At 35.7% G+C, this 72,089-nt stretch overlaps 2 protein-coding genes across 2 annotated transcripts in view; one reads left to right on the top strand and one right to left on the bottom strand.

The window, feature by feature from the left end:
- Positions 1-7,386, top strand: part of LOC125241903 — a 7,649-nt gene extending 263 nt beyond the window's left edge. Inside the window, exons 2-3 of the mRNA XM_048150608.1 lie at positions 314-923; positions 7,237-7,386. Coding sequence (XP_048006565.1) covers positions 314-923; positions 7,237-7,386 — 760 coding nt within the window. The remainder of the gene's footprint in view (positions 1-313; positions 924-7,236) is intronic.
- An 11,176-nt stretch (positions 7,387-18,562) lies between these two features.
- Positions 18,563-51,033, bottom strand: LOC125241902 (5-hydroxytryptamine receptor 2A). The gene is made up of 7 exons (XM_048150607.1): positions 50,664-51,033; positions 40,634-40,736; positions 39,814-39,943; positions 37,302-37,500; positions 33,329-33,449; positions 23,933-24,040; positions 18,563-19,460 (listed from the first exon to the last, which is right to left on the bottom strand). The coding sequence occupies exons 1-7, from the start codon at positions 51,031-51,033 to the stop codon at positions 18,563-18,565; spliced, it is 1,929 nt and encodes a 642-aa protein (XP_048006564.1).
- Between the last annotated feature and the right edge of the window lie 21,056 nt (positions 51,034-72,089).

The following is a 72,089-nucleotide window of genomic DNA, read 5'->3' as shown; positions in this document are numbered from 1 at the left end:
ACTAATGCATTGTGTGTCGGTTTGATGAACTTGCTCGCTTTTTCTTTGATGTTTGATAGCCATACGTCGGGGTTTTGGGTGCGGGAATGAATTATTGTATTGATAACTGTTTATAGTGACTTGAATTACTAAAATATACATTAAACTATGTACCCGGCTCCTAATGTACCTAGAAATCGTAAAGTAATGTCTGCTTTTTATCGTTTTAACCATATTTGGGCTAGGACCAAGAGCCTCGTATACTTCATACTTCATACTTCATACTTCATACTATAGCAGTTTATAATGAATAAGTACATGTTATTTCTTTTAGGCGTATCAAGAGCTCAAGAATACAGACAATTATAGAAATATGCAAGCAAAATCAAGATCGAAATACCGACGACAAGGCGCCGGCGGTTTTAATTCCGGACGCCGAGAAGTCCAATGTGCAGCTTCCAACCAGCAGTAAGTTCAACCAATTTGCAACTGAAACAGAACTGGTCAACTCAATCTATAGCATAGAACAAACTCGAACTTCATCCTTATTTCAAGACTTTTCTGAAACTGAAACCTCTCAGAATTGTTTACCAAACTTGGCGACATCGACCGATTTCGATTTACTTTTTGAGCCCAACAATGCATCAATTTTAAAAATTCCGTTCACTTCAGTTACTGAAACAGAGAATAACATTGAATTAAATGACATTGAAGTCACAGAAATAATGGGACTCATGAGTTCTAACTCTGATATCGTTCCTGACAGACATTCATCGAATTCAATTATATCAATTGATCAAACAGACCCACTCAAAGATTACTCCTTTACCCGACAGACGAACGCCTCTCAACTTGATTTTTTTTCGTCGGACGATTCTGTCAAAGATGCTAATTATAGCCCAGATACTACGGACAGTGACGACTCAGAAAAAGAAAACTTTACTGTATGTAAAAAACGTAAAATATACACACAAAAAAAGAAGTTTGATCTTGATTCAATGGTTTCAAATCGGGGAACAGCAGTAAAATCTACACTAAATACTTGTTTAAATAAAGCTGCACCACAAACCATCGATTCAGAACCGGAAATTGCCTCTTATCTAGAGAAAACAACGCAGTTGGACACGGATTCTACTATATCGATTCATAAAGACCCTTTAAATTCAGTAGATTTAAATTTACCTGAAACAGAGGAAATACCTACACTGAATACCGCTATAAGCCAAACTATACCAGAAATCGTCACTTTACAACCCGATACAGCTTCCAATGAACGAAGCATTTCTTCTTCTCCAAATAGCTGTAACTCTGTCGACAATGAAAGGCCTCAAGTCGTCACTTTAGAAATCGATACAGCTTCCAATGAACAGATTATTCCTTCTTCGTCTAGCTCTAACGCAATCGAAAATCAAAGGCCGCAAAAAAGGAAAAAACACAGTAAATCTTTAAAACAACGAAAATTAGAAAAAAAAGAGAAAAAAAGAGAGAATTTTTATGTAAAACCAGGCTGTGACGAAAAATGTTTAAAAAAATGTTCGTCAAAGTTCACAAACGAAGAACGTGATGCAATCAATAATTCATTTTGGAACTTAAGTTGGAATCAAAGACGAGTTTATGTAAAAACCAGCACTGCTACTGCCACTCCAAAAAGAAAGTATATTTCCACATCTGAATTCCCTAGAAAAGCAAGACGCACATTTTTTTTCAAAAAGAGCGATGATATTCAAATAAATGTATGTAAACATTTCTTCCTGACAACGCTAGGGTATCAGAAAGTTAATGATTACATATTGTATAGCGCTTCTGACGAGAACTTAGTTGATAAAAGAGGTTTACATACGAAGACTCCAGCTAAAGACCGCAAATTGTTGAATAGTCACGTAGAATCTTTTCAACCATTGGCACCACACCATCGACGTGAACATGCTCCGCTTCGACGTTACCTCCCAGGTGATATAAACATTACTTTAATGCATAATGATTTTTGCGAAAAACATCCTCTCGAGAAAGTATCTTATGAGTTTTACCGGAAACACGTTAATAAAATGAATATAGCTTTCACTAAACTTGGCAATGAAGAATGTGAAAGTTGTGAACAACAAACTTTACACTGTAAAAAAACTTCTCATGACCCAAAAAGTGATTTACTGTCAAGCTGTACAGATTGCGTATCATGGATAAAGCATCATAACAACTACACTAAATCACGTAAACTCTACCAGGGACATAAAACCGAACAAAATGAAGAAAATTTGTACTACAGCACCGATCTTCAAAAAGTTATTATGTTGCCAAGAGTAGACGGTTTTAAGAAAATCTTATTTTGCCCCCGCCTATCAATCTATAATCAGACATTTGCACCTTTGGGCAAAATAACACATGAGAACAAACCGCTGGCAATATTATGGCATGATGGTACGTCAGGAAGAAAACAGGAGGATATCATGAGTGCATACTACTGTTTTCTTCTGGAACATCGAAACGTTAAAAACATAAACTTATGGATGGATAACTGCAGCGCTCAAAATAAGAACTGGTTGCTTTTTTCACTCATGATTCACATGGTCAATAGTACTTTGATTGCAACAGATACTGTGACATTTTGGTATTTTGAACCCGGACACACATTTATGAGTTGTGACCAATTCCACCATCAGGTCGAAAAGTCAAAGCAAAGGGAAAATTATACGACTTCAAAGATTTTGAAGAAGCAGTATCTGCTGCCAATAAATCACGAGCAATAGTCAAAACGATGACTCACCACGACTTTTTTACCTGTACAGATTTAGTCTCCGAGAAACGGCTTCAACATTCGCCAAGAGTTTACCTAAGAGATATTGTTCAAGTTCAGTTTCAACGAACAAACCTTGATTTACAGTACAAAAATGACTACGACGAAGATTACAAAACACTCCGGATAATGACCGACAAATATTTAAAAAATCCAAAAATTTACTCGTTGAACTTTCTAACTGAGCCAAAAGGTATAGAACAAGACCGAAAACAAGGAATTATAAAGGCTTTAACTGGCATAACCCCTGAGCATAAGATGCTGTTTTGGCAAAATATGCCCGTGTGTGCTGTAAACAGCAATACAAACAAACGAAACAAGTCCAGGGCCACAGTATAAAAATAGTTTTAATTTTGATTATGGATCTCCTTTGTTAATTATGTTACAATTTATTTTTGGTGGCGAATGATAATCCTTTTGACGGTTAGCTTTTGTTGTAACAGTCAATTTAAATTATTGATTGTATTAGTTGGTACGTTAAACCGTTAATTCATGTCAATGTAATAGTAAAATCGTTACTTTTTTTCAAAAGTAACTTGCCGGAACTGTGGTAGGGATCATCCATTCGTCACGTTAGTATAGCGTGTATAAATTATTATTAAAATGTATGTGCTAATTTTTATTGTTCCTAGAAAAGGCTGTGTAAGGTTTAAAAAAAATGTTAATGAGTAAATACTCAATGTCTTTTTGATAGTCTATTAATCTTATTTTATATTTATCAATGTCACAAATAAAGAGGATAAAAGGCTGATATGGCAAGTACAAATAAATAAAGACTGTTTGATTTTGCATGAAAATATAAAAATATATAAAACAGTTGTGTTTTATTCATTTAACATACAGAAATGCCCTAACAACTTTCTCGTGTAGTGTAGGTAAACGAGATATTGATAAAATGACTAACTCCTTATAGACAGAATAACAATACTTAAAACCTAGTTAACGTCGCTGGTTTATCACGTAACGGGCTTTTAGTTTAGGAATGCATACAAATTGCTTAAATATTTATAGCCACTACTTAGCTTAAAAATCGTTAAAGCAAAAAACTAGTTTATATCACATATTTCCAAGGACAGATAATTTACTATAAAATTGTTTAATATCTTTGCGGTTATTAAGCTATGTTTTTATACTATTACACAATCCACAATTACGATACTATAAACACGTAAATTGACTTAGCCGTTAATAAGTTATGTTTAATGTATTATGCCAATCTAAAGCACGGCTAAAGTATAGTTAACCATGTTTTAGGGGTAAAATCGTACATATTTTAGTAATTATTTGCATAACTTAAACACAAAATGGTGAATTTCTAATAAATTAAATAACATTTGATCAAATGGTTTTCAAATAATGTTAGCGTGAATTTAGTTTCAATTTTAGAATAACAGAAATCTTGACTAAATTTACACATTTCCTAGAGATATGGATTTTTATGTTTTTTGCCCATATCTCAAAACTATCATTTGTGGGTTAGATGGGTTTTAGTGATTGGACGGCAGTGTTGTAAAACGTCCTAGTATTTCATTATTTCCCCAATGAAAAATACTTCCCTTATATTTTTGAGGCTATTCCCACTAGTTACCACCAAGTTTTTACCTAACCTAACTACGGGGATTTTCCCCACATTGTTAATTACCACACCGGGGATTGGTAACTACTGGGATTAGTTTTCCCAGTAGTTACTACCAAAATATTATTGTGATGGTTTAAAGTGACCGAAACACCAAAATATATATTCCATTGCATGCTTTAATAAACACAGGTGTGTTAGTAAAAGACAAAGACTTATGTAACTCCGTATAGACATAGACAGATAAAGTCTAAGAAATACGTTTTTTAACCCCCGACGCAAAAACGAAGGGGTGTTATAAGTTTGACGTGTCTGTCTGTGTGTATGTCTGTCTGTCTGTCTGTCTGTTTGTCTGTGTGTGTGTCTGTCTGTGGCATCGTAGCTCTCGAACGGATTAACCGATTTTGATTTAGTTTTTTTTATTTGAAAGCTGAGTTAGTCGGGAGTGTTCTTAGCCATGTTTCATGAAAATCGGTCCACTAGGTCGCAGTCGGGGGTTTATTCAAAATTTAAATTTTGTGGTTAGGTTATTTCTTCATAACCACAGACAGACACACACACAAACAGACAGACAAACAGACAGACATACACACAGACAGACACGTCAAACTTATAACACCCCTTCGTTTTTGCGTCGGGGGTTAAAAACCACACAGAAGAAGGTACGGTGAGCAAGATGGCAATACACCTTTGGGGTACGCTCGGCTAGATGGCGCTAATATTAATATTTGATATTTTAACACATATCAAGCTAAGAATATGGGCCATATTGTCAAAACGGAGGTTCAAAAGTTTTAAGCCTGTGTCATGGCACTCTATGCACTGTGATTACACATTTTACTTTGACAGTAATTTTCTATAATGCCTACTCGATCCTCTTTGGTAAAAGATAAGTTGTATTTTAAGCCTCATGTTGCAACACTCGCCACGCTCAGGTTTCTATTCTTGAACGGTTCAACCCTAGAATCCATTCGCTAGCTCGTATTTCCATTCCATACTCGCGGTTAAAATACAACTTTGCCCCCTTATATAACATAACTATTTCCCAGTGGTTACCAGTGTTACTACCCCTAGGTTTGGAGGTGGGAAAAGTAACCAATAGTTTATCACTGGTAAAAACTGTACCGTATTTGTGGCGTTCTTAGGAAAAGGTAACCTTTTGCCGGACATCAGTAAGGTCGAGTAACTGCTGAGTGGTAAGAAAATAGTAATTACCTTTTACTTGAGTTTGTGAGGATGGATGTTCACGTTTGTGATAAAACGGTTGATCTGATTTGAATTTAATAAATTACAAAATCAATCAGTCATATAAACGAAATACGTCAAATTCCGCGGGATATCCCTAATGTATGCTTAATCATGGACACCCTAAAGAAAGAGATGCAAGACCGGCGTGACGTAATTCAAGGTCATATTTTCTGGCTTCAACGTAATGTTCGGCGTGCAATATCCAGTATGTATATAAGATTCTTGTTTCTAGCCATAACTTTGTCTATAATGTCTATATACATGGCATAAAAAAGTCTGGGTAAAAGCTACGTCACCATCAATGTTTCAGAGCGGTTAAGGTCTCGATATACAATACGAGTACATACAATGTTCTTTATTGCACGCCAAAAAAAAATCAAATTATGTGAAATTGAGGCAGACAAAAGGCGGTCTTATCGCTTATGAGCGATCTCTTCCAGACAACCCTTGAGTAGTGTATATGTGAGCATACTATTTCATCAATTTTACGCTCTGATATATCTGACGGCGACTGTGCATTTTGTCAATCTGTGTGACAGATTGGACGTTCGCGGAATGGACGCAAGTGGAATTAGATCTGTGCAAGAGACTGGACACTGGGGGAAATGGACATAATGAACCGATTAGACATTGGGGGAATTAGACCTTTGAAGAATGGACATTTAGGGATTTAGACCTAACGGACACACTAGACATTTAGGTAATTAGACCTAATGGACCGCTCCGACAGACCCGTAGCTCCGGTTAAGAAGCCGTACTAAAATAAATGTCACATAAGTATTGGGATTTGAAATATTAACTGTCAGTCCTAATAAATGTTAGCATTCCTTATTTTGTGATTGGGATATGAAGCAATGAAGGTGCAAAACATTTTTATCGTTTAAATGTGCCAATAGGTAGTTGATTTTATATTATCAATGGCAATTCAAGCCACGATGACGAGTATTGGTACAACGTACCTATTCTGTCAGAATATAGTATTTAATGCAGCCGGCGTTTAAAGGAGGTTAAAAAACCGGCCAAATGCGAGTCGGGCTCACGCACCGAGGGTTCCGTACAAACTTTCAATAGTTGAATCATCAAATGTTATTCATATAACTTTACAGACTTGACTAAATTCCTCAAGACTCAATTTCTCACATAACAAGTAATATTAAATTGTATACAATTTTATTATGAAACAATGTCCAAAGAAAATCAAGACAATTCGACTTCAATAGTTTACGTTACAACATTGTGGTCAGGACGCTCCTAATACTGGTTTGTTCCAGGTTCGTCGTATTCCAGTTTCGTCGGAATAATCTATTAAATATATAAATAAACTATATAGAGGTATATACTTAGAAACGGGATGTTAACCATGTATAAAGTTTAATTACATACATACATATAATACATATAATCACGCCTGTATTCCATAAAGGGGTAGGCAGAGCACATGAATACTAAGTTTCAGTGCCACTCTTGGCAAAAAGGGGTTGAAAGAAATCCATTGACATTGACATTGTAGTGACAGGTTGCCAGCCTCTCGCCTACGCCATAGTTTAACATATCCCACAGTCGACTTTACGACACCCACGGGAAGAAAGGGGGTGATGAGATTTTTAAAGTTTAATTATAGTGGTTAATTCCAACGAAACAGCAATACGATGAATCAGGAATCCGACGAAACTGGAATACGACGAAACAGGAATACGACGAACCTGGAACAATCCCTAATCCTGACCCGATCCCATTGTATCGGGAACAACGCGATGTAGGAAATGAGCGTTCAACGTACAGCGACATCTAAGGGCAAATTAAGTAAGCTAAAAGTATGAAAGATGATTTTTATGGGATAATTTATTATTGCGTGAACCGATTTTAACCATTTTTCATCTATTTGAAAGCAGGTGCTTTTATCGTTATTCTGTAAAAATTACAGGCGCAATAAACGGGTCCAGGGGTGAGGAAATTGAAAATGTAAATCTGAAAGGTTTTTTATAAATAAATAAAAAGTTTTAAAGATACGTTTTTTATGTTTCCTATAATAATTATTATAATAGCCATATTTGGTAAAAAATTCATAAATTTTCGTTGGTAAACTTCGGAGATAAGGGGGCCCCGGGGTGGTGTTTTATTTTTACATTTTCCTTCAAAAACCGATTTTTTTCCACAACAAAAAAAAATATAAAAAATAGTTCTGAGCTCTTTCTAACAATACCCCACTTGACCTAGTAACTAGACATTATAGTTTGTCCCCCTTTCATTTTGGCCATTTTCTATAACTAATATTAATAAATGTAAAAAAATACTTTCAATTGACGATGTTCATAAAAACTCTAAAATTGAAAGCGATAGCATAAGAAGTTCTCGAGATATTTAGTAATGTGACAGACAGACAGACAGACGGACAGAGCGGCACCATAATGGTTCCTTGTGTACCTTTTTGTTACGGAAGCCAAAAAGGCGGGGGGCGTCGGTAACAATTCGAGGCGAAGCCGAAAATAATTAATAAAGACGCCACGAATATTTTTTGACTCAGTTAAACACCGTTGCACACAACTTTTTCTACGACTGTGAACTTAGTTTTTAATAGTTTTCTAGAATAACTTTCGTGAAATTCCCACTGTTTCCTGTATTTTGGCGCACAGAGGATACAATATGTGTGTACAAAGGTGAACTTATCCCTTTAAGAGATCTATTTCAGCTAACCTTTGAGCAACTGAGAGAGGATAAATAAAATTGTTGTGTGCATTTTCCTTATTTTATTAGGTTTATTTGATTGTATTCTAAGTCGGTCCGTTCCAACTTGAGATTACTTGTCAAAGCGAACCCCAGGTCCCACGAGCTGTGACGAATGTCAGAATAACGCAAGGAGGACGATGATCTTTCTTTGATGGGCTATAAATGTGTTGATGCACACATTTTTATGGTGTGTAATTCTACGCTTCATTAAACTCAATTGTATTTTGTAAGGTAAACGAGCCACCCTCATTAAGAGTAAACATAATGGCATTACCTATTTATTATTACATACGGGTGTCGTACCTATCCGATTTTATTCCGAAGTATTTGCTCATGAAAACATAGCAGAGAAATATGGGTACAAAATGTCACATTTTATTATTTTATTTGTTTAAATTTTCTTCTCCTTATTTTGAGTCTCACTGTCACTAAAATACCGGTTGAAAACGGTGACTTGCCTATTATTTTCAGTGACAATTTTCTGAATTTGAACGCGTGAGTTTCAAAAATCGGCCCGCTGATACATTCACTGATATTCTACTATTATAAATAGGTATAGGTACATTATGTAACCGTGATACGGATAGTAATAGGTATTGTATTTTTTTCTTGCTATATTTGACATCTTCTGGGCGAGCTCACTCATGGCTCACTTCATCGTAGGCCACGTCAGCCCGACGTCACTCCATAGTATGATCACCCCAACATGCAAGCGATGGTTAACAGTCTCACGGGAGTTTTATAGTGTATAGTAACAAGCGATGGTTGCCAACATTGCGGCACAAAAAAAAACCTATCGAATTATAATGACATCTATTGCCATAAATTAATTAAATGATCTGTCGTAACTCATTGTTTGAATTTTGTAAATTAAGTAAATATTAAAATATATATTAACTAAACTACCCGCCTGTGGCATGTTTGGTGACGGGTTAAGAATTTCACCACCCCCTTTTCTTCCCGTGGGTGTCGTAGAAGGCGACTATGGGACATGGGTTAAATAAAATTGTGGTGTAGGCGAGAGGCTGGCAACCTTTCACTGCAATGCCATAGTTTCGTTTTCTTTTAACCCCTTATTTGCCAAGAGTGGCCCTGAAGCTTTAGTAGTTTCATGTGCTCTGCCTACCCTTTATGGGATACAGGCGTGATTGTATGTTGTTGTTGTTGTAATGTTAAACTAACTAATATAATAATCACTTTAGTTATTGAAATTTCGGGCAAACCAATAAGAAAGTGTGAAATTCGGGGTGGTAAAGCTGATTGGCTCAGGATGCCAACGACAAATGCTTGAAATACGCCTCTGACACAGCCATCCTAGAGATTTTTCTTAAGTATAAAAATTTACTGCTACGGGTTACCATACTACAAAATATCGCACATTTATCGATATTGATAAATATTGGGTTTGTCAAGCCCTAGCGATGTTTTTTCTTTGTGTTGGTAGCAGTGACAGCTGTCACAAACTTAAAAAAAAAACGCTTGCATGAGTCGGCTCGAGGCTTGTTCGAGAGTGCCGACTCTTAAAACACGACTTAGTGATTCAATGCTCTCTGAGATGATAGACAAAGGTAGAGGCAGGTGTTCACTTGCTCACTGTTGAACATTGACAGTAACTCATTCAATGACAGGGCGACCATGACTATCATGTTGGCACTGTAAGAAGAATCAGTTTAAAAAAAAAAAATTATCTGAATAGATGAAATACCGATTTATGATGTCGGGCCCAAAGAGCATTGAATCACAACGTTTACGCTTACCTAAAATAATAAAAATGAATGAAAACTTTTCAGACTTTTATTGACTGTTTATTTAAAAAAGAGAAATAAGTTATTTATTACGACCCAAAGACATATACAGGATGATTCAGGAGTCGTGAGCAGGATCAACCCTACGGATTCAATTAACTATAAGCTACTCTCTCATACTAGTAACTATTAGTGTGATTAAGTTAATTTTTTTGAAGTGTTAAAGGAAACAAAGTTTTTTTAATTTTGCACGTTATGTTTGGTCACTCTACAATTAGAATACTTCAGTCAAGTACCGGTTCTCATTTGTCTAGTCAACGTCAAATTGATTGTCAGCAGATAACACGTCGGTCTAGTTACTTTTGAAATGTCGTATGTCGTCTGAGGAGTCTACTTACTTTCGAAACAACGTATCTTCCTTAAGTATGTAATTGATACCTAGTGCAACATTACTTAAAATAAATAAACGTATGAAAATCGCATGGCAAACTTTTTAATTGTAAAATCAAACAGTAAAACTGAATAAAACATTGAAACGAAATTAAAAGAAACTTCTTTCAAGTGAAATAAGGTAATAACTTTACGTAATTACAAATAATTATTGATACTTTAAAAGTTGCTCAAAATGTGAGCCGCCTTGTTGTAAACACAATCCCGCCCGGCGCCTGTGATGATTTTTTAGTCTCTCTAGAGCAAAATTGTTTGCTTTGACCGTGTCAAAAGCTGTAATAATGCGTTGCCGTAGTTCCTGCACGGTGGCACTTTCGCGTTCGTAAACATGTTGTTTGATCTCACCCCAAAGAAAAAAATCTAGTGGAGTTAGATCAGGGCTACGCGGTGGCCAAGGGACTGGCCCACCGCGTCCAATCCATCGATTCGGAAAATGATCGTTCAAATAATCACGGACACGATGTTCATAATGTGCCGGTGCCCCGTCGTGCTGATAATACAAATATTGACGATGTTGCAATGGTACATCGTCACGTAATCACGTCTCTTAAAATGTCCAAATAAACAGCACCATTAAGTCGTCCTTCAATGAAATGAGGTCCAATGATGGTATTATTCCAGCCCAAACGTTGAGACTGAAGCGTGTTTGATACGCATTCCGTCGCGTGAGATGGGGGTTAATAGCACTCCAGTAGTGTTCATTGTGAACATTGAAAAGTCCGATTCGCGTAAAAGTTGACTCGTCGGTCCAAAGAATGTTTGCTTGTTCATTCTCCAAAAGCCACTGACAAAACTGCCTTCTTAAGGGGAAATCATCTGGCGACATATCTTAAACCGGTTGGTAGTGATACGGGTGAAGCCCCGTAGCATTTAATAACAGCCAAACGTATGACTGAGACACATGGTATCGTCTGGAAGCGTTCCGTGTACTTCGCCGCGGGCCTCGAGCAAAATAATTTAGAATTCGTCTGTCCAACCTTTCTAAATCACGATGCTGGCCACCTCGTGCTTGAGCGTGAGTGGGCACTGGGAATTGCCCATAGTCACGTAAATTTTGAACCATCCGGAGTATTAATCCATGTGTTGGCACTGGCAAATTCGGGTAACGCTCATGGAATAAGTCCTTTGCTCTGTTTGTATTATTGGTCTGGTAGTAAAGCATTACCATGTCGCATCTTTCAATGTTTGAATAATGATATGGCGCAGGCATGATTTTAAAGAATTTTTTTGGCAGAATTCAACAATATCAACAAACGTAACTGTTGACAATGCCAAAAGTGACAATTTATTTTATTCTTTATTAAGTGCGGTCATTACAGTTAAAGAGGTTGGGTATCTTTATCAATTACTCATTAACGGGTGATAACAAAAAAATGAGAATTTATTTCGAAGGAAAAAAAAATACTCCCGAATAATTTTTATAGCCATTACTTTTTATTACGAAATATACCTACATAAAATAACTATTTACAATATAATCAGTGCACATTAGAATAAGGTCCATGATCAGCTGTTCGCCGCAGCTTGGACAATAATGCAACATACCGAACATAATGAACAAGACCGTTGGACGGCATTCGTGTCCATTTTCCGTACACATGCCCGGATCCTTTTTATCAATTGGGCACAATTTTCAGCTCTCCAGTTATTCTTATACACCAACGAGCTTAAATAACCGAAAAAATCTTCAATGGGCCGGCATTGAGGAAGATTTGTTGGATTACGCGTTTTCGGTACAAATGGTATATTATTGGCCGCCAGGAATTGTAATGTTTTTTTCGCGTAATGCGATAATGCTTTATCGGGCCAAAAGACATATTGGCCATCAGAGTGATGTTTTTGAATAAATGGCACTAGTATTTTTTTCAAGCATTCTAGTAGAGCGGCGAGAGGGTCTCATTGTCGCATTCTCAGACTGTGGGGGGGTTAACTATAACGCACAGAGAACCTCCTATAGAGTGGCAGTCTTGTATATTTGGTTCGCGATACGAGTCACCAGTGTTTGGGGTGCGAGGAGCGGGCGGGGAATGTGTTAAGCGCGCTGTGATTGGCCGTTTCAAGGACGGCGGGCAGTCGCGCCAGATGAAAAGGGACAGAAGTATGACTGTCCCTCTACTGACGCGTAAGTGGCCAATGTAAGTTGACCTATGCCGGCTCTGAATAAATTATAAATATGACTTATTTGTGGAATGTAATGCCGTCTGTTTTTAAATTTGAGCTTCTTGTTACCTTTCCACACCATTTCACACTACAGGTGGATATCTTTAAGGCATCAAAATACCCTTTTCCAATTTTTTTGTGCGAAAAACACGCGCTGCTTTCGGGTCTGTTACTTGGTCGATACTGATCGGGCACGGCGAGCGCCCGCGCTTATATCAGTGCAAATACTAGGAAGGCTGGCAACCGCGAGTCGTCTTGTAATAGATGTCTATAGGGGTTGGTCTGTGCTATAACGTCACAAAGATCGCGGTCCCGGGTTTCAATTTTTTGCCAATTTGTCTAGAACCCCTTATCCAATTTTGAAAAATGAGATGTCGATTGAAAGCGTATAACATGCTGATTAAGACTTCTTATATGTGAAAAGTATAGTTAAGTTAGTTATTTTTTAATTAACAATAAAGCAAAAAATACTTTTTTTTTACTCTCTTTTTTGATTTTTGTGACTCAAAAAGGCAATGAAAACGGCCACTTAACTAAAATAATTGTTATATAAATCATTTAACTACATTATTAAGCTATCTGTTGCTTTTTAAATTTCTACGATTGGATAATAAATAAGCAAACTACAAGCAGATACCTGTAGGCGGGGAGTACCGCTTGACACGCGTTCCCATACATTCGGCGTCTACCAAATTACACCTCGCGCAAAATTTGTTTCAAGCAGATATACCTCTAATCTTATTCATCGCAACCTATCAATATTGGTATCATTTGAAAGAACAATTAAAGTACTTTAAGAAACAATGTCAATCATTTTCTTAAAATCAATAATCGCCAGTCTGCGGTGGTTACAAAGGAAAAAAGTGGGTATGCAATTTGACTGGTTTCCTAGGTTTGATACCCTAGACGAGTTTAAAATGGGAGGTAAATCGTGACATATGGGTTGTTCTCTGGCCTAAAAGGCTACACAGAGGGTCAGGGGAGAAAAAACTAGGGTTTAAGTTTAGTTTTAAGTTATTTTTTCTTTTATTTGTTGAGTTTATTGTGTTTAATTTTTTTGTAATTTTATCAAGGATACACGTTGGTTTCTTTTGCTTAAAATTCCCTTTTTTATGAGAAATGTGATAAATTTCATGGCATTTTCCGATAGAGACTAAAATTAACTTTCAAATAAGGCCACATAGTCGTACTTTTACTTATATAATATTAAGGGTAATACCAAGTAATACCGTTTGAACTCAAACGACTTAGAGGTGCGGTTTTTTGACCCAGAGGTATTAAAAAGTAATCTTAAAATCAAAACGATTGGACTTCGGTCGTTATACACATTAAATCACTAAAATGAAGTTACCTATAATGTTTTAGTAATTATAATCATCACTTTTAGCTACTTTTCTCAAAACATAATTTTATTATTCAACAGAAGTCAAGATAAGATTAAGAACATATTTATTATTAATAATCTTCTATATAAATAAAAATGAATTGCTGTTCGTTAGTCTCCTTAAAACTCGAGAACGGCTGGGCCGATTGAGCTGATTTTGGTTTTAAAATGTTCGTCGTAGTCCAGGGTAGGTTTAAACGGTGAGAAAATATGAAAAATATGCGAGGAAAATACGAAAAACGCAAAAAATATAAAATAAGGGGTGTATTTACAAAAGGGCTTATATCTCCATGTCAGTAAGGCTGAATTTCTATTTAGTTTTAATAGAGAAATTTGGTTTTCATTATTAGATAAGTGATACGAAGTTCACCGGGTCATCTAGTGCGTTATAAATATGAAATAGTTGTTGAGGTACACTTGTTAAGTACATACAGCTCCTGCAAATACACTCAGTGTCAAAAAATCACACATCTCAATCGTTTGCGTTGAAGCAGTATTGACCCACATATTAGAGAGCAGGGCACGCAGGCCGCCTCGTAAGACTACGAGTATGTGTGGCACTGAGGAACCAGTGAAGTCAGGTCTATGGATTGCTAGATTGCTACACTGCTGTCCCGCTTGCACTACTCCGCCGGGGCTATTACCCTTAATATTATATAAGTAAAAGTATGACTATGTGGCCTTATTTGAAAGTTAATTTTAGTATCTATCGGAAAATGCCATGAAATTCATCGCATTTCTCATAAAAAAGGGCATTTTCACAAAAAGAAACCAGCGTGTATTCTTGATAAAATTACAAAAAAAAATAAACAAATCAGTGTATCAACAAATAAAAAAAAATAGGTAACTTAAAACTAAACTTAAACCCTAGTTTTTCCTCCCCTGGCCCTCTGTGTAGCTTTCAGGCCAGAGAACAACCCATATGTCACCTTTACCTCCCCTTTTAAACTCGTCTAAGGTATCAAACCTAGGGAACCAGTCAAATTGCATCCCCGCTTTTTTTCTTTGTAACCACCGCAGACTGGCGATTATTGATTTTAAGAAAATGGTTGACATTGTTTCTTAAAGGACTTTAATTGTACTTTCAAAGGATACCAATATTAATAGGTTACGATGAATAAGATTACAGGGTGGCTAGCCGAATGGCACAATCGCTCACGAAACGCTCACGAAACGAAGCGCTAGTAGATATCTATCTCTATCGCGCTTGCGTATTGGCGCGACAGAGCCAGCGGCGTATCGCTTTCGTTTGGCGTCGGAGAAATGCCATTCGGCTACGGGGCCAGGTATATCTGCTTGAAACGAATTTTGCGCGAGGTGTAATTTGGTAGACGCCGAATGTATGGGAACGCGTGTCAAGCGGTACTCCCCGCCTACAGGTATCTGCTTGTAGTTTGCTTATTTATTATCCGATCGTAGAAATTTAAAAAGCTACAGATAGCTTAATAATGTAGTTAAATGATTTATATAACAATTTTTTTAGTTAAGTGGCCGTTTTCATTGCCTTTTTGAGTCACAAAAATCAAAAAAGAGAGTTAAAAAAAAGTATTTTTTGCTTTATTGTTAATTAAAAAATAACTAACTTAACTATACTTTTCACATATAAGAAATCTTAATCAGCATGTTATACGCTTTCAATCGACATCTCATTTTTCAAAATTGGATAAGGGGTTCTAGACAAATTGGCAAAAAATTGAAACCCGGGACCGCGATCTTTGTGACGTTATAGTTAACCCCCCCCACAGTCTGAGAATGCGACAAGTCATTATTTGGTACTCAGTAAAGTCTACCGATCACAACGATACCACTTGTCAGCAGTATACTCTCCAGTCACATCAACTTCAAAACTAGACGACTTTTTTCAATTCCGCCGCCTTACTATTCGCTTTCATACACTTTCTGGTTAACTGCTAAACCACTGGGTTTGAACCACAGTTTTGAAATACCTTTATCGGAAATTGCTACATACAGCATAACTTTTTGTTCAAACTTGTGCTTATATTTGTGCTTTATATTGTCTGGTGCTGTAGAACTATCGGTGGTATAATATCGGTCATTTCCTGGTATATGTGTTTTGCTCAAAGGGAAATAACTTTCATCATCAAGAATGAACGATTTCCCTTTGTAAGTTCGAGTCATCCAGCGACATTGAGACATAATGGTTGATTGTTGCTCATTAGTATACTCTGGTGCCCTCACCTTTTTTCGGCACTCCATACCTATCTTTTTTAAAGATCGGCAAATGTATGGCTGAGTACATTTAAAATTTCTAGCGGCATCTCGTTGGCTCATGGCATCATTATTATTAAAAGTGCATGTTCAACTTCCTCTTGGTCATAATTTTCGCCGGCTGGCCGCTGCCGCTTTTCCGAATTATCGCCAGAGATTTAAGGATTGTTTATAATTATAATAAAATTTGGTACATTTTCTTTCTTAAAATGATCCACTGTGTACTTTTTCCCCTTGCTTACGTTTAAATTATAAAAATTTACAACACGTTTTCGTAGTACTTCTTGTCTTGACGCCATTTTGTAAAAAAAAAGAAAAAAAAATAAACATTGCTCGTGAACCCTTTAAAGAGGTAGTAACAACTTCTAGAACAATATTTTTTGTTTCAAGGAATAGTAATTTTTTTAAGGCTTCAAAAACTAATTCTCATTTTTTTGCTATCACCCGTTATAGGGTGACCATGATTAGAGACTTAAACTCTTATTTAACAAATAGTAAAAAATTAATAAAAATATGTGGTGGTAACTTACGATGTTAAACGATGCAGTAATATTAACTGTATATGTAGGGTTGATCCTGCTCACGACTCCTGAATCACCCTGTATAACTCCGTATAGACAGATAAAGTCTAAGAAAAAAACGTACCTCAGTACCATACAGAAAAAGGTAGGGTGGCCTAGATGGCATTACACCTTCGGGGTACGCTCAGCTAGATGGCGCTAATATTAATATTTGACATTTTAACACATCAAGCTAAGAATATGGGCCAAATTGTCAAAACTGAGGTTCAAAAGTTTTAAGCCTGTGTCAAGAGATGGCAGTCTATGCACTGTGATTACACATTTTACTTCGACAGTAACTCTCTATAATACTCGATCCTCTTTATTACGACCATAATAAGTTATTTTTGACGACCGGTCTGGCCTAGCGTAGTGACCCTGCCTGCTAACCCGCGGTCCTGGGTTCGAATCCCCGTAAGGGCATTTATTTGGGTGATGAGTGCAGATATTTGTTCCTGAGTCATGGATGTTTTTTTATGTATATAAGTATTTGTATATCGTATATATCGTTGTCTGCATGAGTACCTGCAACACAATCCTTCTTGGGCTTACTGTGGGACTCGGTCAATCTGTGTAAGAATGTCCTATAATATTTATTTATTGATTATTATTTTTTTAGTTGGTAATACAACTGCCATAATTAGCAAACTATTCTCATATTTTACAATATTTTTAACAATGTGCGGAGCATGGCGCTGCGTGAGCTTTGTGGATTTATGATTCTAAATTATTTTTTACCAACCATTAACGGTCGCCGTGAGTTGAAAGTCTTACCATGGTCTTACCCAAGACATACATTTTTTACTTTTGAATTTGTTTGTATAATTGTAGATCTAAATTGTTCCTTTAGATCTTAATAGTCACACTAGATTATTAGTACGAGATGCTTACTCGTATACCTCAACTTGGAATTCTCCTATAGAGAACTTGACTGTACTTAAAATGAAATATTTTATACCATGCACGAAATAAAGCATCAGATAATTATAAGAAAAACATGGACAGAAGTTATTTTTAAATCCAATTTTTATTAAATAAGTCAGTAAAGTAACTGAACTGACCGTGAGGTTACTCACCTCGATTTCATATTAATTCCATATTATTTAGCAAGTCGTTCGTTTTGACAGTTCTTGAAAAGAAGCTGATTTGACTAGGAGACATGTAGCCTATTGACACACTTTTTGCTCAATGTCATGAAGAATAGAGGTATCATCTCTTTTCTTCATGCTCAATGTGCTCTGTCCGGCTATTTTCTAGGTTCGTGACGTGAATTGGGTTGACAAAATAATAAATAATTGTCAGTGGTCACTTTTTTGTTTTTCTTGACAGTTACAAAAATCAGCTAAAATGACAGAAGATTTTTTACTGACGTTATTTTTATCTTTTATGTGTTTTTTAACATTTGTAAGCTTTCTACCTATATTGCTTCATTTGAAAGAAACAGCCTAAAACACATGGTGCCAAATTCTAGTAACTGTGACTATCGACTAACATAAACAATAACCCATAATATATCTCTACCAAGATGTTTTTTCCAACAAATTCTCACCTGAAGTTGCAGTCTTTAACATTATTATGTGAAATAAAATATTGGGAATTAAAAGATTGACGTGCTTTGTTGTATTATACAAATTGAGATCGTATATTTCTATTGACTGAGAGCGCGCTCACGCCGGGGTCCGAGCTCGGCCTAACGCGCTCCCACGGGGCGGGCTATCTTGATCCCTGACAATACTCACATAGAAGCACCTTCTTAAAAGCTTGTCTAAATACTTTATTAAATATTGTATAGAAAATTGGATTTACCATAGAACTTGAGTAACCCAACCACATAACGAAATCAAAAACCCAATGAGGCACGTTTTTCTCCCAACGCGGACAAATAGCTGGTAGCATATTTAGAACAAAAAAAGGCGCCCACAGTATAACGAACGTGAAAAATACCACCCCAAGGACTTTAGTAGCCTTCTGTTCGAGACGTAATATCCGCCCGTGACGTGAAGAATTGCGAGATATCACGCTTGAGTTCCGTGAGTGATGCGTCCTTGGGTTCGCGTGGCGATATGGACTTGGGTTAGCCGGTTGTGCTCGGGATGTTAATGATCTTCTGGTCCGTATATTTCGGACAGGAGTTGCCACTGTTGTTCTAGCTACGCCGAAACTTGAACTCCGTCTTCCACACCTCCTTTCCTCTTCCCATGTAACCATAGATGATGCTCCTCGACTTGAACGTCTCGAATAGGAGATGGAAGGCTCATCATTCTTATGGCGAGAAAACCCGTTACAGTCATTAACATCGCCTCCAGGTACAATGATTACATCTGTATTACGCCTCGGAGGAGTCGAATCATTGCCAAAATAAGGACACGTGCAAGGAGGCGGCAGAAGCAGACCATCTTCGGAACTACGAGATTTAGTAGTTAAGATATTGGGTACAAGCAGTCCTTCATTACCTTCGTCATCAGAAGCGCTTCTTGGTCGACGTGGTATTGTACATGCATCGATAGCAGCCGACAGTCGGCGTCTATCCCGATGCATCGATGAAGGTGAGCTAGATGAAACACTAATGGACCCAGGCGTGGCTATACCGGCACGTTCTGATGGCTGAAGTCTAAAAACAAAACATAATTTAAAAGATGTTACAAGTAAAGATTTACTAAATTCTTACTTTTTAAGACGTAAGCTGATACGCTTCCAATGCAGTATTATTTAATTCCGAATCTCATCATAAATAAATATACAATCATACATGTATATATATTTTTTTCGTCAAATGACGTTTGTTTTTTTTATTCTGTTCCACGACACCTTTTGAAGGTTCTTGCGGCTTTAGGCACTGGTCCTGGTAGTAAGCTATGTGCTATCGGCTATAAAAACGAACAAAAGATAATCACTCCCGTGCAAATAAAAGAGACACGCGATGCTAGTAAGCTATGAGCTATCCATAGCTTACTAGTTCGCGGTAGGATCAGTGCCTTACTGCCATTGTCGTATTATAAAAAAGTACCATTTCAACTGGTAAAGGCTCGCCAAATACTCAAAAATAATGATGTGCAAAATGCGGAAACTTTCCAAAAAATCTTAAATTTCTTGATAAATTCACGAGAAATAAAGGAAATTTAAATTTATGAAATGGAAAGTTTCCATCCATACAGTTGTCCATGCAAAGTATGGAAAGTTTCCGAAGTTTTCCTATGTGAAAATTTCGAATTTTGGAAACTTTCCGTCGGCACATCTGTACTCAAAAAGGAACGAGAGTTACATTTTACCGACATACGCAAAGCGTAGGAGGATCGGAGCCTTGTTATTACGGTTATGAAAATAGTACTCCAAATTATCACTTTACTAATTCCGCTACCCAATATAATGTTAACATAAGTGACTTTCTTGTACATCTTGTGAATTAAATATTTTTAATTCATTGTAACATAATAATTGCGAGCTGGGGCCCATTTCTCAAAACTGAAAGTTACAAACTACAAGCGGAAGTCTCTTTCCAACTTGTCAAATTAGACATTGACGATTTGAAATTTGCATTGGGATTATTATCGAGGGAGGTTTAGCGAGGCAATTACGACTGGGGGCTAATTTCAGCTAGCTATTCGATTTTTTTCATGTTGTACGTTTTTAAGGAAGGAATTAAGAAGTTTTACTTCTTTCTCGCCGAGGGACTACACGTGCTATATTTTTTTTTGCATTATTAAATATGGAAATAGTAAAGATTGACTAGGATGTGCGGGACTTTAATAGGCTAGTTTCCTATACTTAAAATATTTTTTTTTACGCAGTGCACGAAATAAAGCACCACATAATTAGATGAAAAATATGGACAGTAGTTATATTTAAACATAATTTCTATTTAATAAGTCAAAGAGAAAGATATAAAGTAAATGATTTGACCGCGACGTCACTCCTCAGTGTTTCATAGGAATTCCATATTAGAAAATCGTTTTGACAGTTCATAAAAAGAAGCTGATTTGACTACTTGGAAACTAGCCTATTGAGATATTTGTTAGTGTAAAAATGAACTGTAATACTTCCGATTTAAAGTATTAGTATGGTAGTTTTCCACCGGCAGAGCGAGATGAAAAGTGGCTTAGCGTGGAGCGGAGTGGATTGAAACTAATTTGCGCGACCTGTATACTATGTTGGTTTTTCAGGGATAATTATTTATAATGTTAACCGATTTAAACAGTTTTACTTTATTGGAAAGAAGATGGTTTACGTAACATCTCGTATTATTTGAAGTACGATATACATTCGCAAGGGTGGGTAAATTGAAAGTAAAAATATGCAAAGTTTTTTTGTACAAACACGATTATATTTTTCTTGTAATATTTAACATAAAACCAATGTTTCCTAAAATTTTCATAATTTTTTTTTACATTTTCCTTCAAAATTCTTTTTTTTCCACAACAAAAAAATTATAAAAAATTGTTTATTTACGTTCAATTTGAGCTCTTTCTAACGATATCCCACTTGACCTAGTAACTTGAAATTTAGAGTTTGCCCCCCATTCATTTTGGCCATTTTCTACAATTAAAATTCATAAATAAAAAAAAAATACTTTCTATTTGTAGAGGTTTACAATGTTCATAACTATTCCAAATTTCAAGTTGATAGCATTAGTAGTTTTCGAGATATTTAAGAATGTGACAGACGGAAAGAGTCCACCATAAGGGTTCCTGTTTGTACCTTTTTGGTACGGAACCCTAAAAAGGCTATAATATGTTATATATTTCTGAACTACTCACAAAGCCCAATAATTTGATATCAGACATGACTATGACCATTAGACCTAATTAACCGCTCGGTTGCGTTTTCACTATTTTTCACACGAAAAACACTTAAAATTTGTATGAAATAATTACTTGGCACTGTTGTGAATAACATACAAATTTCTCGTCAGTTTTCGAAGAATTAAGATAGCCTTTATCAGTTGGAGTGGAGAAAATGAATAATAATGGGTGTATAAATTGCTCCAAAATATACACGGTGTAACATGAGGAAACCGAATAATTTTAGTAGAGTATTCCTCATCATATTAGAAAAGTAAAATGTCATATTAAACTCTTTTGGATTTCGCCAACTTTTAAAGTTATAAGCATTTAAAAAAATAACAATTACTTATTATTTCTCAGACTAAAACGCTGTTTTGATGGCGATGATGCCGTTATCGGACATAATCTAACTGTCCTCGTTGATACACATCAAAAAGTAACTAGTGACTCGTTGTAAAAAGTATTTTTTTAGAAAAATATTGTAATTTTTTATTTTAAGTGCCAATTTTACGAATTTCATCACATTTGCTGTTTAAAGGTGTCATTGTATCTACGCGTACTGAAGAATAATGTACTATTTAGTTCCCAAGAGAATAATGGATTTAGTTTTAAAAAATAATACCTATCCTTACAATACTTCCGGCATAGGCTGTTTGAAAATCAGCCAAGGATTTTAGTTGCACATACAAAATTTTACTATTAAGCTATAAAAAGTATTATGTATACGGTATTAAAAGTGAATTTTATTTATTAATTAAATGTTTTACAATTATTTTAGTCTGTTCTTCATTTATTCAGTAAATTGTATGCTGATAAATTGTTATAATTTACAATCTGGCAGTCTAACATGTCACACAAACTAAACTCACCACTTAGCAGTATCTGTAGTATACTGATTAAAAAATTAAATTTTGACACTAAACTTGATAATCGTTTTTGGCGGACACTTAAATTATTTTCGATTGTACAAACTTCTAATGGAAATAAAATAATTACAATTAAGACTTATACAAATAACTAAATAAATTAATAATTACAAATAAAATTAGAAATAAACTACTCACTAAATCCACTCCGAGTCCCTCCAGCTGCAAAGGAGCCCATCACGCTCGCCGCGTTGCCACGTTGAACCGCGATGGACAACCTTTGCAACAGGAACGACCCGGAGCGGGGGTCGTGACCACGCTCGCTCAGCCTCCCGCCCAATTCTCTAATAAAGGTTTTGGCCTCTGCGCACCAACAGCCAGTGGTTTCTACGGCAAGAGGGACAAAAATATAATTGGACAGGACCGCGTATTTTTCCCGCTTTCGAGCCGCCGCCGCTTCAGCCGCCGCCCCCGCCGAACGCACGGTGCGGCTAAGGTGGGAAGCAGCAAAAGTGTTGACGCACGTGGCATCCCACAACAGGCATCTGCCCCTCTCCCAAGGGACCAAGGTTAACGGGCCTCCTCTTCCTTTTCGATTGTATGTTTCGTTGGACATTGTGTTTAATTTATATGCAGTATTTTAGTGTTTCTTTGTGCTCAAAAAATGTTTGTAGTAAAAAAACAATGGATTTATATGAAGAATCCGATATATATAGGTGAAGATACACTCGTTGTAACCCCGCCGTTGAAGGTTGCCTTATGATTTTTTTTTCAAATGTGATGAAAAACATTATGTGTAACTCAGGAGGTAAGCACATTAATAACTCGTGTCTATAATCCACTTCAGCCTGAGCTGTAACTAGTGGGTTATAACAGACGTTATAAACTTTTTTGTGAAAATACATCCAAAAAACTAAAAAAAAAACATTACACAAACGTCATATAACATTTTATCTTTATTTTGCCCTCAGAAATGCGTAGTTAAATTCTTTCGGTTTCCTCATGTTACATACCTCTTAGTTCGTTGACATAAGACGAGTCAACAGATCTATGGAGCACGTTCTGGAGCAACTTTTACAGTTGACAATGTACAAATCCTTTAAGTAAGTACCTTCTAAGCTATGTATTTTTTAATCAAAACTTCTTTAGTCTCTGAATTCAGAATAAATTGCGTACTTAAACAGAAGGCTATAAACATATAGTTTCGTATCGTTTAATATTTCTAACAAAAAACCCATGATACTCTTTTGCGCACACACTAGGTACTACACAAAGACTCACTTATCAATCGGCTCTTTTTTGCGATGTTGATTATTAAAATATTTTTTCGCGTAGATATACCTTTTTTAATTTCTTAAATGTTGGTTAGTTTCTATAAATTTGGAATATAAGTATATATAATTTTGATTGAGTAAATTATGCCAATTCATATATACCCGCTATATTGTGGTTTAGACGCAGCGGAAGCTTCCAAGCCGCGGGACAGGCGCAACATCTCAGCCCCAAACTGATGCAGTGCGGTCATTGCTGATGGGGCGGGCTCGCTGTGCAACACAACATGTACTTATATGAAGTCTAACAGATGGTTACATAGACTTATATGAAGTTAACATATGGTTACATAGATCGGCACGGAGGACAAACTACTACATAAACAACTAGGCATTCTTATTCAACAAACATGCAACAATTAGGATATTTTAACACTAACAATAACAACAATAACAGTGTTTCAACATTTTCTTGTGCTTTTTGTAACTATGAACTTAGTGTGGTTGTTTTTTTTAATACTACGTCGGTGGAAAACAAGCATACGGTGCGCCTGATAGAAAGCGGTCACCGTAACCTATGGATTCCTGCAACTCAAAGTGTCAATGCGCGTTGCCAACCCATTAGAAACTTGTACACTCCTTTTTGCTGTGGGGTTCGGGTGAGGGTTCGAGTTGCCGACGACTCATAGGACATTTATTTAGTAAATGGCTGAATTCTGCCGGTGACCATATTCCTCACAAGTCTCCTTTGGCATAATACCTTCGTCTTGTAGCCATATTGTTTTGTTGGGTAAGGCCAGTGTCGGGGACAGGGAGAATAGAGAATACCTCTCATCTCCATAGTCGGGGAGGCCGTCTTTCAGGCAAGTCCGTCTACTGACTATAACTTTTGTATTTCGTCAGGGCGAAAAAAAATCGCTATCTGTTTTTTACGATTTTTGATTTTTGTATATTTTGCAATTTTGATTCCCTGGATTCCTCGTCGACCCATGAAACATTTTTTTAATATCTTTATTAGTTTAACTCCTTAAATTTGAACGGCACACTTATAGTGACTTTGGTATTTTTAACCGCCGCCTCAAATCTCAAAGGAAGGGGTTCTCAATTCGTCTGTATTTTTTTTTAATGTTTGTTCCTCTCCGTCGTTACTGGACCGATTAAATTTTTTTTTTTGATTGATAGTATATGCATACAGATTGGTCCCATTTTTCTCAGAACCCAGTTCTGATGACGGGATCCTGGAGAAATCGAGGGAACTCCTCAAATCTGAAAGGCATACATATGGTGATTTTTGTGTTTTTGAAAGAACAGAATGCATTTACGTACGGAACAGTGACATTTGGTGCAGTGGAACTGCTGATGATGGTCAGAACGGAACTCCTAAAATCTGAACGGCACGCTTATTTATTTATTTATTTATTTATTTATTTATTTATTTACTTATGGTGACTTTGGTATTTTTATAAGAACAGCATGCACTTAAGTTCAGAACAGTGACATTTATTTAGTTATGTTTGTTAAGCATATTGAGTTTTCTAGTCAAATTTTGTCAGGCTTCGATTTCTTATAATCGGATTCCAGAGGAATTCAGGAAACTCCTCAAACCTTAACGGCATACGTATATTGATTTTTGTTGCCATCAAATAATTAAAGCATTAAAAGCAGTTTAAAAAAATACCTACACATTTCTACATAATCCAACATTCACCAGAACCCCAAAGGCGGCGGTTTTTTTTTCTTAAAAATGATTATAATAGTTAACAGCATGTATTTACGTTCAGAACAGTGACATTTATTTGTTAAGGAGATCGGATATCGGATTCATAAGGAATCGAGGAAACTCCTCAAACCTAACGGTATACGTATTCGTGTTTCCATCAAATAATTAAAGATTTACATTAAAAGCAGTTTAAAAAAATACCTACACATTTCTACATACTCCAACATTCGCAAGTATGTACCTTTCACCAGAACCCCAAAAGCGGCAGTTTTTATTTCTTATAAATTATTCTGGTGTTAAGATCATGACATACAACTGATGTCAAAAGTTCTCAAAATGTATGTTTCAAAGAGCATATCGAAATTTCAGAGAAATCAAAACATGTCCACTTTGGACGCTAAAAATTTAAGATTCAGTGTGAATAAAGTTTTGACTTTACCTTCGAATAGTAGTAGATCATAGCTTCAATTTAGAATTTTTTGCTAGGTAAGATAATTATGATTTTTTGAAAATCGTATTACGATTCAAATTGCACAACACTATGAGTACGATTAAGTTGTTTATTTATGCTTCATCCTCCTCCTTGCGTTATCCCAGCATTTGGCACGGCTCATGGGTGCCTGCTGGGGTCCGCTTTGACAACTAATCCCAAAATTTTGTGTAGGCACTAGTTTTACTAAAGCGACTGTCATCTGACCTACCAACCCGAAAGGTAACTAGGTAAATTAGTCCGGTTTCCTCACGATGGTTTCATTCACCAAACAGCGACTGGCAAATAACAAATGACAATTCGCACATAAGTTCCCAGAAACTCATTGGTACGAGCGCAGGGGTTCAAACCCTCAACCTCCGGATCGAAAGTCGCTCGCTCTTCACGCTAGATCACCAGCGCTTCGTTTATGTATGCTTAGGTACCAGCCAATGAATAGTGGGTTTTCGTATCGTAAAGTAATTTTATTATTTTGTCATTTTATTGTGACACGGTATTTTACGCTGAAGTTATTGGATGAAAAGTTGTAAAGCATATCGGATGCAATATTTGTTGGGGTGTTATATAAAATAACACAATTTTTATACATAAGTTCTAAACAAAGTTTCAGCGTAATTTGTGGGAGTAGAAAACAGACACCATTTTGTACTTTGGATGGGTGCTGATAAAAAGATAAGTATAAAAAAAATAACAACTACGGTTATTGCAATTTTTTGTATTGAAACCCTTTTGGGCTGTAAATACACTAAACTCAAAATACACTAGTAGTCAATATGCTACAATTTCAAAACGACCTTTGCTCATAACACACGAGACCCTAATTACTATATTCCCAAAAGGAACCTATCCTCGATATGCACCATTCTCATTGCGTACTATTTCCAAAATACTATATTCCCAAAATACCCTAAATTATCTCCACTCGGAAGTGCCAATATACTCTACTGTCATAAGGCATTATTCCCAAAATACTCTAATCCCTATACACCCTAGTCCCAAAATACACTATTTTTTTTTAATGCCAATTTCTCGTTTCTACGTTAAGCGAAACGGAGGGTATGGGAAAAGTTTTTCGCAATTTGTGACTTTTCTAGCCGGAAATTTTTTTTTTGGTCACATACAAGCTTTTGATCCTGGATAGGAATGGGATCGATTGGCGTCAAAAAAAAAGTTTGTCAAAAATGCCCTTTTTCTCGCATCCTGTATGTTTTTTTCCTAATTCTGTAAATGCCATTTTTCATCAATTTAAAATCGATGGATGGTCCCCTTAGACCATTTTCTCGTAGGACTACGGCATCTCATAGCTGCCCTTACTGACCCGCTATCAAAATAGGTACACCCTGTATAATAAGTTAACGTACATAACCTCACAAATCGTGTAGACAGAGCAAATGAAACTATGAATTTCAGTTCCACTCTTGGCAATTAAGGAGTTGAAATTAAACGAAATTGTGATGGTGACCGGTTGCCAGCCCACCGCCCACACCACAATGGAACCCAATAGTTTAGTAAGTGGCATTGCTAAAAAAAAATCATCTTTCATTCCAATAACGCCAGGTGACCCCCCCCCCCCCCTCCGTTTCGCTTATCGTAGAAACGAGAAATTGGCATAAAAAAAAATAGTGTATTTTGGGACTAGGGTGTATTGGGATTAGAGTATTTTGGGAATAATGCCTTATGACAGTAGAGTATATTGGCACTTCCGAGTGGAGATAATTTAGGGTATTTTGGGAATATAGTATTTTAGAAATAGTACGCAATGAGAATGGTGCATATCGAGGACAGGTTCCTTTTGGGAATATAGTAATTAGGGTCTCGTGTGTTATGAGCAAAGGTCGTTTTGAAATTGTAGCATATTGACTACTAGTGTATTTTGAGTTTAGTGTATTTACAGCCCAAAAGTTGTCCCTTATGTCCACGTTTAATCACGTAATATCTGGGCTTACTTAATATATCACGTCTTAAATAAAAAAAAAAAACTTATGAATACAAAAACAAAAAAAAGACAAAAAACAAAAACTTAATTTCTGGCCGGGATTCGAAACCCTGACCACCTACGATCTATCTGCGTACATTAGACCGACCTCGAACGACTGCAGGCCTAGTACATGATGGCCGCGGGAGTATGTCGCCGCGAGATAGACTACCTGTCCTTATGTCATTAATACAATTAGACAAAGACGTGTCATCTATCTCGCGGCGACATACTCCCGCGGCCATCATGTGATAGGCCTACTGAGCTAAGCGGAATCGATGCGCGCGCGGCGAAATTAACGACCATATTTTACGTTTACTAACGCGAAAGAAAAAAACTCATGAAAACTCAAAGTTCGCGTTTTCCGGGATCTAAGGCTACGCTAGATCGATTTTTCATTCCCGAAAACCCCCACATAACAAATTTCAGCGAAATCGTTAGAGCGGTTTCCGAGATCGTCGGTATATATAAATAAATAAATATACAAGAATTGCTCGTTTAAAAGTATAAGATAATGAGGAGGCACACTCAACCTTATGACAGATGGCGCTACCTTATCAGTCCATTGCACAAATAAAGAATTTCATGCGTGAGAGCGAGAAAATTATACTTTTCTCTCTCTCTCTCACATATGAATGACAGTCATGTGACGACATGCCTAGGCACTTTCACAGGCGCCGCCTGGCGGGATAAAATGTCAGCGTGCCGCCTCATTGCTATACTCTAGGACCTCTAGGTGTACCCTTTTATAAGCCTTCCAGCCTTCTGCGAATATTTTCCGATATTTGGGCTTTGAATACTGTCTTTCTTTGCGTTAAAGAATTTACACTACACATTGCTATTATAGTGCTTGCAATATTTAAATGTTTTACTTTAAATATACGAATCAGTATTTCGTCTATAGTTTTGATGTTTTGACTGTGTTGCGTTTTCTGAAAATATTGTTTAATTTATCCGGTTGAACTTTGCTTCTTTTTAAATATTTTGCAAATCATAACTTTTTTAATGACCGGGTTGCTGTTTAAATCGTTGATGTCGGACCGGTACAAATCGATGTTAGGTAAAGGATACGACATCAGTGAGATTGGAATTACGTACAATCAAATCCAAATCCAACAGTTTTTCGGGAAATAAATGGAAGTAATATCTATTGGTTGACTTCTCTGTGTTTTATTTCGTGGTATCAAGTCTTCGTCAAAATTTTTCTTATAGAATGAACCAGTTGCCTTACCCCAATTTCTTTGTTTTGATAGATCGGTCATTTGTTTCTTTTCAAATATGGAACTTTTTCAAAGCGAACTGTCAATTACTAAGGTAACTGTCCCATATTACGGGAACTTAAGACGTTTCCTACTTTGAGTGAGGATTGTAAAAAAAATGCGAAGTTTCTAGTCGTGTTAATTATTTTATTTTAAGGATAAGTCTTCTACGATGGATTTAAGACACTATTTTCCATCGTAACTTCAAATTTATAGAAATTACCGTTGTTTTACTTAACCCTTAGTTTGCCCATTATTCCGGGATACAATTTTGGTATGGCTTCAATTCCGGGAGTCGTTGTACGTAATTACGGGATACCTTTAAAGTCGACGTTCTTGAAGCATAATGTAAAAAAATGAATTAAAAATGTTGTTTACATAAATATATAAATGCACATATCGTTTTAATAGATGCTTATACAGAGTGTATTTTTTATAATTGGCAATGTTTTGATGGGTTGGGGTGGGATGGGAAACATGATATTTTACGGTATAACGATTGTATGATAATTATAATTTATATTTTATATTTATTTATAACAAGAAACTTACAACTATTTTACAGGAAACAATTCCGCCAAACTGAGGACAGTTTGTTGGCGGATACAGCGCTCGTATATCGTATATTTCTTATTCTACGCACTTAACTAAATAACTTACATACTACCTAACTTGAGCGGACATTGCTGCGCACCCACTACACCGCCGCGGCTCGGCCCGTTCTTTACGAGTGCGAGTTTGTACTCTAATTACATCGCGTCCCGGTACGCGGTATCGTAGTTACGCAGTCAATTATTTCTATGTAGGTATATCGTTTACTACTTACTGAATTTATTTTCTATGAGGATAAATTAATTTGTTCTAAGATTTACTTACTAATTGTTACAAATATTACTATCATATAACTCTAATAGTTTATAATGACAGGGTGTTATAAGTTTTACTGTCTGTCTGTCTAAGGCATCGCTTACGAATGGATGAACCGATTTAGATTAGTTTTTTTCGTTTGAAAGCTGAATTAGTCGAGAGTGTTCTTAGCCATATTTGATGAAAAACACTTCACAATGTTGGGGTTTATTTTTTCAAAATTTAATTTCAATCCAGAAGCTATTGCCGGTTATAAAAATTGCAAGGTACTCGTGAAAATTTCAGTTTTTTGTTACTGGTGATCACTGAGCTACACCGTATACATATATGGTGGTGATACGTTATAGAAGTATGTATAAATAAATAAATAGTACTCAATAAATATTATAGGCCGTTCTTACACAGATTGACTGTCCGACGAATTTGATCTATTTTATATTTATATATGTCTATCCTATTATGTATTATCCTCATGTAAATATTAGCTTTCTAGTACTAATAATGATTGAGCTAAATCGTAGACAGACAGACTGACTGACGGACAAACCAATGTGCGGTATAAAGATTTTTAGCTAACTAAGGAAGTTTAAAAACATAATAGTCGGGTCTCTATACCTTATTTTGTGTTTTTTTATATTTTAATGTACTTTTTATGGGCATACCAGAATAAGATACACTCATATTAAAGTCGTGTACTTAATTACGGCTGTCAAAACGAAGGCTATATTAAAAGACAAACAAGATTTTATTCTTAGTACATTGGAAGATTATATAACAATTATACTCAAAACATCGAAATAAGTAACCTTTGTGCTTTAATTTTATGAAATAAAACAAATTTAATGTCGATGCCACACTCCAATATTTCGCACGTATTACTCAACGAGTATACATTTCGTACTCAAGTATGAGACTAAAATCTAAAAAATATATGTGCCGTAATTATGTCACTATAAATCTGAAATCTTTACTCAATATATTTACATCAAATATATAAATATACTTCACCGCAAATAGTAATAAAACATAAAAACATTGTAGACTGTGTTTCCGTTATTCCGTGATACTCCCGCAATTATGTACACCGCGTCAAAATGGTGTACATTATTCCGGGAGCGGGTATTTTAATTAAAATATGCATTAAATTAATTTGAAAAGATGATATAAATGTTTTTTAATAACTATAAGACAATTATGATACAAATTTAATATAAATAAACTTACCCGCATCACAGTAAACCCTTAAGAAGTTCCGCTGCCGCGTTAAGCTCACCGTCAAACACGCCCATAGAAACCACTGCGTGGTTGCGACTGACGCGTTTGGAGGTACCTCACGGCTTCAAAAGATATGATACATATTCGAAAATCGACTTTTTCGGTTCTATTTGATCTGTAGTTAATAAAATACTGCATTCAATTATGATTTTACTGATAGTTTCCTTAGTTTGCGACAAAAACCAAAGTATCCCGGAATAATGTACCACATTTTACTATCCCGGAATAGTGTACAGTTACCTTAGTTGATATTAAGTACCTATTATCTGAATTTAGGCTACATGTCCATACTGTACCAAAATAACTTACGCTTTATAAATCTTACGAAACTAGCCGAGCCCGACGGCTGTATTTAAGTATTGCAGTAGGAATAGGTAAGTTTTATAGAAATAAAATGCAATGTGTTTATTTCTAAAAAACAGTCAAAGCGGACCCCAGGCTCCGGCGGCTTCGTTATCCGGGCAAATGCCGGGATAACGCAAGGAGGATGATGATTTCTAAATAATTTTTAAGAAAAAAAAACCGTCGCCTTTCGGGTTCTGGTGAAAGCTACTTGCGAATGTTGGATTATGTAGAAATGTGTAGTATTTTTTAAAACTGCTTTTAATGCTTTAATTATTAGATGGCAATACAAAATGAATATACGTATAACGTTAAGGTTTGAAGAGTTTCCTCAATTCCTCATGAATCCGATTATAAGAAATCGAAGCTTGACAAACTTTGACTTGAAAACTCAATATGCTTAACAAACATAACTAAATAAAAGTCACTGTTCTGGACGTAAGTGCATGCTGTTCTTATAAAAGTACCAATCCACTATAAGCGTGCCGTTCAGATTTGAAGAGTTCCGTTCTGGCCATCATCAGCAGTTCCACTGCACCAAATGTCACTGTTCCGTACCTAAATGCATGCTGTTCCTTTAAAAACACAAAAATCACCATATGTATGCCTTTCAGATTCGAGGAGTTCCCTCGATTTCTCCAGGATCCCATCATCAGAACTGGGTTCTTAGAAAAATGGGACCAATCTGTATGCATATACATTCAATCAAAAAAAATAAATTTCAAAATCGTTCCAGTAACGACGGAGATATCAAGGAACAAACATAAAAAAAAAGACATACAGACGACTTGAGAACCGTCCTTCTTGAGAGATTTAAGGCGACGGTTAAAAACATACATGCATTTATGATCTTAACTGTTAATCTTAAATTAAAAAGATTTTTTGAGTTAAGGAGTACATGTACGTACATATGTATTGTTATTAACCTTATTTACACATTATTAAGTTCTTTCGTTTTTAATAAGTGTTTTTTCAGAATATACACACACAGCATAGACAGGTTCGATTTTCTTATGAGTCTATCAATTCATAGGTTGCGTTCGCAACAATTAGGGTTACTACATGTAGTAATTTTTACGCCAATGTATTTTATAAGATATATGTATTGTATGTTATTTTATGCGCATATAATATTTTTCTCTCCGATTCCGAAATTCCGTTAAGCCGATTTATTGAAATTGACAAAAATCTAGGGTTGGTTGCCTTTTATAATACTTTCCTATATGTCTGCGATACCTACTGCGCTACCTAATCCGTGACGTTATACACGATATTTAGGCGAAGTTTAAAATAGCTTCAATAAATTGCAATTATTTGTGTTAAAACTTATGAGCGTAGCTGTAATATTGTGTTTTTCGGAACCAATACAACTGTATCGACAAAATCCAAGAGGGTTTCAACATTAGTCGTCAGGCGAATTAAGGCTAAGTACATTTCTAAAACAGCCAATACGTCTTTTCACGTAGCAAGCTGAGCAGCAAGTACTAAATAATAACGTTCTCGTGTAAATGTAACTAGGTATCTATAAAAATATTTTACAACACTGAAATGACTGCTACGTTATAAGTGCGTGCATTAAGCATTTATATTGAACAAATAGCGTGTATTAAGAATGTGATGAGAAAGGCAATACCTTGAATCCTGTAGCCAGAGGTCCCTGGTATCGATCGGCGGCAACTCTGTGTCGGTGGAGGCGGCGGAGTGCTGCGGAGTGCTTCTGTTTCCGAGGAACCGACGCCACGTACAGCGCCGTTCTATACAGTGGTACAAAATAGTAGATTGTGTCACAAGGGAGCAAAATGGAGTCGAAGGCGTACAATGAATGCTGAACGAATGAAACGCTTAAGACAGAAATTATTATCTGCCATGTGAGACATGCTAATTTTCAGAAACCTAAGAGGAAATTATTACTTTTCGAAATATTCATAACATAATAAATGATATACAAAAAGTGTAATCGATTAGGTACATCTCGTGGTCACGTGGTCTTTTCGTTGCGTTAATATTTTCTACTTGCAACATATCACGTCACAATTTTGGAAAAAGGCTTTTTCTTTCTTGCTTGGACCCAACAAAGTGGCAATTTCCTCTCTGATTAGCGTATCAAAATGACAAACTTCTATTTAGGGACATTTTAATCATAAAAATTTCCTTTATTTCTTCTTCTTTTATACCAGCCCCTTTTGAAAACTATAAAAGCTGCAATAACCATTTCTAGGACCAATATTATGTTGCATAAAATCCCAACTTCTCACTAGCTTGGAAACACGTGTTTTGTCCTTTAATACCAGCGGGTAAAAACGCATTTTATCCACTAGTGGGTAAAGTAATTTGACCTTGAATAAAGTCAAATTAACTGCTTTAAAATTGATAAAAGTAGGTGAATCTAGTAATAAAGATCATTTACCACCTGTGGAACTATTGGAAGCAGTGATAAACGCATTTTTTGCGTTGTAGTTTCCTCGCTATAGTGAGGGGAAAAGTTTTTTGTTACACTCGGGTGCAAATGTATTTTACTTCTCGTGTGTTAAAAAACTCGAAAGTTCAGGATTCTATTCTCGAACCACTCGCTTCGCTCGTGGTTCAACTATAGAATCCTTTCACTTGCTGGTTTTTCAATTCCACACTCGGCGTTAAATACGACTTTGCACTCTTGTAACATAACAAATAACTATTTCAGGCCCCGTAGCCGAATGGCATTTCTCCGACGCCAAACGAAAGCGATACGCCGCTGGCTCTGTCGCGCCAATACGCAAGCGCGATAGAGATAGATATCTACTAGCGCTTCGTTTCGTGAGCGTTTCGTGAGCGATTGTGCCATTCGGCTAGCCACCCAGTACAGATGGTGTTTTTTTTACGCACTAGTGCGAGAAGTGGTTCATTATAATATGCTAGGTCGAAACTTTGGATGCTCATCTGTACTGAAAAACATCGTACGATACACGTGCGAAAAGGAAATCTTCCTTTTTTACGCACTTGTATCGTAATGTACTATTTCAAATAAAAACATTTTTATAAGGTGTTATAACATCGTACAAGTACTCGAAACCGACGAGCGTGTATGAGAAACGGAGGATGGTCCATTTGGCGGTTGTGTTCGTTATTAATATACCTACCGAGTGTAGCCTGCCACATGCGCAAAAATTAAACTGTAGATTTTACTTCTTTAACCAACTCCTGTTTGACGTGGTACTTTATAGATATTAAAGATTTTAGACTTATTCAGACGCATGTAGCACATTTATGTAGGCGTGTTACAAGATAGGATACACCCGGCATATTCCTCATTGTGCCACGTATAATCATTGAATAATGTAATAATATGAAAGTGTGTGAAGCGAAAGTGGTTTGTCAGGATCGTAGTAAATGGAACTCTGCCTACCCCTTTGGGAAACAGACGTGATGGTATGTATGTATGTATGTATGTATGTATGTAAATTTTTGATAAAATACATAATCGTAGGTAATACATACTGTCTAAATAGATAGATAGGTAATACTCGTAATTGTTTAGTTATACATATGTAAACTAATCGTTTCTTGAAATAGTACCTCAGCGATTCCCGTCAACTTTGTACAAAAATTAAGGGAAAAGTTAAATTTGTTTTTATTAATTCCTATTTTGTTACCAAGATTTTGTTGATTAATTGAGATTTTATTAAGTTTTATTTCGTCATTAAGGTTCTCTAGTATCTATATTTTCTTAATTATAACAATTATCCTGTATATATCTTACGAAAGTCGAATTATTCGAGTATTACTAAATGTTGGTAACAAAATAGGATCAATTAAAATTTGCTGACGTGGCATTGTACAAAGTTGACGGGAATTGCTGACCTATGAATATTAACATATATTATTTACCTAAAAATATTTTAAACAGTTAGTTATGTTTGTATAAAAGGAGTAGGTATACAAGCTTGTAATGCTTTTATCAGATTATCGTAAAAGCTTTGTACTCGTATACTTTGTGGTTCTGTTTAGGAGGGATATTGGTTGTTTAGGCACGTCTTTTATAATATTATAAAATGCTGCACGCAGTGGACCGATGACGCCTCTGAAAGTGACTTAGTACTCGGTTTAAGGGCATTATTTAACCACATCTAAGTAGCATTACTACGCCTACGCGAGCACTCTGACGTCAAGACGTCACGTTCGCGTCTTTCAGAAAGGCGTTACCCCCACTTGCTGTTTTTTTAAATTCTTTCATGAGATACATTTACTTACACATATATTTAATATAAAAATGTACATGAAATAAAACTATCAAAACGGATTAAATATAAATATAGCGTGTAATGAATTTATAATACATCCCGACGGTTCGAACTCTTTACATCGTTTATGGTCAACAATTGACTGAGGAAAGTCTATGTGCAAAAACTACAAAAAAAAATAGTTTTTGCACATTGTAATTTTCCTTAGTCACCTGTTGACCACGAACGCTGTAAAGAGTTCTTTCTAGTCGTTAACCTTAATCTGTCAATTAGGACGCGACAGACTAAACTATAAGTGCTGACTTTTCAGTGTTGGATGGTCTTTGACACTTAGTCAACTATAATATTTCATTACAGTTCACTTTAGTTAACTGTAATATTTTCAAAAATAGTACTTTATACAAGTTCTATACTAATAAGCGATACCTGGCAATTTTTTCTGCATCTGAAACACATTTTTTTATCTATCGCGTTATCGACCAATCAGAGACAGTTATTACAAACAATTGGTTGGCAGGAAATTCGATGTAGATACCACGGTGAACGACGCTTTTAACATTAATTTTAACTTGAATGATGATATTGTTCGTCCATTGATAATGAAGATAACTCACTCAGAAGATGACTCATAGAAAAAGTATTTTATACAATGGTGATATAATTAAGCTTGTTCACTCTCGTACCGTACTATTAAGTAACTCAGCAAGCTTCGTGGCCTAAACATGGAACGCGACTGAAAAGCTCTGTATTATATCACGATTGTATAAAATAATATTTTCTGCTCACGAACTGTTATTCGTCATTTACAGGGTCGTGCATAGATCTTTAAAACCGTACATTAAAGTCTTCAAGTCGTATTCCCCAAAGCCAGCCCACGCAGTCTTCCCGCGCATGCGCGCAGTATCGAAAAAATTGGAAACGGATTGTTGGGCTCTGTAACCAATGGTTACATGGTTTTGGCTGCCATGGTTACTAACCATGGCATCCATACTGCGCGCGTGCGGGGGAAACCGGCGGGGGATGGCTTTGGGCAGTTTGGGCAGCTAGCTCGAGCGCTGGCAATGCAAACCTTTGCGTCAAAATACAGGAAGCAGTATGAATTTCACGAAAGTTATTCTAAAAAACGACGTGTATTAAAAACTAAGTGCATGGTCGCAGAAAAAGTATTGTATGCAACCGTGTTTAACTGAGTCAAAAAATACTCGTAACGTCTTTATTAACAATTTTCGGCTTAGCCTCAAATTGTTACCACGCCACTTGTCTTTTTTGACCACCTTTAAACGCCGGTTGCATAAAATACTAGAACCAAAAATTTTCTCACTTACCTACGGCAAACAGTGCCCACAGGTCGATGTAATTAGTTAGTACAATTTCGTATATTGTGATTACCTATTGGAGGAGCCCCAAGCCAGTTTGTTGCCCAACCCGCTCCGAGCCCCTTGCGCTGCCGCGCTAGCAGTTGCACCGTCAGTGCATATGTCACCATCATCACAACCAGCGGTATGTAGAATGAGACGATAGATCCAATTGACTTGTACAGTGGGTCAGGAATCTGACATACGCCATCAACTAATAGAGATTCTACATCCTGCAAGTATAATCACCAAATAAAAAATTAGAAAGTATTCTCTATTGCTCCTTCCACAGTAACATTAAGAGTCTCTTATCATTTGGAGCGATTAGAAGGGACTTCGGCTGAACAGCGCTTCATTGGAAGCCATGTAGGGGGAAGCGGGGTAGTTAGGCACAAGGGGCAGTTTTGAACACCCACACTAACTCCTTACCTACAAGCTTAAATACACCTGCGGCAACACTCAAACGTGCCTTTGTATGTGTGAGTGACGTACCGTCGGCCGCGCCGCTCGCCAGTCAGGCGTTGCCACTCAGCGCGTCGAAACGTGTTTTCGCGGTCCCTAAGTAAAAATTTTACGTGTTTCTGATCGAGTGGTGCCGCAAATTTAAAAAGTTTAATGGATGAGCATATATCAAAAGCAGTAAGTATATCTATTCAGTTATCAACTTGGCTTATTATTTAGAACTAAAACTTCATAGTATATTTTTAATAAATATTTTATTTTAATTTGTCGAATGGGGTACTTTGGTTGGGGCAGTTTTGAACGTATCAAAGTGCCCCTTTAGTCTACCTTTCCTAATAACCTTACTGGTAGGTACGTAGGTATCAAGAGCACCACACTTAATTAAACATTAATAAACTTTTTGTAATGTTTAAAAGGCTTATCATTGGTCAGCTAAGTGTGTTGTTCTGAAACGCATGCTGTTAGGGGCAGTTTGATATGTATCAAAGTGCCCTAAATTGATGTATCAAAGTGTCCCACACTAGATATCAAAGTGCCCTGCAGGTGGGGCAGAATTACACAAATACCATTTTTTGTTTAAATCAATATATCTCTGACTCTGGGTATAAATTTAACAAGAAAACGTAAATTTTGTATACCTTAATAAATATGCTGTCAACTAGGTACAAAAAAAATGTATTTGAAGATCATTTTGGGCTCTAAAATCAATTTTGAAAAAAGGTGTACGTATGTGCCCCGCTTCCCCCTACTTCCGAAGCCAAAGTATGATTCATTTGCAAAAAAAGCCGTTACGCACTGTTGACTACTACTACTGCCGGCGACTAGTCGACAGTGCGAAATGGCTCTATGGACGCATTTATTGGAGTTTCAGATGGAAACAGCTGTATTGAACTTGAAGCATAAGGATCCTTTTATCATGGAAAGGCAAAAGTCATTTGATATTTGCCAGTCTCTTGTCAGTGAGGAAAGCATCTTGAAGAAACTGGAAGTACTCCAAAAAGGTCTAGATTACCTTCTGGCCAGGAGGATCAGATCAGCATATAGCAGTCGTTTTTATAAAATCTAGTGCCTACGCCAATTCTTGGGAAAGCGGAAATACAGTTATAATGCAGGGAGGATGATCCATTTGGCGATTGTATTCTACCGATTGTAGCCTGCCACATGCGCAAAAATTAATCTGTATTAGGTTTTACTTCTTTAACCAACTCCTGTTTGACGTGGTATTTTATAGATATTAAAGATTTTAGACTTATTTAGACGCATGTAGCACATTTATGTAGGCGTGCTACAAGATAGGATAGGGTGCGTATCGATCGATATAACTTTTTTTGATATATTTTTAGTCGTTATAACGATCATTTGATATAATTATTGAATCATATAACAACAAATAATATACTAACAAATTGTATAATTCTTATTTAATATAATGATCATTTTCGAATAACATTTATTATAACATACTTTGAGTATAATGCTTATTTCCGATAATAAATAAATTGTATAACACAAATTCTTTCTAAAGCACAGTTAGAATAAAAAACAATTGTACAATAAATTAGATCCATCATTTACCAGAAAAGTAGATTAGGTTAGAACTGTGACCCCTACATACAACGCGCTGCTACCACAAAAATAGGTTAGGTTAGGTTAGAACTGTGACCCTTAAACATATGTACTGCTATCAGAAAAGTAGGTTAGGTTAGGTTAGAACTGTGATCCCTTCAAAAAATAATAAAATTAATTCATGAAATGTTTTATACTGTTTGCTAGTTATATTATACTAGTCGTATATCAATAGATAGTTATACCATATAACGGTTATTGTAAATAAGTGTTATACGAAATAATGATTATACAAAATAAAACTAGATATTTTGTGGTTATACCAAATGTTAATTATGTCAAATGAGTGATTATATCCTTTAAATATATACGAAATGTTGTTATATCAAGTGTTATTATACCAAAAAAAGTTATATAAATCATTACACCACACCCGATAGGATACACCCGGCATATTCCTCATTGTGCCACGTATAATCATTGAATAATGTAATTTTGTATAACCTTAATGTAAATACCTGCGAATACATAAGGCTCAGCGGTAGACTCATGGCCGTTGACGAAATCCAAACGAAGGCAATCTTTACTGTCACCCGTTTCCTAGTTTTATTCCGCCCGAATTTCATAGGGTAGCGAAGCGAAAGATATCTGAAATAAATAACATAATACCGTCGGAGCCGCTATAAGTAGGTATTACGCCGTAGAGACTAATTAATTAACCGTAGGAATTTGTTAAAAAAAAAACACAATATTGTACAGCCAGCAGAGGAAGTAAATACGTGGAGTAACGGCAACATTTAACAGCCATTAAAAATGACACGAGAATATAGAATACTCGAGTTGGTACTCGACCGAAACAGACCGTGTAGCTACTTCCACTGCATCAATAGGATATAGGGCATCGCGAAGCATCATATACCTCTACATTATAATACCATATCAACTAAGTATATGATATATACTTAATAAAATATTAAAAATACGCTTTTTATTGCACTTAGCGTACCTATCTAATAAATAAAAATAAAAAATGACACCAGCATTAGTGTCACGGATATAAATTTAAATTACCTATCTGGATTTCGCATGGCAGCAGACTTACGCTATGAAGTGGTAAATTATCACGTATCGCTATACCTATTCATCGGTTAAAAAAAGTAACCCGGTTAAAAAAGTAAATACTTTAAGAAAAAAAAATATGACAAGTTTCTTAGCCTTTCTCCGTCGCACAATAACATTTCTTTTTCCTAGACCACGCTCCCTGGCAAGGCAGAAGATGCGTTATACCTCACCTCACTTAAATAAATTTAATACCTATAATTATAAGAAATTACCTACCTGTCGATGCTGATTGTGCAGAGATGCATGATGGACGCTGTGCATAACAGTACGTCTAAACATATCCAGAGCAGGCAGTACACGGCCGGAAGTGGAAAGTGGCCTGCAAAAGAAACTTGCTTTTATACCCAAGGATGATTTACATAAGGTCCAGTGTTACCAAGGATGAATTACATAAGGGATTGACAATCTTCATACTAAGAATCGTACCTCCATTTGTTAGCGCCACCTATTAAATACGTACTATCATAACTACACTGATGAGGCCTACAAATATATTTATTTTGATTAAAATACTGAAATATGTCATTTGTTCTTAAAATAAATAAACAACACGCAAAAATATTGGTGAAAATATGATTTTTGCCACTCTCAAGCTGCGAAACAGCCATCTAGTTTTATCCATTAATTGTGGACCATTTCAGGGGTGCACTTTTTTGTATGTCTATGTCAGTCCCGGTTTTATATTTGTGTGTTACTTTATAAGTTTTACAGTCAATATGGCGCTATATTGCCGCACTAGTTAGGTAATGAGCTCATTACCCAATTAAGTCAAAAATTTTAAATGTACTGTTAAACGCTGTACGATACACATGCGAAGAGGGAATTCGTAATTCCCTCTTTTTCGAATTTACCGGGATAAATACCGTGATTACCTCTTTTATTTTTATCGAGCTCGCATGCACGGAGAACTCACCAACGCCCGAGTCTTTTTTACGCATATCCGTCCGGAGCTGAGTTGCGAATGGCGAATTCGAACGTTAAATAGTGAAAACATTTGTCAATAAAATTGAAATGGAACTTATTTAGAACACTAACTACGGTAATACCACGTCTTTTGCTAGAGATTACTCAGATTTAAACCAAAACGAAGAATTTTTGACCCTGCATCATTTAAGTAATCAAATAGAGTGATTATTAATTTATTTATTTATTCGGGAAACTAACATTCAGAGTACGTGACGGTGTTTTGTCAAGCTACTTGGACCTGTCTCTGGCTGATCCATTGCAGTAATCACAGTCGCATGCCACCAAACATCCAGTACAAAATAGAATCTTAATAACAAAGTAACAAAATAAGTGCTCGTTTTATAACATTCATACTTCAAATTTACATGTCACAATTATAATAACAACTTAAAATTAGAAATTACATTTACAGTTCCATGTACCTAGTTCAAGTAAAATTAATTAAGTAAGTACAATATTTATTCATAATAAGTTATTAAATTTTAATATTTTTTACATTTTTACATACCTACATTAAACAGGCACTAACTTTGTAAACAACAGGAATTCCCCGTAGGTGTAGAGCGGGTGTTCGACAAGCCACTTTTTTAATCGGTACTTAAAGTTGCACAAACTTGGTACTTCTGTTATATTTGTTGTTCTATACGTTAATACAAAAAATAACGTAATACATACATACATACATACAATCACGCCTGTATCCCATAAAGGGGTAGGCAGAGCACACGAAACCACTTAAGCCTCAGGGCCACTCCCGGCAAATAAGGGGTTAAAAAAATAACGTAATATATTATGAATAAAGAAATAAATATCATTGACAACATTGACAGCTCCTAAAATGAGCCGATAGTTTCAAATGTCTGATTTTATATAGGTTTTTTAATATGCCACGTTTCCAGGACTAAATAAGTAAATTTGAAATAATACAGATTCATTTAATACAAATGTTTTCAAATTAAATGTATAGTTGTAAGTATATCATTCCACAGGAACATTTGTTAGTTTTGGAGGCCCATGTTTAAACTGGCGGGCTATATTTAGATAGGTAACACTTGATATAGCACGGGGATTAAATCAAATACTTAAACAAGTCTTCATTGCTGAAAGTCACATCTATTCTAAATAAATAGTTTTCTGCGCGATGTTAGGTACCGTGCTTCCCCAAATCTGTCCCCGGCTGTATTAGCGGCTTTAGGTATTGGCAAGATGATGATGGTGATAAGGTCTCATCACCATCGGGTAGTCCAACGACGCGTCCCTTTTCCCTTATGTAACCTTGGACCTTGCCGATGCGTTTTTATGCTATCCGAGTCTCTACGAACAACGTGTCCGGAATACATAATGATCGCAAGGAAGCAGTAGTGATTGCCGAGCTTCTTGAAAATGGACACTTTGGTCCGGCGTCCGAAATACATCTGTAACACCTCGCGTCTCTAATGTCCCAATTTTCGCTATTCCTCTGTATCTAATGTCCAATATTTCTCGTCATAAAAATGTGCGTTCCCATTGAGGGTCCACGTTGGAATTTCGAGCTTTTGAATGTGTCAGTCTTTAGTAAAAGTTCTCAAACGATTGTAAATTCAACCAATAATTTTTAAAAGTAGGCACTCAAAAGTTATACTCGGTTAAAGGTGGACCCTCAATCGTGCATGTCAGGTATCCATATTTCATAATCCACTTCAAATTTACAACTTCTGTTAAAACTACTCTTAGTAAAAGATTTGTAAAACTAATTTCATTAATTGTGACTCCTTTCTGCTAACTCAACACGAAAAAATGGCATGCAGAATGTGGTCCCTCAATCGATCACGATAAGTTCCCATTAAGAGAGAACCATAGTATTATTTAAAATATAGGTGTGACTGAGAGTTACTAAAAGTACTGGAATCATTGTAAATTCAAGCTTTAGTTTGTAAAAGATGCCATTCAAAAGTTTCAATCGATTAAACGTGGTCCCTCAATTGAAACGTTTGTCATAAAAATAAATCAATTCACGTAACATTTGGTTGTTATATATTTAGTCTACTCGTTAGTAAAAAAAAATTACTAACTATTTCTCCATCGAACAGTTAAAACTAATGTACCATTTTACTTAAAATAATAATCAAACCCCTGCGAAGAAATACTACGGACCAGGTGAACACACATTAGGATTTTGTTGGATAATTAAATAAAACTAATTACTGTTTGTTGATGTTATTTATTATTTATTGTTAAGTTTGACACTTTATCCTTTTTTAAAGTCAGTCCAATTAACCGAAATTAAATATTACCATATTTTATTATGACTTAAAAAACCGGCCAAGTGCGAGTCGGGCTCGCGCACAAAGGGTTCCGTAGCAGCAAATATAATAAACTTATTATGTCAATTTATACACCTGCCAAAATTACAGTTAAATCAACCTATCTCAAAAACTATAAGAGATACTTTGATCATACCAAAAATCGTTGAAAGAGTTAATTAGCATGCATCACCTCTATTTTTTTTAGAATTTTATACCCCGTAGTTATAAAAATAGAGGGGGGGGGGACATACTTTTTACGACTTTGAGAGCTGATATCTCAAAAACCGTTCACTTTAAGAAAAATGTTTTTTAGAAAACTTTATATCATTTTAAAAGACCTTTCCATTGATACCCCACACGGGTATGTACATCGAAAAAAAAATTTCATCCCTCAGTTACATGTATGGGGGGCCCCACCCCCAATTCTTTTTTTTACTATTTAGTGTCATAATTTTGTAGCGGTTCATACAACACATATTCCCATCAAATTTCATCACTGTAGTACTTATAGTTTCCGAGTAAATCGGCTGTGACAGACGGACAGACGGACAGACGGACAGACGGACAGACGGACATGACGAAACTATAAGGGTTCCGTTTTTGCCATTTTGGCTACGGAACCCTAAAAACAGCAAAAAATATTTTTAAAGAATAGTTTTACGTAATCAGGCGAAAACAACACAGTCATGTTAATCTATAGATTATCTGCGCATCAGGTCATTCTACTCGAAGACAACATTTTCCGACTTTTTAAGTATGAAGGCATAAAGTTCAATATGACAGTGATTGTTTTGACATGCAGTAAGGTTCGAATTAGATGACGTCACTCCATCGCTGACGCGTTTTCGGTGACCAAAATAAATAAAAAATTACACACATTTTTAATTGAAAATACGTAGTCATTAAACACTTTTAATACGCAAAATCTATAAATATTGTTTTTTTATGTCAGTTACTACAGAAGACAATCATTTATTGTGCGAAATTCGAAATGAGTCTAGTAGCCTATAAGAAATAATTTTTAAGAAAAAAAAACCGCCGCCTTTGGGTTTTTGGTGAAAGCTACTTGCGAATGTTGGATTATGTAGAAATGTGAAGGTATTTTTTAAAACTGCTTTTAATAATTAATACTTTAATTATTTGATGGTAACTCAAATGAATATACGTGTACCGTCAAGGTTTGAGGAGTTTCCTCAACAATTCCTCATGAATCCGATTATAAGAAATCGAAGCTTGATAAAATTTGACTTGAAAACTCAATATTCTTAACAAACATAACTTAATAAATGTCACTGTTCTGAACTTAAATGCATGCAATTCTTATAAAAATAGCAAAGTCACTGTAAGTGTGCCGTTCAAATTCAAGGAGTTCGGTTCTGACCATCATCAGCAGTTCCACTGCACCAAATGTCACAGTTCTGGATGTAAGTACATGCTGTTCTTATAAAAATACCAAAGTCACTATAAGTGTGCCGTTCAGATTTGAGGAGTTCCGTTCTGACCATCATCAGCAGTTCCGCTGCACCAAATGTCACTGTTCCGTACGTAAATGCACCCTGTTCTTTAAAAAAAAACACAAAAATCACTATATGTGAGCCTTTCATATTTGAGGAGCTCCCTCTATTTCCCCAGGATCCTATTATCAGAACTGGGTTCTGAGAAAAATGAGACCAATCTGTATACATATATATTCCATCAAAAAAAAATTCAAAATCGGTCCAGTAACGACGGAGATATCGTGGAAAAAACATACACATACATAATGAAAACCACCTTCCTTGAGAGATTTGAGGCGGCGGTTAAAAAGGAAAAAAATACCGTGATAATTTTCAAACATTGCTATTAATTTGACAGTAACTTAGGGTATGTATAAAATTTGTTGGTTTTGAGGACTTTCGTAAAACTTAAAGCGTAAGTCGTCGTAACTGCGTATCCTTTCATTGAAGAAGAAGTGACATCTGTACCTAATGGTCGATGTCACCGTCGCCAGCGCCGGGAATAAATTCAATAGCCCCAACTAATTTGTAAAAATGTTGTTTGACCTTTATCGTCCGAGGTATTTCGCTAATAGTATCTGTAGGCATGTCATTTAAATCGAACGATATAAAATCTGTAAGCGCATATTCGTATGTGACTTGATTGTTACAAAATAAACAGTCTTTCTTTTCGTTACTAATTAAAATGGCTTCTTCCAAAACACTAATGCCAAATTTTTTTATAATCTGAATGTTTAAATTGACAAATGTATATCTTTTTACAATGTTTCCTGTTTGACACAATGTATTGCTACAATTTTTTGAGAATTCAACACTATAAAAAATACTATTCAAGACCTTTTCGAAAATAGTAGTAACGTTACATTCGCAGCTGTAAATAACGGTGTCTTGGATTTTATTTACTTAACTACAAGTTTGGGAAATTATTTGTGTTCTAAGCATGTAAATATCATCAATTTTGCATGTATTATCACTTAATTTTGTAACATACATTGATATTTTAGAAATCAAATCGTTCTTACCATTTGCCATAAATTTACATCGAAAATTATGAAATTTGTCATAAGTTTCGCTCAACAGGTACATTACCGCATCAAAAGCACAAGTATTAGTGACTCTAATATTATTACAGCCAACCTTTTGAGATGGACATAATATGTTTCCGTTTTTAACAAATTTCACATTTTCATTATATGCCATTTGATTTTCTCTACCTTCGCCTTTCAGTTTTCGGTATATGATGGTTCATCATGAAATATAGAGTCTGTAGAAAATGTATGATTATCAGCAAACTTCGGTTTTTTTACCTTTTTCAGTCGTGGCTGCTTATTTGATATTTTTCGTTTTAGTGGACGTGGTTTAGTAGGTGTTATTTTATTTTGTATACCTTGATTAAGATCACATGAAGCCGTTTGAGAGTTTTGAAATATGACTCTACTCCAGAAGAAGACGGCGATTTATTTTCGGAATTAAAAGTCATACAAAGCAAATTAGACCACAAGGGGAGTTTAAACAATAACCTTTTAAAAGTGGTCAGAAACGCTGGCAAATAATACGAATTACTATTTTTTGTCACTTTTTTTGGTTGATTCTTTAATTGTATGGTTTCCACTAATTTGTTGAACTAAGACATAAACTAAAAATCATCAGTGAAATCATAACACGAATCATCAAGTATATCATAACTCGAATCATCGGGTATTGGTTCTTGAATTTCACTACAATCACTGTCTGTACAAACATTTTTGATAATTTCATGAAGTCTTACTTTAGCAGCCTTACAATCGCTGTTATCGTAATCGATATCATTTTCTCGCCCAAGACACACTTCAATAATATTTTTATGAATTTAATGCATTTGATATAAAAATATTTAATTTTGTCTTCTACATTTATTTTAAAACTCGTTAGTAGACTCTACTCGTTAGTAGACTATAGCAATTGCCTATACAGAGTGGGGCCTGTAACAGAGGCGAAGAATTGAACTGTAGGCTGTTCTCCTTATACTGATCAACATTTGTTCAGTGACTTTTAAAAATTATGAAGCCTTTAAATTTTTAATTTTTCATACAAAATAAATATTAGCTTCAATTTACGCCATTATTGTTGTCATTGACGTTGTTAGTCACACTTTAGACTTAACAGAATTTGCAATACATTACCTCTTAGAAAAAACTTTCAAGGGTGATAAAAATCAAATACAAGTTATTTTTAAAAGTCGCCGAACAAATTATTTAATGTTGATCAGTGTAGGGAGAGTGGCCTGGGGTTCGATTGATCGCCTTTGTTACAGGCCCCACTCTGTATAACAACCAAATGTTACGTAAATTGATTTATTTTTATGAAAACGTTTCAATTGAGGGACCACCTTTAATCGATTGAAACTTTTGAATGGCATCTTTTACACACTAAAGCTTGAATTTACAATGATTCCAGTACTTTTACTAACTCTCAGTCACACCTATATTTTAAATAATACTATGGTTCTCTCTTAATGGGAACTTATCGTGATCGATTGAGGGACCATATTCTGCATGCCATTTTTTCGTGTTGAGTTAGCAGAGAGGAGTCACAATTAATGAAATTAATTTTACAAATCTTTTAATAAGAGTAGTCATTTACAGAAGTTGTAAATTTGAAGTGGATTATGAAATTATCGAAAAAATGGCAGGCAAAGTAAATTCTTATTAGCAAGACTTTTACGCGTTTACAATACCAAGACTTTCTAGTCAAAACCACCTTGGCCGGTTCATCGGTAGGTATCATATGAAAACACAACACTTTCAGTATGTAACTATAGATCTGTGCTTGTAATGAATTCATCGCGAAAAAGTTTATGTGATAGCATTGAAACCGTACTACCTACCTTTTTGACTTAAATTTAGAGTTTTTAAAAGTTCAGACTATAACTGATAATTTAAGAGTAATAAACCGATTGAAAACCTAAACGCGTACCTAAGTCTTAAAAATAATTAACCTTTAAATGATTTGTCGCAAAGTCTCTTAGTAAAGGAGAGAGATACAGGGACCCTCTTAACTCTGTAAATTATTCTAATCTCAATGGAAGGGAAAAAGAAAATATTGAATAGCCAAAATTATTATTAAAAAAACGCATTTAAAATCCAGAGGGAAGGATATAATCTACTCAAGGTAAGCATTATCGGTGCCCTAAAATTCACATCCCCAAAATCCTTTATCTGATGACCCTTTTGCGTCGGATATTGCAGGTTGGACTGTTTCCTATGTCAATGTTGACCTAAGGATTAAATAAAGGTGAATAAAGCTGTGCAGGTATCCTTCTTCGGTCTTATTATGGCTGACTGCTATAGTGACTATTGAACTCACGTTGACCGGAAAATTACAATAGATTACATTTATTGAGTTCTGAAGCTAAAGGAGTTATTTACCGTCACAATCAATCATACCGACTTGTTAGTCGGTATGATTGTCTTCAAATATTCAACAAGTAGTTAGTAGGTAGGTATTACATAGTAGCTGTGGGAATAGGGAATTTCACTGTATGCGATCCTGGATAACATGAGTGACAGAATATAATTATGTACCAACCTAATATTTCAATACTGAGAGCAGTAAATGCAATTCAGTTTATTACAGAAAAGTGGCTTCACTCACTTCATGTTCCCGAAACGGCGCATAAAAATGCGTTCTTAATAAAATGTTATTTATACAAGTGGGCAAAGTTGTTGTTTAGCCGCACGTGCCAATATTTTCATTGAATATTACATTTAGGCTAAATTTAAGGAAATTGACTGACATATCAATGTAGTAAAAAAGCACCGAAGTCAGGCACCGAACGTCATCTCTGAGAATCGCCCACGTATTAATGTGTTAACTGGAATTATTTATTGTGTGTTGCCATGTAGGTACATATTTTGACTAAGGTGTGGCGTTTGTGATGCTCGAGTTAGAAGCTCTACAAATTTGATAACTTTTTGACAGGCGAGTTTTATTGTTTCATCTTGACGACATTTCACATGATGTTGTGAAAGGATCTAAGTGAAATTAAGTCATCTAAAACACTAAAACAAAAAAAACGAAAGGGTGCTTTCAAGAAAAACGTCAAAATAATGTAAAATTGATAGTTTTAGGGTCAGTTGCATCAACCAAATTTGACAGACACATCATCGTCACGCAGCAAACGTCTACCCCCCCAGCAAACGTCGTCCCTACCAAATAAAATTTAACGAACGCTTTACCGGTGACAGACGGTTTGGTGCAACCGACCCTAAGTCGGTGAAATACTACACTTTCCGTTATCTAATAGATATATTTAATCCAAGTTTCAATTAGAGCATCTTATTATCTTGATTCTTATCAGACGGTATTTTAAAAAACTAACTAACTAAATTAATTATGATTTTTTCTCTGATGCACGTTTAGAAAAACCAGCGTATAGCGCTGAACTAGTCGATCTTATTTATAAAATTTGGACAATTTTGAATACTGAAACTGGTAAATTTTATAATACGTATATCCAATCTTCTCAGACTACATTTTTATTATAAGGTTTTGAAAAAGAGTAAACGAAATCATTTCAAAAATTACCTAAACTTAAGTGACAATTTCTTTGAAAATCCACATCACATCGAAGTTATTTTCGTAGAAAATTAGTCTGCAACGTTTACTAAAATTGCTCGATTATGTATTTTTTGTATTGTATTGTTTTTATTCACCATAAAGTAATATGTGCATTATATGGTATGTCGATATAAATAATTTAAGTATATATGTACATGTAAATATAACATTCAAAATATTTGATGACAAGCGAAATAATTATTTAAGAACATGCGAATTTGTTCATGTCAATATCACAGTTTAATAATATTCAGTGACAGAGTAGAAGGCATGCTTCCTGAAAAGTGGCAATTTATTGAACAGTTTGATCTTTAAGTGAACGCCCTGTTTTTGCCATTTTTTAAGCCGCATCTTAGGTAGAAGTAATTTGTGTCTAGATCGCGTGTTATAATTGTGTATATCAGATATTTTTTGGAGAGAGTCCGTTTGTTTGTGAATTTCTAGCAAAGAATTATATATGAATAATGAGATTACTGTCATAATGCCTAGCCTTCCAAAAACGAGCCTTCACCGTCACAGTTATTACCACTTCTGGACATTTCCTCATATTTTGTTAGACTCAGTAGAAAAAGTCCTATAATATGTTATATATTTGTAAACTACTCGCAAAGCCCTTTCATTTGGTACCACACACGGTATGATTAAGCGCTCGGCTGCGATTTCACTATTTTTCACATGAAAGCCCACTTAAGTCACTAGTGTTTTTAAACAATTTCAAGTCAAATTCTCTATCTACTAATTAACAAACAGACTGAGAAAAATATCAAGAAATTTGCGTTATATCAAGTAGGCAGAAATACACCAAGTACCTAAGACGAATTTGTCGTGAATTGAGTATTTTAAACGTGTAGAAGAATACGTTACACCAATTTTGCTCAGATCGTTGTTCGTTATACGTACCTTTTACTAGCGACAATATTCCTAAAGGCATCACAAGTATCGCCACCATGCAGTCAGTTATAGCCAATGACATCAAAAAGTAGTTCGTGACATTTTGAAGTCTCCTTTCAAGATATATCGCCAAGCAGACAAGGATATTTCCTCCCGCAGTGCAGACTACCAAAATAGATGCAAGTATGGCCCATATATTAATTTTCCATGGCTCCATGAAAGCCAACCAACCATTCTCACTGACAAACTCATTTTCGTCATAGTCTAGAGGAGTAAGTACGCTGTCGTTGAAGGCGTAGAACGACGTTCCTTCTGATAACTCGGTAACGTAGTATCTTGTTGGGGAGATAAACTCTTGCAAAATCTGCAGTTCATTCATGACTGGTGATCAGTAGCAAAATAATACTTTATCTAAGGAACGCCACTCATATTTAAGGAACAATTTCACCTAATTTCGTAAATGTAGTATGTGGATTGTAAACAACTCATTGTGAATGAATTCTTGACCAAGCACCGCCACCTGTTGACAAAAAACAACGTTACATTAATGTAAATAATTAAATTTTTGTTATGGACCAAGTGATCAATGAGGGCATTTCGTATAATGACCGTGAATTATGAATTTGCTTAGCCATATTAACGGGCCTAGAGATTTGTAGTACATTGTGCAACAAGGGAGGTAAGGGGGATTTTGACAACAATTGTCAAACTAGCGACAGTCGCAGGCTGGAGAGAGTTATAGACACGAGTTTTCAAAATTCTTACCTCCTGAGTTAAACACATACATACATACATACAATCACGCCTGTATCCCATAAAGGGGTAGGCAGAGCACATGAAACTACTAAAGCTTCAGTGCCACTCTTGGCAAATAAGGGGTTGAAAGAAAACGAAACTGAGGCATTGCAGTGACAGGTTGCCAGCCTCTCGCCTACGCCACAATTTAACCCATATCCCATAGTCGACTTCTACGACACCCACGGGAAGAAAGGGGGTGGTGAAATTCTAAACCCGTCACCACACAGGCACCAAACACAATGTTTTTTATCACATTTGAGAAAAAAACACGGAGGAAATGTCATAAGGCAAAACAAGACCTTCAACGGCGGCCCTGTGACCAGTAGTGTATCTTCACCTATATTCTTCATATAAATCCATTGTTTTTGACTACAAACACTTTATGAGCAAAACGAAACACGAAAATACAGCGTTTAAATTAAATGCAGTGTTAAAAGAAGCATACAATTGAACTTATTTTCTACTTGATTTTCATTTTTATGATTGAAGCCTCTGTTTAGTCAAGAACATACTGTCAGATTGTAAATTATAACGATTTATCTCAGTGAAATTTAGGAAATAAATGCAAAGCACACTGAAATAATTTATAAACAAAAATAAAATGCATTTTTCATACCGTCTAATATTTTTTATAGCTTAATAGTAAAATTTTTGTTGTGCAACTAAAATCATTGGCTGATTGAAACATCCTTTGCCTGAAGTATTGTAGGGATTGTTTTTAAAACTAAATCCATAACTCTCTTGGGAACAAAATAGTACATTATTCTTCAGTACACGTAGTCGCAATGAGACCTTTAAACAGCAAATGTGATGAAAACGTCATTTTTTATCACATTGGCCTGTCATTATCATACGTGATTGTAGTTGGCTAATTTGATAATATGAAAAAAAAAATGTAATAACATTTATTCGAAACAACACGTTACATCTTGGCAGTTACATAAGTGGTAAATGGATTGTTGTTACAAAGAGGATGGCACATAGTGCCACGACGCTGATTTTCAGTGGACCCTTAAACTTATATGATAAGTATGAAAAATAACACATTAAAGTATGATTTCAAAGCACAATGGAATTAAAAAAATAAACAGACAGAAAAGACATTAATTTAAAAATATTGACTGCCATGAGACAAAATTAGAATATTAAAATATTATTACACAGGTAAACTGGGGTGTGGGAAGAGAGATAAATGAGTCACAATAAAAACTTTAAACCATAATAGTATTTTATGCAACAGGCGTTTAAAGGAGGTCAAAAAAGACGAGTGGCGTGGGTAACAATTTGAGGCGAAGCCGAACATTGTTATTAAGATGCCACGAGTATTTTTTGATTCAGTTAAACACCGCATACAATACTTTTTCTACGACCATGCACTTACTTTTGAATAGTTTTCTAGAATAACTTTCGTGAAATTCGCAGTTTCCTATAAGTATTTTGACTTGTCCTCTGCAATGTTTCTGCACTCCCCTGTCACTCGCACTCCCCCGCGCCGCCGCCCGCCCCCGGCCGGCGCCCCGCGGCCCGCTATATCCCTTAAAGGCTACCTAACTATGCTGTAAGAGCTATATCGTATGCGTGGGTGCGCGGGGCGCCGGGCGGGGGCGGGCATCTTTTACGTAGGGTTTTAACGATCTATGCACGACACGGTAAATGACGAATAACAACACGGGAGTAGAAAAATAAATAAATAGACACGAATAGAGACGACTAGGAGTGAGAAGTTTGAAGAGTGAGCAGATGACGTTTTAACTTGTTTTTAAATGTAAGCATATTGTGCTTAGGGAATGCAAACCGGTAAACCGGTTTACCGGTTTCACGGTAATTTTGCCAAATTTGGGTTCGGTAAATTACCGGTAAATATACTCAAAAACCGGTTTTTTACCGAAATTTAAAATTACTACAAAAAGCACTTCTGTCGCTGTTTCTTCGTAAATAAACACTTGTAGATACTTCTGGTAATCACTTTATTTAGTAAGAATTCGTTTTCTACATGAAAACGTTTATTTTTTGTATATATTGTGGTATTGAAAACATGTCTGTTATATCTTACCCACTGTAATACGTCGACAGTCAATACGCGCGAGAGGGATGACTGGTTGTCGTTTCATAAACGTACTAAGTACAATTATGTCTGCCGACATGTTTCGTGGCGTATGGAGAGTATGGAGATCCATCATGCTCTTGCAGCGGCTAGAGTCCGTGTATTGTTGCCTGCACTGTGCGTGCCTGCATAGTCGGTTCCAAGATAAAAAAAAAACCTGATTTCTATAAAACCAACAAGTTTGGACTGTGGATAATCAGTTCACTATCCACAGTTGGGTTTATAAACTCCAAATTTAGACCCCGAATGAAGGATAAGACCATTAATTCACTCATTGTTATTTAAATATTTGATTAGCTTTAATAAGATCCGGGTCCTCCTCGCCATGGTATCTTCATTGCTGAGGGTCGTGAAGTCCCAATATAATCAGTTTTATTCTGACTTTCTGTTCCGGTTCTGAAGTTGGGTGTAGAGGATAGAAAGGATCTCATCTGTCCATCTTGCGACCTCTGGATCGTTAGCCATCAACCTTGCCAGTAATGATTAGTTGCTCAAGGTTGTAGCCTTTTTCCCTCCAAAAACTCCAAAACTCTACGTAAACAGATGGTTGATAACCTGGTGTTGATTTTCAATTCGCGTAAGATAGACACATTTGTACGGAAGGCAATTCAGGGTATTTGCAAAATCTTCATCTAGCACCGCATCTCGAAAATCTCAATGCGGTTGCAGCCTTTTTCAGACTAGATGAAAATGGAGAAGACTAGAGCGTAAACCAATCCGGTTTTGGTTTTTCTAGAGACATACGGTTCTCAGGAACCAAGACTTATGGAGATAATCCTTGTAGCTAGGACTCTTTTGGCCATTCCTATGCGTATTCTGATTTTCTTTTTCAGAAGAACCGATATTGTCGATGTTTGCGCCGAAGTATATGAAGTCATCTACTGTTACTGGCCTAAGAGCACCTGTGTGTTGTATCTACGTACCACAATCCACCACCATGAGCTTGGTTTTTACTGTGGTTAATCTTGAGATGCGTTTCCAGACTGATGCGTTCCATTTTACCAGTGCTGTCAACCATTTCCGCTTCATTGGCGGCCAGAAATTTGGTGTTATCTGCCTATCGAAGATTCGTTATTTTGGTGCGCACCAATGATGATTCTTCCCTCCCAGCTTCCGCAGGCTCTTCTGATGACATATTCACCGAAGGCAGGTGACGGGTAATCTTATCAACACCTTTTACAAAAGTAAAAGGGCTCGAAGGTTCTCTGCTAATTCAGTTTCCTTTTTCAACGGAATTTCAATTCAATGAAAGCTACCAAATGCTTGATGACAAAACGATGCAGTCAAAGGCTTTGCAATAGTCGATGAAGCAGAGGATCATCGAAGTACTGAATTCATAAGCCATCTCTATCAATGGACGTATATTTAGGATCTGTTTGCACCTTTGCCCTTGACGAAACTTGCCTGTTTTTGCGGGATCTGCCAGTCCAGCATGTGACATATTATAATCTGCTGTGTAACACAGCACGTTTCTGGTGGGATATAAGAATCAGGGTCCTGCAGTTGTCCTTTACGCAATTACAAATACGTGATACTTATATGAATAATCTATGATGATTTCTAGTATCTTTATTGATTTTATCGAAGATGAGTGCTAATTGTAAGATTTAGCATCTAAAATGTATTTATTTTTTGTAACAAAGTCCTAAAACCTGCTTTTTTCAAGATTTCATTAATCATATTTGTCTTTTGAAAGTGGTAGTTTAATGAACACTACTAAAAAAACTACTTAATTATCGATTTTGACGGAAAATATTGATTTTTCATGAAATAAAATCAAAACCGGGAAATTACCGGTTTACCGGTTTTTGCGACGCTATGTCGGTAAATTACCGGTTTTGAAAAACGACCGGTAATTGCATTCCCTAATTGTGCTGCTCTTGAGCGCCGTCAAAGTTGTAATTGCAGTAAATTTTGAAGTGTATTAAAAATCATAATATTTATACTTAAGTTTTTTTTTAAGTTGCTCCTCAAATGGTGGCCTATTGTATAAATACAAAATATAAAGTGATATTGCCCACGTAGTGGTTTATGTGACGGTAATTGGGTTCCTTGATTGTCACGGTCACGGGCATTTTATGGCGTAGCGTTGACTCCACGTTGTACTGTGTATGGAATGTAGTCTCTTTTTGAGTTTTTTTTATTTATTTTTTTTGAGACTTTACGATGCTATTTCTATGTCAATAGTGGTTTTAGCAAAAGTTTTAATTAAAAGGCAAACCTGCAAACCATAAAAAAATATGCCCACCTAATAATAATTAATATTAAACTTTAATGTGGATCCGGAGGCAGATGAATTCCAATTGCAAAATAATTTGAAATACTATTTATTGGCATCAGTAACAAACTTTTTGTGACTGTCCCCAATGAAAATCTTTTTATCTTTTTTTAGGGTTCCGTACCTCAAAGAGGAAAAACGGAACCCTTATAGGATCACTCGCGTGTCTGTCTGTCCCTCTGTCACAGCCGATTTCTCCGAAACTACTGGACCGATTTACTTGAAATTTGGCACACGTATGTAAACTTGTGGCCCAAAGACGGACATGTAATTTAATTAAATGAAATTTAATCACAGGGGTCACTTTTGGGGGGTAAAATTGAAAATTAAAAATCAAAGTTATTAAAACTATATTGTGTTACATATCAAATGAAAGAGCATTTTATCAGCATCTGAAATATATTTTTTTTATATTTTTTATTTTGGTAATTTAGAAGTAATTTAAGAAAATAAGCAAAAAATTACCATTCCCCCCCCCCCCTTATCTCCGAAACTACTTAGCGTAAAATTTTCAAAAAAATACACGAGATAGCCCTCTACCTGTAGATTACAGGAAAACCTATTAGAAATCTACAGTCAAGCGTAAGTCGGACTTAAGAGAAAAAAACTCAGATTACGAATTTCACTCACTGCCGCTGCACGCACGCTGCAAAATTGTGTAAGCGCATTGGACAGGTATAAAGAAATCAATTTCTGTTTCGTTTTGCTTTAGAAATTGTTAAAAAAAAAAAACATTTTCCAAAATGACTTAAGTTCCTACTAAAAAGGAGGCGCTTAAGACCGTTTAGAACTTCACTGACCATAATATTGCCCACATAGGTCCAAAAAAAGGTGGATATATATACGAAAACAAAAAAATTGTGCCACCGACAACCAAAATCTGAAGTCTATTTGCTCTATCTCTTATAGTTTCCAAAATATACGCAAAATCTTTATAGTACGAAATTTAGCGTACGTTGCCATTACATGTCGTCAGGCGCTCATGACCTTTTTGTATGGAAATGTCGAAATCCGACTCGCACTTGACCAATTTTCTTAGAAAGTTGTGTTTTATTATAGTTTTGAAGGAGGTTTCTTGTTTTTAACCACCAAGGCAAAAACGACGGAGTGTTATAATAATAATAGGTTTGACGCTTGACATGTCTGTATGTCTGTGGCTATGAAGCTCCCGAACGAATCAATCGATTTTGATTTAGTTTTTAATGTGTAAGGTGAAACGACTTAAAATTGTGTAAGCGCATTGGACAGGTATAAAGAAATCAATTTCTGTTTCGTTTTGCTTTAGAAATTGTTAAAAAAAAAAAACATTTTCCAAAATGACTTAAGTTCCTACTAAAAAGGAGGCGCTTAAGACCGTTTAGAACTTCACTGACCATAATATTGCCCACATAGGTCCAAAAAAAGGTGGATATATATACGAAAACAAAAAAATTGTGCCACCGACAACCAAAATCTGAAGTCTATTTGCTCTATCTCTTATAGTTTCCAAAATATACGCAAAATCTTTATAGTACGAAATTTAGCGTACGTTGCCATTACATGTCGTCAGGCGCTCATGACCTTTTTGTATGGAAATGTCGAAATCCGACTCGCACTTGACCAATTTTCTTAGAAAGTTGTGTTTTATTATAGTTTTGAAGGAGGTTTCTTGTTTTTAACCACCAAGGCAAAAACGACGGAGTGTTATAATAATAATAGGTTTGACGCTTGACATGTCTGTATGTCTGTGGCTATGAAGCTCCCGAACGAATCAATCGATTTTGATTTAGTTTTTAATGTTTAAGGTGAATTCGTCGAGAGTTTTTTTGTACCACGTAGGTGGCAAACAGGCATACGGTCCGCCTGATGGAAAGCGGTCACTGTAACCTATGGACGCCTGCCACTCAAGGAGTGGCACATGTGCGTTGCCGACTCGACTCATTAGAAACTTGTACAAATCTGTACTTAGAAGGGGCCTGGGTGCCGACGACTCAAAGGACAATTTATTGTCCTAATTACTTCCGTTGTCAGCATACCGCACCCTCGTTGAGCTCTGGCTGCCTTACTCACTGGCAGGAACACAACAATGAGTAAGGTCTAGTGCTACTTGACTGCGGTCTTTTGTAAAGCGGAGGTATACTTCCCCAGTTAGACTCTGCTCTACCTTAGGCCGTTTTCACATTATCCGATCCGATATCGGATGTAGGAAGGACGTAAAATGTAAGATTTATGCGCTTCCAGGTCTTCATTTATGTATTTAATAGATCATTATTACTAAAAAACGATATAAAACGCAAAAATTGCGGATTTAATGCCGATGGCACTCTCCTACAACAGTTTTTGTCCGAGGCACCATCGAACTGCCGATATCGGCAGGACGCTTCCGACTATTTTTGGCATGCCGGACCCCCCGCCATTTGTCGGCCGATAATATTTATTTGTGTGCGTATATAATGTAGGTATACGTATGTAGTAGTGTGCGTGACAAAAATGGCGTCTATTAAACAGCTGTTAATTGATCGAAATTCAAATTAGTTGACAATTTCCATTGAAAAAAAAAAAAAAGGTTGTAATGCATCGGTCCGAATTGCGGATACTAGTTTTTTCATCTTTTAGTAGATATATTTATTTATTTATTTATTTATTTAAACTTTATTGCACAATTGGAAAAAAGTACAAATGGCGGACTTAATGCCTTAAGGCATTCTCTACCAGTCAACCATAGGGCCAAACAGAAATTCGCGAATGTGGGTGCAGTGAGAAAAATAAATTTAGAAAGCATGACAACTATTGACAAGTATAGCAATATTATTTATAATATATAATATTGAATATATTTATAATAATATATATATTTATATAGTTGAATGTAAAATTATTTATTTTGCCTGACACTGAATATTTTTTATGTTCGTTATTTTAATTTTACAATATAATATTTGGAATACAGTGCTTATAATTATTAAATATAAATTATTTTTTAAATATTTTTTGATACAAAATCATACTTCATTGATTTGGAACAATGCGTTTTATCGGACCTACATCCGACATTATCGGAAGCGTTTATCGGATGTAGGATGTCGGTTCGACATCCGATATCGGATCGGATAATGTGAAAACGGCCTTAGAGTATATTCAATTTAGTATTAGAGTTATGTCAGTGTACATGTCAGCGGCCGCGAGTTCGCGGCCCATTCATTGGCGACGACCTTCGCGCGGCGCAATAAAATTCAATGTTGGCTGCTCGCGTGCGGTCCGTTTGTTAATGTAGGTAAGAATTTAGAATGGCGGCATTTTGTGAACATCAAAGGAGTGAGCCTTCTGTACTTGTACTATTATATATTCTGTGACAAAACGAACAACATGTGTTCCAAGTACAACACTCGAAATGCCGGAAAGTTATAGTAGGTATCGACCGTAAATTGGCGAAATCCAACAAATTAACACATGTGATGGACCCTGCCGTCTATTAGTTATTTGTTATACAAGGGTGCAAAGTTGTATTTTAACGGTGAGTGTGGAATTGAAAAACGAGCAAGTGAAAGGATTCTATAGTTGAACCACGAGCGAAGCGAGTGGTTCGAGAATAGACTCCTGAACTTGCGAGTTTTTTTAACACACGAGAAGTAAAATACATTTGCACCCGAGTGTAACACAAAACTTTTCCCCTCACTATAGCGAGGAAAGTACAACGCAAAAAGCGCGTTTATCACTGCTTCCAGTAGTTCCACAGGTGGTAAATCATCGTCATCACTAGATTCACTCACTTTTATTAATTTTAAAGCATAAAAAATGACTATATTCAAGGTCTAATTACTTTATCCACTAGTGGATAAAATGCGTTTTTACCCGCTGGTATTGAAGGACAAAACACGTGTTTCCGAGCTAGTGAGGGGAAAAATAAATTGCCGCAATATGTGGTTGAAGCGCCTAGTGTGTCGAACTTTAAGTATCGCTTAAAAATTTGGCTGGTCGAGCATCCTTCCTACACTTATGACAATTTTTTTATTACCTAATTAGAAAAATATTTTTGTGCATTTTTTATGTGAATATTGCCTAACTTTTTGTAATTTCAATCTTCTGTCTAATTATTCTCTAAGTATTATTGTTGTATGAATATTATTTTTTTAAATCAAATCTTGACGTGTAAAATGGCGTTACAAATAAATGAATATGAGTATGAGTAATGATTATTTTTACCATTGAAAGTTTGTACGGAACCCTCGGTGGGCGAGTCCGACTCACTCTTGGCCGGTTTTTTTCTCCATACAAGAGTGACCAAACCACATCACGTGTGGTCTAGAGTGAAATATTTTTAAGCTTGAAATAGGGAAATTAGGGAATAAATATATCGTTGACAGTGGTTTAAAGGTTTTTTAACAAGTGTATACCTACACAAGAGGTGAGAGTTAGTATTTCTAGGTCTTAAAAATATGTTAGACAACTTTTTCGTGATTTTATATTGCCTGAAATTGGGATTTATATTTGGGAGGTCCTTTTCATTTGTACTATTTCATGATTTGTCTGTGTTTATTGAATTAAGCGATACATTTTATCCATCATTCGTTTTCGTCTATAACACCTAAACTTGCCCGGAACATCGTTCGTTCTTTTTCCCTGTTTTGATCTTTCTTCGCTTGAATTTTCCTGCTCGCAGAAGTCGCAGATCTTTAAGGTAGGGATTTATATTACTCGGCACCTGCTTTATGTTAAATACTAAGATACAGTAGTGTGAGCTACCTCTAAAATCCGTTTGGCTATTTCGAAGAATATGTAGGCGAAGATCACTTTCTTGTTTGGGGACTGGCTGATAGCAATGCCAGAGATTACGCTGAGAAAATCGCGCTTATGCTGGACATCATTAGTCGACCAAATATGTCAAACAATATTCCAAACATTATCCTCCTAATATCAGACCAAATATTTCAGTCAAACCTATTTATTTTTCTTGCTTGTCTGAATTGCTTTAATTTTCTTGTTAGAAATCCTGAGGTTTTACTGAATAGTTTATTTTACACACTACATTCGTTTATTTTAGTATATATAGTATAGATACTAAGAGTAGTTTATTTTTATAGTTAGTATTTTGTATAGTTAATTACATTCGTCAGTATCCTGTGGCCCCACACTAGGAAGACTGTCACGTGGCAGCCAAATTAGTCAAACGAAATTAACATAAAATTGTTATTCTAGTATATATATATTGTATATAATGTATATGCCAATGCCAACAGAGTTTGTTTAATTTTTTAGTTTAGTAAATACACAACATTAACTATATTAATAAACAAATCGCAGTAAGGAATGATTTGGCACGACTTTGTCTAGTTTCATTACTTTTTAGAGATAAGAAAGCAGCTCCATAGAGACTTGGCTAGTTTTTACAGAATGTTTTTGGTGAGATTTTACTTCTTTTTGTAGAAACGTGGGCATGAAATGAAGCGGCCCACCAAGTTGAATATTTTTTGTAAAGGCGGTATGTCGATCGGTATGTATGTAGAGTTTGGTTGGGCTCTTGTGTTTTCTAATCAGGGTCACCAGGTACTCCAGATCTTCGATTATCCTAGTTTTTATAGTTTTCCCTTTATGTGGCCATTAAATTCTAATTCTGTACCAAACTTCAGCTCTCTGAGTTTATGGGACTGAGTAGTACTACTTAGTTCTATTCTGATGATCATGAGTGAATGACGCGAAACTTTGCTTTCGCTTAACTTCAGAATTAAATGAACTACAGACTTGAAATTTTGGATTTTAAGTAAGTATGTGATTATATCTTACTGAGTGACGAAATTTTCTGCGTTCTGGTCTCATTCAGAGGTTCTCAAATAGGGGCCTGAAAATGTGGCGAAATGGTTCCAGTAAAGGATGGTACGGCAGTGTTTGCTTCGCGCTTGACTTGGCCGGGGCACTGCCGTGCCCCCCGATATCAAATGTTTACTACTATTAGAAAGGTACATTATTTGCGAAACCCCTATGATGATAAAATGTTAAAACATAAAATAATTACTAACTCTGAAAAAATCTGCCCAAATCACATACTAAATATCGCGATTATCTAGTTTTTTCACAGTTTTCCGCCATTTTATCTTAATCCTTAAATGCATGATTTTTTATTTCGGGGTGGAAATAATGTTTTTTTTTTATTTATTGAGAAGTTCAACACAGTATACTTACAAGCATAGCTAATAACAGAGCTGCCTAGAATTTATACAAGCGTAAGAGAGTGTGCGAGTACGTGTGGGTGCGTGTGAGAGAGGAAGGTGGCGATTCTGAAAGAAAGTATGTTTTTTTATATAGTTATTTATGGATCCTACATATTATCTAGGATTTAGGAAACTAAATAAAACAGTCCAGCTGATGTTTTGGCTAGTTTATTTAACAATACATATATACATTGTAGCCAAATGGTAACATCATGCATAACTTAATGCATGCATGCTTTAATGGTTACTGAGTGTATCTTTTGATTTATCTTTTTACAAATTCAGAGATTCGTTTTACTATTGTTTTCAAACTTTTACTAAATGATCAGCATGTTTTTTTTTCAGATGGTGCTCACTCCATCCACACGCACGCTGTTTGAAGTTATCCGGATATGATATTGTGGTATCTTTAAATATTTTATGGGTTACTTTTAGGCAGAGACTGGGGTACTTTTAGGCACGTAGAACATTTTTAGGGTTCCGTACCAAAATGGTACAAAAGGAACCCTTATGGCACCGCTCTGTCCGTCTGTCTGTCTGTGCGTCTGTCACATTACTAAATATCTCGAGAACTACTTATGCTATCGGTATGAAATTTCGGGGCCAACGTACTGTCTTATACAGTCATTCCCATTAGGTACTTATGCGTGTATATATGCATTGAAGTCTAAATAAGGCAAACAGGTAGGTATAGCAATTTTCAGTTGATTTTTCGGAACACAACAACATGGTTATTGAATACTACCTACCTACTTCGTACTATGGTACCAAGTTTTGAATTTCGCACGCACGAATTCACCGTTCGAAAGTCTGTGAAAAACAACATAACGCTATTTTTGAAAAAGGACGGCTAGTAATTTTAAATCTAGTGGTAAATACCACCGGTTTTAGATTCTGCTAGTAGAATTTAAATCGTTAGTGGTGGAAATATTATTGAACGAAATTCACGAAATCGAATGGACGACATTCAATATGCGGCCCCCATGTGTGATCCATATGTATATGTTACGAAATGGCATCAGCATACCAATAAATATCCATCTTTACTATATTTTATAGTTACGCAATACAGTTGCATTTCCATTATGTTAGAGTGAAAAGTTTCGCGCTGAATACACTTCTAGAACAGTTCAAAACATTCGAGATAACATTCTAAAATATTTTAATGTGTGTCTGGGTGGAGCTAACTATTAGCAGAATACTGCTAATAGTTAGCTCCACCCAGACACAATAGTAGTGGGGGTATATTAACGAAGATTTGTTAAGGGTACGAGTTTTTGGGAACATTGCCAGTTGCCTCGAATAGTTTACTTTTTATACAGAATTTGAATTTAGGGCCTTCTAAGGACAAAATGAAGTGTTAGACTTATATCATTTTTATATTTTTCAGTTTGTCATTTTGAGTACTACAAAATCATATATTAACTCCCAAGCGAAGCCGGGTTTCTGAGCTAGTATGTAAAATATATGTATACTGAATCTTGTTTGACCTCCTTTACATACATACTTTAGTACCGGAACAAAACATACCTACCTATTAATCTACCTATATTATGTGCAGCTGGTAATTACTGCCGACCTCACCTCAAAGCCGTGTAACCCCGTTTTGAGTAACGTTCCAGCTTTCAATGCATTCACTGTTACATTTAAATGGATTATTTAGGTGTCTTTTAAATTAAACTTTTCTCAATGTAAAGATTAATTTAGGGATTTTTGAAAACGTGTAGCAAAAAGGATGGAGTATTATAGATAGTTACTCTCAAAGTAAAATACGTAACACAGTGCATTATACTGCCATCCCTCGACACAGGCTTAAACCTTTTGGACCTCAGTTTTGACAATTTGACCCATGTGTAAAATGTCAAATATTAATATTAGCGCCATCTAGCCGAGCGTCCCTCAAAGGTGTAACGCCATCTAGACCACCGTACCTTTTTCTGTATGGTTCTGAGGTACGTTTTTTTCTTAAACTTTATCTGTCTATACGGAGTTACAATATCGTCACTACTTTGAAAAAATCTCGTATCTCACGCTGCTCCTCAAAGTTAAAACGCAGTAAGTCTATATGTATTCCATACATACTTACTACAATTTTCTTTTCATTGACAGACGAAGATACAAGTTTTTTTTAAAGTAGTGACGATATGTCTTTGCGTGTAGTAAAAATTTTCGCTAAGCCGATCTAAAGTAATAATTTGGAATATACGAAAATAGGGTAAATTGTTAGTAGCTGGCCACTTTATTACCTTGCATGCTTAGAATGTGTATTGTGATTAACTGTAAAGTGATATCACTCATATTATTAGTTTAGAGGAAGAAGTGAATGTTGAATAATTATAACACGTGTTTACTAGACGATACTATTATTTATTTCCGAAATATATAATTGTTTTATTGGACATTACTTTTAACCCAGTAACTGGCCACTATTTATGTATATTAATAGTGTTTTTTTGCTACCGGTCACTATGTTTTTAAAATTTTATAGAATAGTAGAAGAATAGTAGTAAATTAGAATAAATATCCTACAAAAGAAAATATTAGTATAGGTAATAAAAGCTTCTTCGTGTAAAAATACAATAAACTCTTTAGGAATTGCTCCTTTTTTCCTCATCATCCGACGAGGAATTTACCTGGTGAAGATGATAACAAATATGACATAGGTACCTACATATATTTGGTCCAATCACAGGTATCCTGTAATAAAATATTTTTTGGATCTAAACGCCTTCAAAGTGATTTAAGGTCAAAACAGTTTGTTATGTCCAATTATAAAGTTTACTTACACACATGTGGGGGTAAATAAATTGAATCATCTCCCATTTCCGTTTGAAACCTGTTAATATTTATCTTTCAATAGTCGTTTTCAAGTCAGATAAATGTTGCGAAAGTTTTATACACCAATTTATAGGGGTTACCCTCATCTGGCAGAATAATTTTGGCCACAAACACACTTCGCATAACATGTTTCGCAGAAAAACATTCGGTCGAGTGGTAATTTTGCAGAAAACTTAGTTGGCATTATTACTACCACGCATACGACACATTTGGCAGAATATTGTTTCACAGAACATTACTTTGGCCGATTTTGATTTATCATAATTTTTGTACCATAATAATCGTATATAGCATACTATTACAACAGCAGAATTATGACACGCTATCGAAAAGACAATACTATCTCAGAGCCCCCGTTAGGTACAACGACGAGCGAAGCGAGGAGGAGTGTTAGGTTTGTTGCATCCCCAACACATGTCACTCGCTATCAAAAAGCAAATTGCAATTTTATGCCCCCTAAATATTATGCACAAATATTATCTGCGAAAGTACTATTCGACTGGAAGACTATTATGCTCATCAACATTATGCCAACGTACGATTCGGTATTATAAAAATCTGTGAAATGATTTATGCCAAAGCATATTCTGCGTAAGGTGTTTCTGCCAAAAGTGACTTCTGCAAAGAACTATTATGCATATTTAAATTTAAGTGTTAACTTAATCTCTAGATAACATAAAATTATAAAATAAATAATAAGATAAGTAATAGAAATATATACAATAAGGAAAATACATTAACAAAACTAAACTAAGTATGTACTAACTTAAAATTAACTTATAAATAAAAAATACTCCCTAAGTCGTCACTACAGGTTATGGTGCCCAGAAGGCTGGCAGCGTTACCTCTTTGGATAGCCAGATTTAATCTCTGGCCGAAGTAGCTACCAGCCCTCTGGTCAGCAGAGACACACAAGGCGCTGAGATATCTCATTAAAAAGATATTTCGCACTGGGCCCCCGCAGTCCTAGAGTTTCTACACCGAACGGCGCAAATATATAGCATATTAAATATATGCGAAAAAAGTTTCTGCAAGATAATAGTGAACTGTTTAATGACGGACCAAAATCATGTACAGTTTAAGATAAAATTTTGCCTATTTTTGATATTTCAGTAATACATGTAAAAATTGTACCGCTAAGCGTGTTATAACTTGAATGTCCTGTCCTTCTTTTATTTTACATTTCAAGCGCATTGCAAAATAGATACTGCTTATTGGTTTCCTCATAGTTAACAAATTAAAACGACGTGTTTTTTCTCCAGTCATGGACGTCAGTTCTCCAGTAATGGATCCCCCATTATGGACAGTGAAATAAGATTTACACCGACTACTATTTATTAATTATTTTAAACATGAACTCAACTCTCTTAACAGCATTACTAGGAATTCAATCTGATATTTTTTCAGTAAACTGATGCGTTTTATCTTGCCGCCAAATCCTTCAGAAATAACCGAATTAAATGAGACTTCAAAATTAAGCAGCTCTATGACTCTTGTTTATGGTGCGATGTCGTCAGTCTTTAGAAACTACATCTACTGGAATACTTATTTTTAAGCATTTGTTTTTTTTGTCCATTATTGCATCAACGTCCATTATAGGGTATTTCCTCTTTTAAGTTGCGGTGAGCATTTGTATTATGTACAGATATTTACTTAGGTACTTGTCTATTGTAGATAATATTTATTTACAAAAAGATAGTTACAAATATTACAAATACGTATCAAAGCATCAACAAAACAGGGAAATTTATGAAGTGGAGGAAGGATTGGGTAGGGCTGCGCCATCATTTAAGCCAAAGAAGTTTTTGAACGTGTTAAATTTGTATCGCGTACCCCGGATACACATGCTTGTAGCACGGATTATTGAAATTGTAATTTTTGATCTTAGCCAACCCATGACCACGCTGAGGGATCTGTCCCATCGTTCGGCGATTGCTTCACCCAGATGTTTCACAAAGGCAGACATTTGAGGTGCGAAGATACCATCAACGGATGTTACGAGGGGGGAAAATGTTGCATGTCGTTTTTCGCATGGGAGCAGATATTTTCGTTTTTTTTCTTCTTCGGCGGATTATTGCTACCGGACGTGAGATGTAAGAGGGAGCGTCAGTGTCTACGACACGGATATCAAATAACGCCTCCCTCTGTGCATCCCAAACGCCGCGGCAGCAAAGGTCTCCTCGAAGTCCGCAGTCGCCTTCCGTGATGACGGGCTCCTTTACTACGTTTCCCCAGGCGTGCTGGCAAAGCTCACAGAATAGGTCTCTAATTTCGTTGTGACGGCGCGTAATTAATCCGCCAGTTTTCCAACAGAGAGCATGGTCGACGTCAAAATTGTCATTTCCGCAGCCATCACACGATTTGGGCATGGAGACCGGTATTCTGTGGTATCGTAGTGCCAGAGCATCTCTGAATTCAAGTGGGGATAGGTCAAATTGGTCTTTTCTAGTAGGGATCACTGAGAGCCAAGTGGATGATTTTGTTTTAGTTTTCATGAAAATTGAACGTTCGACTGCTCGTTTTTTGTTAGGAGAAAATTTGTCCAAAATAGAGCCCAATATTATATCATCTTGAGAATTTTTCTTTTTCCAGCATTCCTTTCTTGCATTTCGGAGGGACATGTGAGTTGAGCGAGGTCCAAAACATTATTTTCAATTAAGGCGGATGAGAGGGTTGAACAGCCTTTTTTGGAGGTTTCAATTTATGTTTGTCATTTTGGAAAGTGCGGGAATGGCTAGACCGCCTTTGTGTACCGGTAAAGAAAATAAGTCTGCTTCTAGCAGAGATATCTCACCACCTAGTAAGTTTGGTAGAAAGCTGGTGCGTAAATTGTTTGTTAGAGGTTCAAAGGATAGATTAGCATTTTCTAATACTCTTAGCAGGAAGGTCCATTTGAATTGGGCAGCTTTAGTGAGAACGGTGTAGGCAGCTTGTGGTGAGTCTTTGCAAATATCGGAGAGCTTTTCTACTATAGAAATCCAATTTTCGATTCTATTGTTTACAAAGTTTTCTTTACCTTCACCAATGTAGCTACCGAGAAAGCGTGTGCCTGTTGTTATGGTAATGTTAACACCTTTGAATATTTGTTGCGCAGATTGTTTGTCGTTGTCATTTACTATTAGGTAGGACTTTGTGTCTTGAGGGAAGTAACCGTACGCAGGGCCTAATCGGCTAAGTTTATCCCACCAATGTCTTAAGTTTTTAAAGGTTCCTTGAGCAGAGGAGTCATCGGCATACCAACACTGGGTAATTGATGGTTCGGATTTAAGTTGGTTTATTATGGGGAGTGTTGCGAGGGCGTATAACGGCATGGCAAGTGGGTCACCTTGGGTTACTCCTTCTTCACTGTACAATTTCATATTGGAGTCACGGATAATAAGTTCTGCATGTCCATTGTATGTATTGTATAAGAAACGAGCGCAGTGGGGCCAGTGAATTCTAGCTTGCCAAAGAGCAAGTTGTCGGTTTACAGAGTTAAAGGCGTTGTTGGCGTCAACAAGTAGCATACCCCATTGAGAGCCAGGTAAACATTCCTTTTCAAAGAGGTTATTCATAGCATGTATGGCTCCTTCGATACCACAACTTAATCCACTACAGAGTTGCATTAGTACAATAGACAAGTACCTAAGTAAATATCTAGTAGGCCCTAAGATTATGCTAAGTGCCTTTGTCAGCATAATTACAATGTAGCTATACTTTTTTAGATGCTATTCTATTCTAAATTAATTGTGAAACAAGCATATCTAGAATCGATGCTATTAAGCTTAGAGATATATTAAAGTGGAATGAAACACTGTGTGTATGTGTATCAGCCTGCATAATGATGCGTGAGCGTGTGTGTGTGTTTGTTATATTGTAGCCCGACGCGACGACCACTGGGCTAGCGATCCAGTGGTCACACATTGAATTTTCCCGCTTTTAATTTATCTCTAACCTTAATATTCTAATCTCTTCTACTTACCTTATGTATTGTTTTAGATGGGTTTACGGTTTCTCAATTTTGGTTAGTCTCTCATTTGCATAATTATCCTATCATATAGTTTAGTTCCAAAATGTATAAAATCACTCTCCTTCTTGATGCGACTGGCAAATCATATTACTTTTTAAGCAACCGAGTTTTCTAACCTAATTTGGGGTCGCTGAATCTTGGCCGGAAGTGAGATATCCAAGATGGCGGCCAATATGACCCTATATAGCGACCTTAGTGAGTTCCTTATATGGAGGGAGACCCATACTTTTTTTCAAATATTTTTTTGAATGTTAATTGCATAAAATAACAGTATAAATATTACGTATTTTAGGAAAGTTTTTAGTTTCTATCTATCATGGTTTAAAATCTACAGTTCCTTGAATATAGGAAAAATTGTCGTCGACACCGCACTGGAATACGAAATCTCATTTGTGAGGCCTGATTACTACACAAAACGCACTTAAATTGCTCTTAATAGTTTTTAAAAACCCTAAGTATTTCCTAATTTAATTATTTATTCCAGTTTTTTATCATTTATCTTACACTTTTGGTACATTTAATCTATGGGCGCACAGTAAGACTCTCCTAGTATAAAAATATGAGAATATATCATGAACCAATCGTTTAGTAATTCAGAATTGTATTTTTTTGCAACGCAGTAGATGTTATTAATATCCATTGATTACCTAAATCACAGAGTACCAGTTTTTGACGTGAAACTTTAGGTGAACTTTTTTAAAAACTCGTAGTAGACCCGTAGTAAAGGGTCAGACCGAAAACCAGATGTAACGAAAAGTGCTGTGTCACAGCTGACATACTAAGTTTAGATGCTGCTAAAATAACGCAGTATCATTTATTATTTACTTTTTCTATCGACGTTATTAATTATTTATGACTATCAAATTGCCTGGAAAATGTATTTTAGAAAAGTTATTACTTGAGTTTGATAGTTGTATTAATGTATAAACATAAAAATATTTTCAAAATAAGGTGTTGTACTCCTTTTGTCTAACAAAAACAAAAAAAATCCAAGTGTAATTAAACCGTATAACTGTTGAAACAAATGTTCATATATTTAGTTAGTTAGTTATAATGATGTTCTCTCTCTTTAGGAAATATCAACTACAAACAAAATCAAATAATTAATTTATACTTTATGATAGTTGGATTACAAATTTATTTACACGTCAGATTTTGTATTTTTTTTTTCTAAAAAATGCCACATTTATTTTACGAAATAGTTTGAATAGTATATGCATACGTGTCTAGGTACAAGTTTTTCTTTCTGGATTCATGTTTTAATTAAACATTTCTCAATAATCCCGTAATATTTCATAATTTTGTTAACACTACCGTAATCTAAAAATATTGAGGATTATTCTGGCATCTGTTTCACCTAAATACGCTTGAATCTAAATTGGGCCAAAACGCTGAACAAAATCGACGATCTCTTGTAAAGACGGTCGCTATTTGACGGCACCGTTATTCTAAGAATCTTGAGCTCGGGATACTCTGGAAAACGAAAAATTTACTTTTTCGCCGTAGCCTTGCTTACCGCGTAGGAATCCGTAGCAAATACTCATATTTCGACTTGATAACTTTTTTATGAAATAAACTTGTTAGAACACATATGTACAAGTAAAACGGCCGAATGGCAGAAATGTAAATAACATCTTTTGCATCGTCTTCTACTTGACTGAAAGGATTAGTGAGCGCATCAATTTATCACTCGTCGACATCGCATGGGTTCTTTTTTTGTGTACAGCCACAAAAGCTTACGGCCGCGAGCCGTAGGCCGCGTTTTCATTTTGTTAACGGACGATTCAGGGTTCGTTTTGAACCGTCAACAGCGCTAAATAAAATATCATTCATAAGCATAATCTGTTTTACCTACACAAGCACGACGATGCGACTACCACTGAGCTCGGCTGCGTCCCATTATTCATTTGTATACAATTCGTACGAATACAATATAAGTATTATTTATAAGTATGAAGTACTTTAGTAATATAGTTATATATATTATAATATTGTTGTACCATTTCGTCGCTGCGCGTGCAAAATTCGCTATGTGATTTTTAGCGATTTTTCGTTTTCAATGCCATTTTAAACCTTATTTCTAAACACATATGCTCCAAAAACAGCGTCGAGCTCATTTCAGTATTACAGGTTTTATCAAAAGTAGATATGTGATGCCCATACATTGAATGTTCTTCCTATAATCGCTAACTGCAATAAATCACATAACTACATTATCTTCTTATAACAGCAGTTTTGGAATTGCGCCTGCTATGTGAATTATGACACATAGCTATATTTTCGGAAATATTGTATAAAAAGATGTGTTAGATGTTTGTGCCCGATTTGTACAATCTCATACATAGCGATAATTTTGTACTATTTGTAGAAATCGTGAATGTTTCCAGATCGTGTGTTTTGCGTCACATAGCAGGGCTTTTCTTATAAAAAGCTAGCCTACTCTTAAAACTTGTTTAAATAGTGTATGGTAGGTGGGTTTGTCGTCAAGTATAACCTCTATAAATGAGGCAGAGAGTGTAGTTTCCCTTTTTATTGAGACTATGTCTGAAAGTACTCACTCTGACCGAATAGTTATTTTTTAATATTTGTTAAAAATAAATCATTTCAAATTGATTTTTAAGATTAACTGGTAGAAATTTATTAGTGTTTAGTATACTGACAAATTTCGTATAGGGTTCAGTGTGTGTCAACGTACTTATATTACAAAATATTGAAATAAGATAAATTTATGCTAAATAACTCAAAAAAACAGCAAGTGATTTAACATTGCCTTGAAGTGGTAAGACATCGTTTTGTATGAAATTTTGTGTGATAAGATCTATCTATCCTTTCTGGAAACATTTTAAAATAAATTAATGAAAATGAAATGTTTAATAAATGAAAAAACGCTGACTTGAGAAATCACATAAAGTTTTGCATGACAAAGATTTTTTATCTTTTTCGGATCAAAAGGGAAATATGGAACCCTTATAAACAATTGTGTACTTTGTTGTCAATCCGTTTATCTATTTGGCAATATTCTTTATTTCGGAAAAACCCTATACTCAAGTGTACTGTACTGTACCGTTCCTTGAAACTGTAAAAAAGCCTCATTTTTAAGTAGGTAAATACAAAATAGGTTAATTGAGTTGAAAAAAATACTACACTCTCTAGGAAGTCAAAATTAATAGGGTACTTCCGGTTGACCTAAACTATGAAATTTGGAAAATAAATCGTATTACAC

Source organism: Leguminivora glycinivorella, chromosome Z (genome assembly GCF_023078275.1).
Source record: "Leguminivora glycinivorella isolate SPB_JAAS2020 chromosome Z, LegGlyc_1.1, whole genome shotgun sequence".
Classification (NCBI taxonomy): Eukaryota; Metazoa; Arthropoda; class Insecta; order Lepidoptera; family Tortricidae; genus Leguminivora; species Leguminivora glycinivorella.
Note: the sequence above shows the minus strand (reverse complement) of the source record. Positions and strands in the feature narration are given on the sequence as shown.

Excerpts from the sequence above, each read along its gene's own strand:
- LOC125241902 (XM_048150607.1), bottom strand. The coding sequence starts at position 51,033 with ATGAATGAACTGCAGATTTTGCAAGAGTTTATCTCCCCAACAAGATAC. Across the intron at positions 39,944-40,633 it reads TGCACAATCAGCATCGACAG|ATATCTTTCGCTTCGCTACC; the intron begins GTAGGTAATTTC and ends TATTTATTTCAG. Across the intron at positions 24,041-33,328 it reads CTCTGGCTACAGGATTCAAG|CGAGCCCGCCCCATCAGCAA; the intron begins GTATTGCCTTTC and ends TGTGTTGCACAG.